Source organism: Lissotriton vulgaris, chromosome 12 (genome assembly GCF_964263255.1).
Source record: "Lissotriton vulgaris chromosome 12, aLisVul1.2, whole genome shotgun sequence".
Lineage (NCBI taxonomy): Eukaryota > Metazoa > Chordata > Amphibia > Caudata > Salamandridae > Lissotriton > Lissotriton vulgaris.
Window position 1 is genome coordinate 133,578,149 of NC_141700.1, and position 72,089 is coordinate 133,650,237.

Consider the following 72,089-nt stretch of genomic DNA (forward strand, 5'->3'; position numbering starts at 1 on the left):
CTAAGGCAGCTGAAGTGCGGCTTTATGCAAGACAGCCCACTTCTTAACACTGGTTGGCTTCGTTGCTCACATTTGCTTGCTCCATACTGGTCAGCTACCAGAGGCTTCCTTCCTCTTCGTGTGTTTGTTCCTCTCCTGGAGCGTGGACACATTAATTGAATATGTCCACTGCTCAGTTTTGTAGGCGCTACTTTCTACTTTGGGGCCGATTCCGATCTGGGTCAGAAAGCTCTCTGATCGAGCCGGATCGGGAGTGTTTTCCGACCGAGCTGGAGTCCTACAGTGTGAACGAGCAAGTACGATGCAGCCGTATGCTGCCGGACTCGGTTCGGTCGGACTCCCATAGAAGTCAATGGGAGCCGGTCGTACAATGCGTACATGGGTTCCCATTGACTGAATGGGTACGTCTCACACAAGGGTGCCCCCTACAGTGGGTACACATCGGTGCCATCCGCACCTTACATGCCTGTGTTGGGGAGACCCTTGGGTCTCCCCCTGTGTCCGAGTCATAAGGCTGCGGGTGACAGGGGGTCCGAAACGGACCCCAAAAGGCAACGTCCCGGATATTTTGAGAGTCCGATGCGTGCTCGGTCATAATTTGCATCCATTGCAAGGCACCGTCAGCTTACGGACGAGTTGTACAGAGCGGTTCGGACCCGGAAACAACTCGGTTGGCGAATTTCACAATGCTGGCATCGTACTTGCCTGCGCATACAGGTGTACAAGTCGGGCGGAAAAAATGAGTACGGCTCGAACTTTTTCCGGCCGGATCGCTTTCGGTGCCATTCCGACCCAGATCGTAATCGGCCCCTTTGTGTTTAGGCAGTTCACAAGAGTACGTGCTTTTCAGCTATCTTGCTTGTGTTCTCTCTTTTGCACTTCTCCCTACTTCCGTTGTCTGTGTTGCTTGCATTGCATAATGGTTGGGAAATGAGTTGCGCAGCAACAGACCCCTTAGCACTGCCTGTAGTATCCTCTTAAGAAAAATTTAAATAAAAAAAGGAGAGTAAATAAATAAAAGGGAACTATAAAAGGAGAAGATTAAAAACTGAAGGACTGGCTAACCAGTTGTGGCACTAAAATACCTTAATTTTTGTATGGATGTGCACATGCGATCAGATTCGGCAGCAATTCACAAGGCAAAGGAGCCAATGTCTGATGTGGATCGAGCCATTATCACTGCCATGGGTCGAGGCAGAGTGCAAATGACACTCAGACAGACCAAAGGCAAAATAAGTCTGAGCTAAAGGACTGATATGTATCTATGTGGATATATATTTGTATATCTGGATGAATGTATTATTTAGTGTTTTTTCTTACTACAAGATCATGGCAAACAGCAAGACTGCTCAGGGCTTTGGATGAGATTCTAGACAGAATGATTACAGCAGAAATCTTCGACCCCTAGGGTTTGTCAGAGGAGGTAACAAACACTAAACTCCTTTGTAACAAAGGTAATCTGTGAGATTTCATGTAGCAAAATATCTTGCTGGTAATCTTTAATAAAGAGGATGCACAATCAACCCTTAAACACCTACTGATTAATTTAGTTTGTGCTTTTCACATCAAGCAAGCCTGGCTGAAAACGGCTGTAATGCCAGAAACTGGTCCTAGGAAGCTTGTTTCCGGTCCAGGGAAGGCATAGCTTGGCAGTTCGGGCAGGACTGTTCCCATGAGGCACAGGGTCAGACTGATTTGCATATGGCCATGTCTGAACTGGGGTGCCAGAGTGGGCTAAAGAACGGTGATGGATTAAACCCAGATCTGTTGACTGGTTGTGAGTGTTTGAAAGGTTCAGATGCTCTGTCCCTCACCACCCCCTTTTGTACCGCTTTGTTCGCCATAAGTTGGCAGGGTATGCTCAGACGTGAGTCCCTTGCTCACTTTGCCACTGGATTCAAGCAAGCCTGGCTGAAGAGGGCTGTAATGCCAGAAACCGGTCCTAGGAAGCTTGTTTCTGGTACAGGAAAGGCATGCCTTGGCAGTTCGGGCTGGACTGTTCCCATGAGGCACAGGGTCAGACTGATTTGCATATTGCCATGTCTGAACTGGGGTGGCAGAGTGGGTTAAAGAACGGTGATAGATTAAACCCAGATCTGTTGACTGGGTGTGAGTGTTTGATTGGTTCAGATGCTCCATCCATCACCACCCCCTTTTGTACCGCTTTCACATTATGTCAGGCCTACTGCCTTTACTGTAGCTTATCATTGCAATCAATCAGGCATATAACTTTAATTCTTGGCTTGTCACCATTCCTAAGTCATACGTGCGGCGTTGGCTATAAGCTTTACCACAAGGCACCCATCAGGTATACAGTAATACAAAGCCATCCATACTAATAGAGTACAATGAGGACATTACACATCTTCTATCCCCATGGTTTGTTTTGGTCAGTCATCAAAACATATGCATGGATGAAATCTGAGAGATTTCATCTAACAAAATACTAGGCCCAGGGAAATTAAAATTATGTAAAAGTCAACTTACAGGCTTTGTCAGACAGGGAGACTAACACCAAACCACTTGCGAACTATGGAATTGCTTGTAAGCAATTAGCTGTCTACTGCCTGTAACATAGTGTGACAACACTTCACCACTAGAGGTCAATTGGCTTTAACAAATGCTGATCACAAAAAATAAGACAGGACTTCTGCCTTTGTCATAGCTTTTCATAATAAAAAGACCAGGCTTATGGCATTTGGCACAACTTTTCCCTGTGCATCAATTCACCAGTAAGGCCTATTGGTGATAATATTGGCTTTTCACCATAACCACTCAAACATACTGTACTGAGTGTAAGCTTTCCCACAAGGTAACCGTCAGCCATCCAGTCAACAAACTACAATGTATACAGAGTTACACTTGGCGTAGCAAAATACTACCCCTCCTAAAAGGGCTTAAGACAGATTCTCACAGTGCAAATCGCCTTAACCCATTGTTTGCCAGAAAGGGTAACCAACATTAAAACCCGGTAATCAGTGAGATTACTTGTAACAAAATACCTCTCTGTAGGACTTACTACACGGTAACACAACCCACCCTTAAATACTTATTGACTTTAAGATGTTATTCACAATAAATCAGTGCTTAATTTGAGCCAGTGGTTTTGTGTGCTCAGCACCAGCACTTAATTGTCAGCACCGGTGCTTGTAACAGTCTGCCACAAGGTGGCGCTGTCTGGCTAATTTAGAGATCACCACAACAGTTAATTAGTAATTCTATATACATTAAAGAATACTATTACCTGCCGCCCAAGCTATTCTTATAGCTTTGGGGGGCCTGAAATAGTTTGAATTGTTACCCTTGTAGGAGGTAGCATAGGAGGGGCAATATGTGGCACAAGGTGCAGTGGCCTCCTCACAAGCACCCTGGCTCGATTTTTCTTTTTTACAAATTAAGCACTGCGAATAAATGCATCAGACCTATTGTAACATTTCATAATAAACAAATCAGGTCTTCAGCCATCATCATTAGCTAGCTATCAATGCAGTCCTGCTATATTGTGTATAAGTGTTGCCAGAAGCCAACAAGTGCAAAACGACCACTCTTTTCACTGAAAGCAAACAACTTTGGCCTAATCCAGTTCTCTACTCTGAGGAACCAATATATGGGTGCAACCCAGCCCCCTCTCGATAGCACACTGAAAGCTCTTTTTTGTTGATCACATCAGGTCTGGCGACCGTTCTGCTGTCACTGCAGGCTTTAAAATGCATGTGGATGAATGTGGCCTTGGTCATTGTAAACTGCTCTCAAACACAAACTGCACTCTGAAGGCTAAAGGTAATGATGGATAGGGTTGGCGATCTTTGCTGCTGCCAGAAGAAAACAACCAAGGTGAATCACCTTCTTGTCTAAGACACTGTAACAGTGACATGTGTCTGCCCCTGTAGGTTCAAGTCCCGTCTCACTGTAAGCTTCATACTTTACACGTGTTACTAAGTCTTTTCTAGGCAGCCATACTGCTGCTGGCTCAGATGCTGGAGAAACAAAATAATCACAGCTACTTGGAAGGGGAGCACTTTTTTTCTGTGGAAGCACACAACTTCTGCCCAGGGCTTTAAGTGGGATGAAAAAACGAGGGTGTCTCGCAAAGGGGCATGGCTGATGTAATTAAGGTGTGGCCTAAAAATACCTAAGTTAAAAGTCTGTGCTTAGCGTAGTGTGCCGCCTGACCGGTATTTTTCTGCATCTATCAGTGCATTCAGATATTTAATACAACAAGTAACATTACACATACAACAAGCCATGACTAGTGGCTTTGCCAGTGGTTGATGGTTGCATAAAATAAAATTAGCAACAACTGTAGCTTCATTGTATATAGTATTGCAAATGCTTACGTTCTGAAATGATGAGGCTGTGAAAGAACTTTAACGAGTCTCTTTGAAGTTACATCACAGGCAGTGAAGGGTGGCACTGTTGCAGGATTATTTTTTCACCCTGATGGTATAAAGGAGAGCCCATTTTAGGTCTCGCCTACGCAGCGCGCATAAGCTGCATAGGAAAAAGACCTATGGAAATCGCTTCGGCTTTTAGGCCAAAAACGTGCACGCATTGCATTGCTTTTAAAGGCAATGCATGAACGTTTGGCGATTCCCTTGCGGGAGCAAGCTTTGGTAACATAAGTTTGCTCGCTCCCGCAAGGGAATCGTGTGTGCGCAGGCCCCCTCCTCTCTCCCCTCCAGCCTCCTCCTTAAGCGCGAAGCTCGTGCGTTTGTTTTTCTCATTCATTATGACGTTAGCGAGGAACATATTGGTCCCAGTTCATTGCTCTGAAGTCGAGTGTTGCATGTGAGGGCACATGCTAAGTTAATTTCACTGATTGCCTGAAAGCCTTTAGTCCTTGGCATCCATCTTAGATCAACACACTTCTTGAATTTTGGAGGTGCCAAGATTTAACCCAAAATCCGGTGATGGAAGCCAGCCCGTTGCTTGCCAGACCTCCGTTTTGGAAGAACCCCTTCCCCAGTAAATCTGTGGCCACCGTTGCAAGGGAAACTTCTAACCCGGGCTTTTTAGGAAAGCTGCTTTGTTTGCGTAAGTCAGATTGGTTTTTACTAACACCATATCAGTTGCACTCACAGCTGGAAGAGGATTTTATGACTGAACCGAGCACCATGTGCATCATTTTCGTTTAATCTGCACAGTGTGCAGGGGCTGTCTCTGGTCTAAGAGCCCAACGAGCAAAGGACGTTAAATCAATGGCCGGCGCCTTCTGTTATTCCTCTGCTTCTTTTCAAAGCACACTCACTTAATTCTTGTTTTTTTACAAAGCAGTTTAACACAAAAGCGGTTGCGGACTTCACAAACTTTAATTGTTGTGTATCCAGTTTCAAAGAACGGACAATTGGTTTACGTCTGAATCAGATTAGGTTTGTGGATGGTTCCATGTTATACGGAAAGCCATTTTCGGGTTCTGACTTTACTTTAACAATACAATTCATTCTGGGAGTTGTAATTCTGGTTGGCTTTGGTTACCGCAATGCACCACTACACTGCTGCACATGAGATAACTGGATCTATGGGGAGATTTCTGAACAGAGTGCGGTTTCATGAATCCAAAAAGCACTGCAAGCAGAAACAGATTGTGTCGAACTAGTCTGTACATCCAGAGGCTACTGCCCCATAGCTTTCTGAGCCTAGAACGGTGCCAGTGAAAACAAGCATTGGCATAGCCAATAGGCCTCGCCTTTGGGACCTTATAAGTATTTAATTATGCAGCACAATATCCTTGGTGCAACATCAACTGTTGCATGGCTAAACACTTATAATGTCCCATAGGCGAGACCTCTTGGCTATGCCAATGCTTGTTTGAACTGCAGGTGATGAGCACCGGCAGGGCCCGCCCTCCTTAAAGCACTGCTTCAGCCTAATTAAAGCATGTACTCCTGTCCGCCAATATGTGGATGGAGCAAAAGCCCCTCTCTGTAGTAGTCCTGAAAGCTCTTTTTTTAGGTCGAGGACTGCCTCGCACTGCGTAGCAGTGTGGGCGGAGCTCCGAGATTTAATGTTTCTTAGTTGGGGGCTTGAACCCGCCTCTCTTCTCCATTGGCTGGTCTCGTAAATGCTGGCCAGCCATTGGATGAGAGCGGCGTCACTCGGTACAAGCCCCGTCTTTTTCGGATTCGGGGGCGTGTTTTTTCTCTTCTTTCTTGTTTCTGTTCTCTCCTGCTCCCATTGGCTGGAATTTTACCTTCCAGCCAATGGGAAGAGGAGAGAACGAAAACCACGCCCCCGAATCCCAAAATGACGGTGCTTTGTCCGAGGCATTTCTGCCTCGCCTCAGAGAAAGATGGTGGTGATCAGCCGGAGCTCGCATGTTTAGGTAAGTCTTCTAGCTTGCTTTTCGACCCCCCCACACCGCTGTTCCTCGTCCCGCTAGCTTGCTTTTCGGCCCCTCGCCCCCCTGTTCCTCGTCCTGCTCACTTTTTCGGCCCGTCCACCCCCCTGTTCCTTGTCCCGCTAGCTTGCTAAGCAAACAATGGCGGATGCGTGAGCCACATAGCTTCGTGCCAGCCCAACCAATATCCTGAAATTTAGCAACAGTGAAGCCACGGCATCTCTGAAATTCTGTACGCCGCACTAGGGAACTCTTCCCCTACAAACTGGTGTAGCCGTTGCTGCAACAACGCTGAGCTGCGAGAACTGTTCCGGATGCGAGACAGGAGCCGAGCCTGCTAAAATGACGGCTCCGAACCCGATGTGCTTGCTCGTTTAGAAGCCTGGGGAGTGCACCGACCCAGGGGGCTGAGGAGAGTGAAGAGAGCTGGCTGCCATGTGGACCTGAGAGAGAGCTGCCGGTCCTGGTGCTGAGACACGCAACCACCCGGAGCAGATGGGCGTCAGAACTGCTGAGCGGTAAACGAAGCGGGCCGCTCAAGCCATTGCCTGCGAAGCTGTGGCAGTGGGCATCTTGGCGGGCTGTGGGAGCAGAGACCACCTGTGCCCTCCTGCCTCAATCTGGTGCCGGGGCCACCTGTGCCACCGGCCATGGAGGTGAACACCGGAGAGCTGCGGAGACCCGAGATGGCGAAAGAAGAAGATTGGACCTGTCTCCCTCTGCTGGAAGATTAGTTGCCCATGTGGAGGAGTATGAGGTTGTGTATCCCCGCTGCCCCCCCCCCCCCCCGGCCCGAGCGCCTGATCGACTGTCCGCCACGGTGGCTGGAGCTGGCCTGTTCTACTCCTGGGCACTGCGGGGGCTGGGCAGACTAGCGCTGCATCTGAATCGGCTGCTTCAGTGCCGTGGTTCCCCAGTGGCCTACGGGAGCTGGGCAGACATTTCGGAGCACGTCTGAGGTAAGATGTGGGCCACTGGCGGGTCGGGCCTGAACATTAGAGATCTTAAGGGACTGGGACATGCACGCTCCTTAAGTGGAGACCTGAACTGACACCTGAAATCGGTCCTGAGACACAGATGGCAGCGGGACCTGACACAGGGCCTAGGAACAGGTGACGCCTTGCACCGGAGCTGGAGGGAGTGGTGGGGGCTTACAACATTGGGCTCCTTTCCTTTCCTTTGGTCCAGAGGCTGGACCTTGGCTGGGTACGTGGCGGATTGGCTTGTGGCGGACCAAAAAACAGTAAACACCTATTGACAAGGCAATACTTGGTCCCTCCTTGCTGGGATAACCCCCCTGAGAGACAATCTATTGTTAAGAGAACCTCTTTCGGAAGTAATAAGAGCGTTTCCAGAAACGATACTCTTGGCTGACCTTCAGTCAGAGGTCAGCAGGGAAGAAGGCCCTTGAAAGCGAGCGAGCGAACATTGTGACGTCACCATGACTGTGATGCTCCCACAAAAATCCACAGTCACCAAGCATAGCGTGTATAGGAACATAGCCCTAGGGTCGATGCAATGCTAAGGTAAGTGTGGAATACACTTGAAAGTCAAAATTGTTGACACATCTGATTCTGTGGGAAGATTGTCTTTTTATGTACACGTTTCCATTTTATACTGCTTCTTTCCAGGGCAGAATGTGGAATCTGTGAACGATCAAATTCATCCATAGGTCACTTAAGTGGGGCTCTGTGTGTGTGCGTGGGGCTGTGTGTGTGTGTGTGGGGGGCTCGCTGTGTCTGTGTGTGTGGGGCACGCTGTGTCTGTGTGGGGGGGGGCTCTCTGTGTGTGTGTGGGGAGGCTCTGTGTGTGTGTGTGTGGGGGAGGGGCTCTGTGTGTGTTTGTGTGGGGGGCTCTCTGTGTGTGTGGAGCAGGTGAGCGCTGGTGCCACACTTGCTCGTGAGGACTTTATTTTCATGACTTTGGAGTGCAAGTAAACATATAATTGTTAGATATTTGCAAAAGAACTGTGTACCTTAACTATTACGTTTCTCATGATGTAGAATCAAATAGTGGGCTAAGTTACCCTTTTAGGCCCCTGGTACAGACAACGTTAGCTCTCTATTACCTGTTTGTTTCTAATATGTACCATATTCTTCAAGTGAGCTTTAAACACGTCCCTTCACGATTGAATGGTTTTGTTTTTGCATCAGTACATTAAAAAGGCCTCCGTGAGTTGCTGCATTTGCTTCATGACGTGACATGTGATCAGATATATGCTTATGCATCATTTACCCTCTTGGAAAAGATCTTCTTTATTAGACCCCCCTACCCCCAGTGAAAAAATGCTTGCTGTGTTTGCTGATGCCTATAAACTCTATGACAAAAGCCCCCGTTGGAGCTTTTTAGAGCTGAGACAATTTGCAAATGTTTATTTTTCTTTAATATTGCAAACACAATCTGTTAGGTAGCACAATACCTCATTATTATCTTGGACAACCAACAGCCTATGGTGTTAAGTACAGTGCTTAAATTAGTGAACCTGCAAACAGACCATACTTATTGCCTGTCTTCTGAAAGCATACCAATGGCTTAGTTTAAAAAAAAAATAACTAAGAGGTTCCAATATGCAAAAATGTGTTCAGATGGAGTGTAACAGATTGTAGATTCTGAAATGCATCAGACACTGCATTTCAGCCACTATGGTGTATGGACATGCAGAGCACAGTGTCAAGCTCCGACCCAGTAAGACAACACAAAAAAGTGCGCAAACGCAGTGCTTTAAGTGGGCCGGGTCCTGCCGGTGCTCAGAACGGCAGTTCCAAAAGCAGTGACTGGACAGGTCCCTATTGGGTTCTTCATTTTTGCCCTCACCTGCAGGATGAAAAAAAATAAATCTTAGCTCTGCAGCAGTGCCTATGCGCTACCTTTGAAGTAACTTCGACCCCAGAACACTGCCTATCCCTGCTGACGAGGGTTGAAAACCCGAAACACGTGTCCAGGGATGGCAAAGACAGCGAAGATAGCAAGATCGAAAGATGATGCATTGCGAACACTCTACTACAATGACCAGAGTCCTTAGGGGCAACTTCCGCCGGTGTGTGAGTAGTGTGCGACCCCACCCCCTTTTTGTAACTTTAAGCTCCCTTGATCAGCGAGCTGACGAGCCTGGGATCCCGCACCTACGCGCCGGAGTGGTACTATACCTGGCAGATATTGGCAGCCATCGGCGACCCCAGAACACTGCCTATCCCTGCTGACGAGGGTTGAAAACCCGAAACACGTGTCCAGGGATGGCGAAGACAGCGAAGATAGCAAGATCGAAAGATGATGCATCGCGAACACTCTACTACAATGACCAGAGTCCTTAGGGGCAACTTCCGCCGGTGTGTGAGTAGTGTGCGACCCCACCCCCTTTTTGTAACTTTAAGCTCCTTTGAGCAGCGGGCTGACGAGCCTGGGATCCCCCACCTACGCGCCGGAGTGGTACTATACCTGGCAGATATTGGCAGCCATCGGCGACCCCAGAACACTGCCTATCCCTGCTGACGAGGGTTGAAAACCCGAAACACGTGTCCAGGGATGGCGAAGACAGCGAAGATAGCAAGATCGAAAGATGATGCATCGCGAACACTCTACTACAATGACCAGAGTCCTTAGGGGCAACTTCCGCCGGTGTGTGAGTAGTGTGCGACCCCACCCCCTTTTTGTAACTTTAAGCTCCCTTGAGCAGCGGGCTGACGAGCCTGGGATCCCGCACCTACGCGCCGGAGTGGTACTATACCTGGCAGATATTGGCAGCCATCGGCGACCCCAGAACACTGCCTATCCCTGCTGACGAGGGTTGAAAACCCGAAACACGTGTCCAGGGATGGCGAAGACAGCGAAGATAGCAAGATCGAAAGATGATGCATCGCGAACACTCTACTACAATGACCAGAGTCCTTAGGGGCAACTTCTGCCGGTGTGTGAGTAGTGTGCGACCCCACCCCCTTTTTGTAACTTTAAGCTCCCTTGAGCAGTGGGCTGACGAGCCTGGGATCCCGCACCTACGCGCCGGAGTGGTACTATACCTGGCAGATATTGGCAGCCATCGGCGACCCCAGAACACTGCCTATCCCTGCTGACGAGGGTTGAAAACCCGAAACACGTGTCCAGGGATGGCGAAGACAGCGAAGATAGCAAGATCGAAAGATGATGAATCGCGAACACTCTACTACAATGACCAGAGTCCTTAGGGGCAACTTCCGCCGGTGTGTGAGTAGTGTGCGACCCCACCCCCTTTTTGTAACTTTAAGCTCCCTTGAGCAGCGGGCTGACGAGCCTGGGATCCCGCACCTACGCGCCGGAGTGGTACTATACCTGGCAGATATTGGCAGCCATCGGCGACCCCAGAACACTGCCTATCCCTGCTGACGAGGGTTGAAAACCCGAAACATGTGTCCAGGGATGGCGAAGACAGCGAAGATAGCAAGATCGAAAGATGATGCATCGCGAACACTCTACTACAATGACCAGAGTCCTTAGGGGCAACTTCCTCCGGTGTGTGAGTAGTGTGCGACCCCACCCCCCCCCCCCTTTTTGTAACTTTAAGCTCCCTTGAGCAGCGGGCTGACGAGCCTGGGATCCCGCACCTACGCGCCGGAGTGGTACTATACCTGGCAGATATTGGCAGCCATCGGCGACCCCAGAACACTGCCTATCCCTGCTGACGAGGGTTGAAAACGCAAAACACGTGTCCAGGGATGGCGAAGACAGCGAAGATAGCAAGATCGAAAGATGACGCATCGCGAACACTCTACTACAATGACCAGAGTCCTTAGGGGCAACTTCCGCCGGTGTGTGAGTAGTGTGCGACCGCACCCCCTTTTTGTAACTTCAAAGAGACTTGTTATAGTTCTTTCAGTCTCATCATTTCCGAACAGAAGTATTTTCAATATTCTACTCAAGAAAGCCATAGTTGTTGCTTATGCAACTAACAACCATTGGCAAAGCCAACAGGGCTGGCTAGTTGTAGGTGTAATGTTACTTGTTGTATCATATATCTGGTTTCTTTTTCCCTCCGCGCTACCTGGGAGTGCAAATATTTTTGCTCTTTCTTTGTGTGCTGTTTTCCCCTCATTTCCCTAAGCTAATCCGTGGCTTTCCTCACTCCTCCCCATCAAGAGTGTGTATTCACCCGTGTATGCATGTGTGTGCGCACATATATACATGTGTGTTTTCTAATTATTTGATCCCCCAACAATTGAATGTTGCTGCGAAAACTCTGAGGTGCAGACATGATGGTGCATGCATGTGTATATGTCATCATGCTGAGGTAGCCGTAGCGTCAGGATGCAGAAATGCTCTACACAATCATTTGTTACCATATTGGGACTTTCTTTTTGGTTTATTTTTTAACTCTGCTGCGTTGGGAATAAAGCTTTTTTGTTTGTGGCTACTACACAGCATTGGCAAACAGCAACTGGCTTGCTAATGCTGTCTATATATCAACTTCTGCCTCACATTTGCTGTTTATAAGCACTGTAAATAAAAGATTATAGTCTTTTCAAACTCATTGCTGCGAAGTTTATTAACATCAGAAAAAATAAATAAGTTGATCGATTCAGCCACATTCTAAACCTAGATCTCCAGCTGATACACAGATCTCATCAGCCAGTCCGTAACTCACTGAGCTGTCCAAGAAGCATGGATCTTATGTATAACACTAACTCCCCAGATTCTTAGAGCCTTTAAAACTGATGTTAATATGCCCAACTGAATGATGCTCACTTTATCAGCCCTAGAAAGATAAAAGCATGTGCCAGCTACACCAGGATTCAAAACCAACCTAAAAGTTAAACACAAATGTCAACAGTAAGTGTGTCGGTTTGTGAACATATATATTTTGAATATTTTACAGTATCCGGTTTCCACAAAAATTTGTCAGGGCCAAAGTGCAGGATTAAACAGATCTGTACATTTCCATTCAGGTGATCGTTTGCTAATGCCTGGTACTCATTTCACCTGTATAGCGCTTGCACAGTGCTTGAAAAAACGATTCTGTTTAATATAAACCTACAAGGGACTTATATCCTGCCTCACTCTCTCACTATATAATACTCACTATTGCACTTTTTACTACTCGCTCTCTAATACTCTCTTTACTAATAACTCTCTACTACTCACTATCAACTACTCACTCTACTACTTACTCTGTGTGTGGGTGCTAATGCAATAGGTCTCGCATATGCAAACGATTAAGCTATTGGCATTGTAAATAACAATGCCATTTATGATTTTAAAAAAAAATCATGAGCAATGCCAATAGCTCTACCTTTAATAATGCCGAGACTATTGCATTGTAAATGCTTGTTGTTTGATCACACCAGGTCAAGTGACAACTGCCCCCTCCAGTCAGACCTAAGAAAGATGTTCATGTGTGTAACACCAGAAATATCCAGTGCTTGCAATGGAAACACAAACGTGCATGTACTCCTTGTTCCTGAGAAGTGCCGGTACTCTCCCATTAAAAGCATTGGAGCAGTGTAGAGAAGTGCCTGCACTGTCCCTCCAAATGAAACAAGTGCAGGTACTTAGTACCCGACAGTGCCTGCCCAATTAGAGCGCTGGAAACATGACAGGGGTGATTAAAATCCTTTTTTTTGTTTTTATTTTGTTTGCAAACATCTTAAACACATGTGGATTCTTCTCAAACTCTTGCAGAAATAGTCTGTTTTTTCCCATCACACACTTTCTCGCAGAGATGAGGGTGAGAGGTTCGTTCGAGGGAGGGGGCGCGTCCTGGCAGATTCAGCGCCCACGGCGCCCTTTACAAGAGTGCTTCGCCCTCAGTAAATGAAGAGAGAGTACCATGTAGGCGCTATATTAAACACAAACTCAGAATCACGGAGGAACCCGAATCCTTGCCAACAGCAGGGATACATACCGTTCACCCCTGCTGCTGAAATGTAGCCAGCACGTCAACGGAGCACAGAGCCTCTGGCATAGGGAGGGGGCGGATTAAAAGATCATGCCAAGTGTATGAAACAAACAAAAATGCATTTCAGCGGGTTGGACGGTCACTGAGGGGGTTGGCTTTGTGGAAAGTATAAAAGCGCTGCCTCCCTCCCATAACACGCTCACTCACACGCATCCCTCTCAATACAGACAGCTTCCTGCAGCGATGGCTTCTCAGTGCGGTAAGTTTCCATCGTTTATCTGCTGCTGCGATGAGTTCCCTGATGGGTACCACCTCTGGGTTACGGCGACGCGTTCCAGGGCTAAGGTTTCTTTCCATGGCGCTTGTCGGGGGTCTGTGGTGCCTTCTAAAAGCTGCAAGGTTGACAGAGCTCTTGGGCGGAGCGTCTGCATTATGTTATGATAGGTTTGGAATAGTCTGTCAGCGGAAATTAATCTAGAGTTACCGTAAAAGACTTACATATCGGGGTAAACATTTGCCGGTGAAAGTGTGACTAGCGCCCAGAAGGTCAAGTGCACAAAGAAGAGATTCGCGTGAAAGTTGTGGGTTTAAATTCAAGTGGGTTTTAGTTGCCAAGTGCGCGTTTGAGGTCCATGAACGCTTTCCCGTGGTTTTTGGTAATTTTAACATCGGTAATTGGGAACAGTTATCCTGCTCAAAAATAGCATAAAAGAGCCAGAAAACGCACGCCCTTTGAAAGAAACCACAAGTTTCCTCTTTGATCAATGTGTGCTGGGTGCGCTCCTGGGGTGGGGGACGAAGGCTGCTCCTCGTCGCTGCAGTGGAAATGTTTAGGGCGTGGCAGCTGTTGGCAGAGCGCCGCTGGCCGCGCGACCGACGAGGTCTAGATTAGAATGGTTTTTAGGTCTCGCCTGTTGTCGATGCGCATGCGCATCGAGCAAAGCGAGACTATTGCGAGTTATCCACACTTTATCTGCACTGCAAGGAATCGTGGCGATTCCTTGCAGTGCCCGTGAGTTTTAAGGTCAATGCGCATGCGCATTAAGCTTATGCGCATGCGCATTGACCTTAAAAGTCACGGGCGCGTGCACGTCCGTCTTTGTTTACCCCTCCGCCCCCTCCCGCCGTGTCGCATTTCTCCTCCCCCTCCCCTCTCTTCCTTCCGTCGTGTCGCACCTCTCCCCTCTCCGCCCCCTCCCCTGCCCGCCCCCTCCCGCCGTGTCGCATTTCTCCTCCCCCTCCCCTCTCTTCCTTCCGTCCTGCCGTGTCGCACCTCGCCTGCACGTTTTCGGCAAGGAACTTTGCCAGCGCTTGTTTCTCCGTGCAATTAATTAATGTTCTTACTTATAACTGCTGAGTTTTTCCTCTTTCACAAGAAGGCATGGCGAGCATTGTACCGAATCCCGCCCTTGGGTGAATTTAAACCCACTGTGCCAGGAATTGTCTCATAACTAAATCAACGCCCTTATTGAGATAATTAACACGGTGTGCTTGAATTTCCTTTTCAGTTTAAGCATTTGGAGCCGCTCCGTAAACACACCAGAATATTTTTTCCCATTTTATTCCTATTTACGCTACCACAGTTACCGCATTTTGCCTGTTAATGCCCTTAACAACGAGGATGTAAGAAGTAACTTGTGCAACACACAAGAATAACACAGAGGTGCCTTAGTACACTGCTCCTGCACGTTTTCGGCAAGGAACTTTGCCAGCGCTTGTTTCTCCGTGCAATTAGTTAATGTTCTTACTTATAACTGCTGAGTTTTTCCTCTTTCACAAGAAGGCATGGCGAGCATTGTACCGAATCCCGCCCTTGGGTGAATTTAAACCCACTGTGCCAGGAATTGTCTCATAACTAAATCAACGCCCTTATTGAGATAATTAACACGGTGTGCTTGAATTTCCTTTTCAGTTTAAGCATTTGGAGCCGCTCCGTAAACACACCAGAATATTTTTTCCCATTTTATTCCTATTTACGCTACCACAGTTACCGCATTTTGCCTGTTAATGCCCTTAACAACGAGGATGTAAGAAGTAACTTGTGCAACACACAAGAATAACACAGAGGTGCCTTAGTACACTGCTGAGAGAAAAAGGTGTGTGTGGCTTTTTTGTTTCCATTCAAATCATCTGTGTTGGAACTGCTTTTGCAATACAAATGAACTCCGTTTCCTGTACGGTGCCAAAACCCATAAATTTGCTGGATCATTTAGCGCTCAAGTGGGTGACAAATTATACAGATGCGCATTATATTTGCGCTGTGTGCTCAAAGTGTTATTTCACCTAAATTTAACAATCGAGGAAAAAGCAATGTTTTTACACCTTTTATTCCCTCATTACAAGGTTTGGGTCACTGTTCTCACCAGAGAGTAACCGTGGTAACAGGAGTGCCAAACACAGGTCAGCTTAATGTGCTTCCAGTCCCAAATGCACGCTGATGTAAGATAGACTGTAGAACCATTTCCACCATTTTTTTTCTACTAACGCTTATATTCAAATGCACCATTGGCTGATGTTCTCCAGGAGTTGCCACATAAGAATTATAAGAATCAGTGACCAATGAAACGTAATTTTACCCTCAACCCCTCACCCACCCTCAACCCCTCACCCACCCTCAACCCCTCACCCTCACTCACCCTCAACCCCTCACTCACCCTCACTCACCCTCAACCCCTCACCCCTCACCACCCTCACTCACCCTCACTCACCCTCACTCACCCTCACTCACCCTCACTCACCCTCACTCACCCTCACTCACCCTCACCCTCAACCCCTCACTCACCCTCACTCACCCTCACCCTCACTCACCCTCAACCCCTCACCCTCACCCACCCTCAACCCCTCACCCACCCTCAACCTCACTCACCCTCAACCCCTCACTCACCCTCACTCACCCTCAACCCCTCACTCACCCTCAACCCCTCACTCACCCTCAACCCCTCACTCACCCTCACTCACACTCACTCACACTCACTCACCCTCAACCCCTCACCCTCACCCACCCTCAACCCCTCACCCACCCTCAACCCCTCACCCTCACTCACCCTCAACCCCTCACTCACCCTCACTCACCCTCAACCCCTCACTCACCCTCACTCACCCTCAACCCCTCACTCACCCTCACTCACCCTCAACCCCTCACTCACCCTCACTCATCCTCACTCACCCTCACCCTCACTCACCCTCACCCTCAACCCCTCACTCACCCTCACTCACCCTCACCCTCACTCACCCTCAACCCCTCACCCTCACCCACCCTCAACCCCCACCCACCCTCAACCCCTCACCCTCACTCACCCTCAACCCCTCACTCACCCTCAACCCCTCACTCACCCTCACTCACCCTCAACCCCTCACTCACCCTCACTCACCCTCAACTCCTCACCCACCCTCAACCCCTCACCCTCACTCACCCTCAACCCCTCACTCACCCTCACTCACCCTCAACCCCTCACTCACCCTCAACCCCTCACTCACCCTCACTCACCCTCACCCTCAACCCCTCACTCACCCTCACTCACCCTCACCCTCACTCACCCTCAACCCCTCACCCACCCTCAACCCCTCACCCACCCTCAACCCCTCACCCTCACTCACCCTCAACCCCTCACCCTCACTCACCCTCAACCCCTCACTCACCCTCACTCACCCCCAACCCCTCACCCACCCTCAACCCCTCACCCTCACTCACCCTCAACCCCTCACTCACCCTCACTCACCCTCAACCCCTCACTCACCCTCACTCACCCTCACTCACCCTCACTCACCCTCACCCTCAACCCCTCACTCACCCTCACTCACCCTCACCCTCACTCACCCTCAACCCCTCACCCTCACCCACCCTCAACCCCTCACCCACCCTCAACCCCTCACTCACCCTCAACCCCTCACTCACCCTCAACCCCTCACTCACCCTCAACTCCTCACCCACCCTCAACCCCTCACCCTCACTCACCCTCAACCCCTCACTCACCCTCACTCACCCTCAACCCCTCACTCACCCTCACTCACCCTCAACCCCTCACTCACCCTCACCCTCACTCACCCTCACCCTCAACCCCTCACTCCCCCTCACTCACCCTCACCCTCACTCACCCTCAACCCCTCACCCACCCTCAACCCCTCACCCACCCTCAACCCCTCACCCTCACTCACCCTCAACCCCTCACCCTCACTCACCCTCAACCCCTCACTCACCCTCACTCACCCTCAACCCCTCACTCACCCTCAACCCCTCACTCACCCTCACTCACCCTCACCCTCAACCCCTCACTCACCCTCAACCCCTCACACTCACCCACCCTCACTCACCCTCACTCACCCTCACTCACCCTCACCCTCACTCACCCTCACTCACCCTCACTCACCCTCACCCTCACTCACCCTCAACCCCTCACCCTCACTCACCCTCAACCCCTCACCCACCCTCAACCCCTCACCCTCAACCCCTCACTCACCCTCACTCACCCTCACCCTCAACACCTCGGCCTCACCCTCACTCACCCTCAACCACTCACCCTCACTCACCCTCAACCTCACTCACCCTCACCCTCACTCACCCTCACTCTCACTCATCCTCACTCACCCTCACCCACCCTCAACCCCTCACCCTCACTCACCCTCACTCACCCTCAACCCCTCACCTCACTCACCCTCAACCCCTCACCCACCCTCAACCCCTCACCCTCACTCACCCTCAACCTCATGCTAAAGATTTACAAAAAAACCCATAAACAATTCTAAAAGCACTAACTCTAATGCTGCGAGACCTATTGCATTTCTAATGCTTGTTATTAGGATTGGTTACTTTACTGGGGAGTACCAGAGGGCTGTGCAACACTCATGTAAGATAACTGGTTCTATTGTACAGCGCTCTGACACCTTCGGGTAAAGTCCACGCTTTATAAAAATGCACTAAATAAATAAACCTGGCGAAGGTTGGAGAAGGCGAGGCACATCGCACGGTGCTCCTCTGGCGCGCCGTGTGAGCGGTATGGTTTTAGCATCTGGGAGGGAGGGGCCTGGAGATGAAAGTACTTATAGCAGTGCGAGCCCCTCACCATGCAAGCTAAGGTATCCCGGACTCCTCACAATGTCTGCGCAGGGGACCCAAGCTCCGCACAATGTCTGCCCATGAGTCGTAAGCTCCTCACAGCCTCTGCGCAGGGGTCCCAAGCTCCTCACAATGTCTGCGCGGGGGTCCCATGCTCCTCACAATGTCTGCCCAGGGGTCTCAATCTCCTCACAATGTCTGCCCAGGGGTCACAAGCTCCTCACAGTGTCTGTGCAGGGGCCCCGAGCTCCTCACAATGTCTGCACAGGGGTCCCAAGCTCCTCACAGTATCTGTCCAGGGGTCCCAAGCTCCTCACAGTGTCTGCCCAGGGGTCACAAGCTCCTCACAATGTCTGCGCAGGGGTCCCAAGCTCCTCCCAATGTCTGCCCAGGGGTCCCAAGCTCCTCACAATGTCTGCCCAGGGGTCTCAAGCTCCTCACAACGTCTGCCCAGGTGTCCCTAGCTCCTCCCAGTGTCTGCGCAGGGGTCCCAAGCTCCTCACAATGTCTGCCCAGGGGTCTCAAGCTCCTCACAATGTCTGCCCAGGGGTCACAAGCTCCTCACAATGTCTGCCCAGGGGTCCCAAGCTCCTCACAATGTCTGCCCAGGGGTCACAAGCTACTCACAAGGTCTGCCCATGAGTCGTAAGCTCCTCACAATGTCTGCCCATGAGTCCAAAGCTCCTCACAGTGTCTGCCCAGGGGTCTCAAACTCCTCACAATGTCTGCCCAGGGGACCCAAGCTCCTCACAATGTCTGCCCAGGGGTCCCTAGCTCCTCCAAATGTCTGCGCAGGGGTCCCAAGCTCCTCACAATGTCTGCCCAGGGGACCCAAGCTCCTCACAATGTCTGCCCAGGGAACCCAAGCTCCTCACAATGTCTGCCCAGGGGACCCAAGCTCCTCACAATGTCTGCCCAGGGGACCCAAGCTCCTCACAATGTCTGCCCAGGGGACCCAAGCAACTCCAAATGTCGGCGCAGGGGTCCCAAGCTCCTCATAATGTCAGCTCAGGAGTCCCAAGCTCCTCACAATGTCTGCCCAGGGGACCCAAGCTCCTCACAATGCCTGTCCATGAGCCCCAAGCGCCTCAATCCGTCTATATTTATACTCGAACTCCTCACGCTGCCTCTTTGTGTCCCTCACAGTATCTCTCCATAAGCACCACCACAGCACAGTACCTCTTCAAGAGCTCCCCCAAACCTCTTGAGTTCTGTTGTGCCCCTCACAGTATCTCTCCACGACCCCCACACTTCTCATGCTGTGCCCCTAGCGCCTCACATTGTCCGTCCATGCACCCGGATCCTAATACACTCCTTATGCCTTTAGCTGCTTAGCACCCCCAGGAGTCCTAATGTCTTCACACAGTGAAAGCACCAAGATCCGAACACCATCAATGGGCCCAAGCCCGCGTACACAGACGAGGGCAATCAAGCTACAACCATACTCACTGGGGTCATGTCTGCCTGCTGCTCATGCGATAGATCCCTTGCAGGCATGGTTTCCACTTTCTGCCACAAAACAGCTTCAGAGGTTGAGTGCTTTCCTACTGGCAGCTGTCCTGCTTCTGTGCTCAAGTCCCAGAAACCCCTCTTCACTGTTGAGCGACCAACCCCAAAATATGCAACCCCCTCCCATTGACAAGGTGCTCGTAGTATTTGCAGAGATCAGGCCCCTGAACGCAGGAACTTGCACGGTGCACCCCATTATTGATAGGCCAGCAGCCATCAATCATTCATGCCTCACGGGTATGTGTAATCAAATACACTTCTACCCTCTAACATCACATACAGAAATTACCATTATTATGTAAGTTTCAGAACCTATCAAGACACGCCAATGACTTATCAGGGCCCCCTTACTCTATGGAGACTGGATCATATAGATAACACAAACAAGCAGTGGTAAGGCCAATAGGTCTAGGTTGGTGGCCAGTTTTTTGCTCTTGTCAATGCTTGTTTTGTCTTGGATTTTGCAAAACGTTTAGTGGGCAAGTGGGATGATGCTTCAAGAGACACAATGGCCTCTCCAGAATTGCACAGTGCCTAGAACTCTGTTGTTGAGTGCCACACTTGGCAAGTTGGAGACCCAGAGCCGAGCACATGAATCCTGCCGAAGTAACCAAATGCATCATATGCAACACAGTAAACGTAGTTCTATATGTCAAAGACGGTTACATAAATAATTTCTAGTCTTTGGTCATGTTCGGCTTTGCACATTTGTCCTTTGGGAAGCAAACAGTGGCAAGGCATACAAGTGGACATTAAGAAAGTAGATCTTTTTTGCTGCTAGAGCAGGGTGTGGAGACTATGGCCCTTTGCCAACCCAGCCAGCAAATATGCCAGGAAGTTGTGTCTTCTTGCCAAGAATCCAGACACAAAGTGGTTTCTCTTGGCAGAGGAACCTCCCACAGTGCCTTCCAACTTTCTGTGAGTTTCAAGAAGTTTCTTTTACTCTTCGAGATGCCAACGCGTACACTTTCTCAGTTTTCGATGCCTCTCTCAATGAAGCAGGTCTTCATGTGGTCATGGGGGGAATTAAAGGAAGAAACTTCAGGGTGCGATGGTACTTTCTTTGTATTTGCTCTGTTCTGTCATGAGACTGTTCTATGGGTGAGCATTGAAGCAAAGATTCTAGGGATCAAGATGTTTCACCAAGCAGTGCCGCACTGGCGTCCCTTGAACCTGTAATGGACATTAAAAATTGTGATTGAGGGGCAGAAACTCTTCATTAACAACAAAAGTGCTGAATATCCACATGGTATGTAGTAAGCTGTACTAGGTTTAAGCGAAAGGAACCCTGAAAGAGCAATCTGGAGATCTGAATAGACAAGGAACATTTTGAAAGATTTGTTACTCTAAATGGCCACTCAGAATTGAGAGTGACCAGTCAGAAGAACGCTGAGTGAACCATCAGAGCGTTGAATTTGCAAATAGGACTTTCAATCTGATCTCGGAATCAATAATGGGTGATCAGAATGAAAACTCAACAAGCATTGGCATAGCCAATAGGTCTCGCCTTTGGGACCTTATAAGTATTCAGTTATGCAGCACAATATCCTTGGTGCAACAACATCAACTGTTGCATGGCTAAACACTTATAAGGTCCCACAAGGCCAGGCCTATTGGCTATGCCAATGCTTGTTTTAGGAGCTGAAATGAGATTCATCTTTCAGTAGTCTCTGAGATATTGGAAGGTACTGACAAGACAGAAGAGTGTCAGAAACCTGCTTTTTTCCCAAGGTTTCGTTTCATGCAGACCAGATGATTTTTTGAAGTATAGAATATTTATTTATGGATTATAAAACACCAATAATCATCATGTCTTTTTAAAGGAACTCCCCCAATAGGAAAGTAAGGTATATTGTTTTAGAATACTAAATATAGATAATGCTTTGTATCCAAGCCATTATGAATGGTTTGCAAAATAAAAACAGGTGTCACTGTCCATATAGCAAGCTTTTAAGAAACGGATTGAGGCAGTATATTACTTGTAAATGAAATGTATTTATATTAATTAAGTATTTTTATTCATACAAATATTTTTCATAGTTATTTCCGGATAATGAGTTTTCAATACAAAAGAGCTGTGGATGGATCTTCAGTAAAGAGTTCAGGGTGCTTGGCCTTGAGACATCAAGAGCATGAGGCTCACTTTAGTGTTTACAAACCTACAGAGTGACGCTAGTGGAAAGCGCACTGATTGGGAAGCGTAACACTATTTCTCACTGATAGCATAAACCTGCTGCAACAACCAATCCAAAGCTTTAAGTATCAGAGCGCTTTACATGAGCACCAGTTTCGTTGCCAAGCAGCAGCGGAAGCTAGCGGAGTCGGAGCTGAGTGAGCAGAGTGTGCGAGTGCGAGCAGGTCTGGCGGCAAGAGGAGAGCTGCATGCATTCAGTGGCAGATCTCAGACTCCGTGAATGGCGAGAGGAGGAGGGAGGCTGTGTCCTAGGTGACGGGAGCGAGGGGCAGCGCGAGCCCGGCGAGGACTAGAGCTGAGTGCGGTGAAGCAAGGAGAGGCGCGCAGGCTGTGCTGCTGCTGCTCTTTTCAAGCACAAGTGCTTATGCTGGCATCCACCTTGCGGGAGCGAGCAGCGGCACGCAGGCCATCTGTTTTCAATTAGCGCATGTGCCGCTGCTCGCTCCCGCAAGGTGGATGCCAGCACAATCATGAGAAAAGAGCTGACCAATTTCTATAGGTCATCACCTAGAGCATCGCATGTGTGCTGCCTAGGCAAGATCTAAAAATGTGAATCATTATCTGGAACTCTGAAGCTCCAATCAATACTTTGAAAGATCAATTAGAATGAGTAACTATAGGCCTCAGTCACAAATATGAACTCTACATTGAACAATCAGAGTTCAATATGATGATTCAGAGCATTGATTGACCAATCCGAGGGCTGCATCAAAACTAAGACTGACAAAACGGAACTCTGCATTGCTGCGTGCCTAACCAAAATTCTAAAACCCAAAATTTGGAATACATATGGCTACCTGAAAGTTTCTGAAATAGTCGGTTTTGCAATGCAATGATTCATGGATTTCTTCCCCACACCTTCCTGGTGCAAAAATAAGTGCAGTCCCCAATGCTATACCTACTAGGGGTTAAGAGCAGCAATAGAAAACAGAAGAACTGAAACAACTCGGTCCTCCTTTGCATTGAATGGTCCTGTGCCACACAGAGAGAAGGATTAAGAAATGAGGCAATGGTTATAAAGTTAAACAATTCCGGTAAACTTTAATATTGTTGAAAAATAAAGCAGTTCATCGCCATGGTTTTCATAGTTTTTTTATTTTACCCTGAAAACACAACTTCAAATGAAATCTCTGCCTGAAGCGTGCTCACACACACACCCAGTTACTGCAGCAACCCCCGTTCCACCCTTCCTGTCATGTCTACGACACTTACACAGTGCACATGCTATGTGTGCTACAGTTTAGGAATATACGTTCTAACTTCAGGGCAATTTGGAGTAATTTTGTTTTTCTAGATAACTGTGACAATAACATGATAAAAAAATCAAGCAGTATACGTTTATTAAAAATGCTGCAGTTTTAAAAATGTTCTCACTACATCTTTCCAAAATTTTCCCCTCAATTTTGAGTTCTCTTTCTCTGTCACAGCTTGTATTTTGCTCGATTTCGGCCATGAAAATGACTCTAAATACACTTATTTTCGTTCCAAAGTGATAATTCACATCAAACAGTCACTTACAGTCAAAAGATTAAACAATCAAGAAAATCACTATTACTGACCATCTGGAGAAAGTTCCTGAGGCCAGAGTCATCTTTTTTTCATCAGAAAATAGATTTTTGGATTGTACAGAAATTATTCAAAATCTCAATTGTATCGCGTCTCATGTTGAATAACCACTTTTTATGGGCTCACAGTGACCAAAATGTACATTTTACAGACTTTTCCACCTACTCAGAAGCTTGTATTTTAGCCAATTTCGAGAATGAAAATGACTCTAAACACACTTATTTTAGTTCAAAAAGTGATAATTCACTTGCAATAGTCATTTATAGTCAAAAGATTAAACATTACAAAATCACCATTCCTGAACATCTGGAGAAAGTTGATAGGTCAGGGGTCATCGTTTTTCATCAGAAAATTTAGTTTTTGGACTGTACAAAAATATTTAAAATGTCTATTGTATCCACACCTCATGTTGAATAACCCCTTTATAAGGACTCACATTGAACACAATTGCAATTTTTATAGACTTTTCTTCCTAATCAGAAGCTTGTATTTTGGCCAATTTTGAGCATGAAAATGACTCTAAACACACTTGTTTTCTGTCAGGCTAGACAAGGCTAGGCTGAAAAGAACAGATGGTGACTGTTTTCTCTGCGTCTCCTGTTGCAGTTGATATCTAAATGAAATGGATGCAAATTTTACCGATCTTGTAGCTTCTTCCTTCGAGGGCTAAACTCTATGATGGTATGTTTGTGGCTGTAGCCCAGCCGCGGAAGAAAGCCTGCCGCTTGCTGCGGACCCGTGATGGCGCCCAAAGGCGATATCAATATATGGGAGATTGGTGTCCAGGAGCAGCTGACCACAGACAATATGACACCCAGCGCAACATTTTCACCAGCCCACAGGGGTTTTAATCACTTAGTTATTTACTGCTTCAATGATGAACTCACTCGAGACAATTGGTTCATGCACTACAAGATCCAGAAGGCCATTTCATGTGACCACGTCCTTGGAGGCAGGCGCTTTAAATTACAGTGCATGCTGCATCATCATTGCCAGCAGATGCCATTGAGAAAGGGATAGGATTCCCGAAACCGATTTGGCTGAAAAGAACAGATGATGACTGTTTTCTCTGCGTCTCCTGTTGCAGTTGATTCCTAAATGAAATGGAAGCAAATTTTACCGATCTTGTGGCTTCTTCCTTCGAGGGCTAAACTCTATGATGATATATATATATATAAACCTGATGTCACTATCAATCTTGACACAGATACGGAAATTATCATGACAAACACAGAAACCACCAAAAAGTCATGCAGATTTATCACCACGTTCAGCAGACAATCCCAGACCATCAAAAAAATAATTAATCAACAATGGCCTATAATCCAAACAGATGTTGTCCTCAACGAGGTTTACACATCTAGACCCAATTTCACATTTAGGAAGGCCTACTCAATGAGAAGTGACCTTGTTAAATACAGCCCAGAATAATTTTTCAAAAAAAGTTGGTTTCCCACCAAGAAAGGATTTTTTAAATGCAGTTCCTGTAGGGCCTGCAAGTTTGGTGTCAATACCCCTTCATACACTAGCGCATTCTCTGATATCCCTATTCAAATTAAGGGGCATTACACCTGTAAAACAGAGTACGCAGTGTATATCCTTAAATGCATTTGTGGATTGACCTACGTAGGCAGCACGAAATTACAGGCACATGCTAGAATACTGCAACACCTGAGGGCTACGGTCAATTCCGACCCCACATACCCCGTGGCTAGGCATGTCAAAAATGATCATGACAATAATCTAGAAGTTTTGAAGTATTTTGTCATAGACAGCATACCACCCAACAAAAGAGGGGGTGATAGAGATAAGAAATTGCGCCAACTAGAAACTAAATATATTCTAGAGCTGGACACTAAGACCCCAAGAGGGCTCAACACTTGTGAAGATCTTTATCACTATCTATAATAAATAGCTTGGTTACTTTCTCGTTTGGTCTACATAACATATTTAATTGGGCCTCCTATAGACATATATTAATTTATTGTTTTAGGTGATTCTCCTTTTAAATAATATTTATACATATTTATACATTTTTAACATTTTTTATGTATATTTATTGTGTATTTGGGCATTAAGGTAAAATATCAAATTCATTAGGTCATACAACTACGCATAATATAATCCAATTGTAGATAAAAGGATACTGGAATATTTGTATTGCTGATAGTATTTATTGATTCGCATTTCATGAACTACTTAAGTTATATACATGTATCTAATCCTACTTCATCTATATCGATGTCCGTGAGATGATGTATTGTGTATATAGTTAAATTAACTTACTGAACTGTTTCTCTTTGTTATTTACGACTATGTATATTAGATTCTCGATGATTGCTGTATTTGCACAGATATTATGTATTCTCTTCGTCACGTCGAGAATTATTGCTGCCTAATTCCCTCAAAATTCTTTTCACTTTGCACTTTAAACTAGCACTTTTTTCTTGCACACAAATTAACAATGTTCATGAGATCTCAGAAAAAACAGATATTCTAAACAAAAATATCGATGACATATATTGCATTTAAGCAGTTATTAACCATGTTGCACAGTTTCGCTATTTCAATAATTTTAATATATATGTATTTGTACTATATATTGAGCTTGATATATGCAACATTTGTTGAATTGTTTTAAACGTTGCACCGTAATGGGCATACAATATATGCTAGGTGAGGAAAAATAGTCTGTTTTCCATTATCATCGTTTGAAAATGTAGTCCTTTGTTGATACCCACAGCAAACAATGTGATCTCATGTGATTGGTGGAAGGTGATTTTAAATGTAACGTTAACACGAACACTAATTGCCAGCGAGCAAGGCGGCAGGGACCGCCGAAACGCGTTTGGTAGACACGGCTTTGCACTTTATATAATGTTCCAATAAATACCTGCTTTTGGCAGATATTTCAAGGAGTCCGTTTCACTCATTTTGTGTTGCTGACCGGTATCGGAGTGTGGAAACTATATATATATATATATATATATATATATATATATATACACAAGCAAATGTAACATTTCAAATTGAAACACTCTGCAAATGTGAAGGAGTTTAAAATTGGAGGTTAAAAATGAAGTTGGTACCCTTATCTTGATTAGTGGGGGCAAAGCAAGTGCAGTACACAGACTCTAATAGGGGCAGCAGTGATTTAGTAGGGGCTCACAGGAGCCAAAAGGTTAAGAACAACTGCCTCTGAACATCATTAACATCAATTGTCTCTTCTGAACTTTAGAGACCAGAAGAAAGTGATGAGGTTTCTCTGTTTCCTCTTCTGTTTTACAGACAAAATGAATCTGGAAGCTTTGATGTGCACAATGATTGAAAAGTTCAATAAATACGCAGGAGAAGATAAGGACAGCAGCACGCTGAGCCAGCCTGAACTCATCAAGATGGCCAAGGCGGAGTTTCCCACACTCTGCGTAAGTAAATGGCGTAAGCAATGGGGGGGGAGGGGGGTGTTAAAATAGATAGTGTCGAAAGCTTGCGACTTATTAGGTTTGCAAAGCCTCCTAACCTAAGGACACGCTGCGCTGTCCCCATGAGCCTACCAACGTGTGCATGCAGTAACGCAGACCAAGTCATCTCTGGTGCTCTAAGGCCACTGTGCAATGAGAGGCCCAAAGCATTTCCTTTGCAGAGGGGCCATGCAATTGTAAACGTGTCATAAGTGCATGATGGTTGAGCACAAATCATCAAGTGATCGGTACTGACACCAATCATGATTATGACCCGGATGTTACTCTTCTACGGAGGTAGCCTGGTGGTCCTGCCTCCTGTCAGGGCGGTTTTGTCGCTGGTGGCGCCCGGTGCGGCAATCACTTTTGGCACCCCAACACCCAAGGACTGCCTCCTAGGATCCTCTCATTACCATCTACAAATCTGCCTCTCATCTATCCAATCATAAGATATTGCTAAACACAGTGCCCCTCCTAAGGTCACTGCGCCTACTCCACAGGTCAGCGCCCAGTGCGGCTGCACAGGTCGCACTGCCCTAAGGCCGGCCCTGCCTCCTGTAGCCCTGGGGCCCTCCTTGCAAGACCTGTCAGTCATGGGCTGTGCCTAACATGTGTGAACTGAAGGGTCCCATCTTCTCTTTTTCCCAGTGTCCCTGCGCCTTGCTATCCTCCAAAAACCCTTGGTTGAAGGATGCACCTGACATCCCGCTTAAGGCCCTGGATTTGTTACAATCTCCCTGATGGCTCGTATATCCACCAAGCAGCTACGCCAGCAGAAACGTAAACAAATTGTATTACTTCTTTTACCCATATGGTCATAACGTTCACACAGGGGAGTCTGGCATCTCCCCGAAAAATGTGAATGCTACTGCTGCAAAGGTTCCTTATATTGATTACTTTTGATCCCAGACACCATTCAAATATTACTGGCTATTCACTTCTGCATCTTTTTATGTAGAAGATGGGGCCTTTGTGCGTTTCTTCTGCCTTGATTTCCTGCTTCCCTTCTGTTTTTGTAAGATACTGGGGGTGATATTTCCAAGAAAATGCCGGAGCGCTGTGTTATGCCAAATTTGCCAATGCCGCTCTCAGACACTTTTGAAACCCAGGGATGCGCCATATTTACAAAAATACACCTCACCCAACGGTTCCCCTAGCGCTGGCACTAAAAAAGCTGCCTAGCGCAAGCACAGGCACCCTTGAGCCATGTTGCAAGGGTGCCTGCACTGCAGGTGCGATTGTTTATGAGCAGGAAGTGACACCTTCCTGCACATAAACAATCTTTAAAGGCGATTTGCTCTTTCTATGCGTGCAGCACAGATGGAAAGAGCAAAAAACGGGGAGAAATTAATAGTTTATCCTCTTATCGCCGTCCTAAGAGCAGGTATTTCCTAACATTAGTTTTTGGTGCTGCCACACCCTTGTAAACCTGGGGCAGCTTCAAAAAGCAATGGGTGTTGCAGTGGAATACCAAAGCAACACCCTCAGCCCACCCCTTTACCGCAGCAGACTGCAGCGGTAAGGGACATATTTACAAGGTGGCATTAAGCCAGGTTGTGGCTTAGAGCTACCCTGTAAATATGGAGATTGGCGCAACGCCACTGGAGCGTCAAAAAAAGTGACGCTCAGGTCGCGATAGGGACTTGGAAATAAGCCCCTGGGAGTCTGATTTATAAAGGGTCTCCACACTCATGGCGGATGCCCTGCAGTTGTGGGGGTGTCTCCACACTCTGGGCCAGAGCCTGACATTTGACCTCCTTCTTTGAACGCACAGCAAATGTGACAAGGTAAGAACAAAATGTGAAGGCCTGTTCACGAAATGCGAGGACTTGTGGAGCAATACAAGGAGCGATGGTGAACAAGGTTTGCTCTATGGGAGTGACTATGGGGCATATTTACAATGAAAGTGGCGAAGGGTGTCGTTAAGCCTAGAAGGCTAATGACATGCTCCGCCACTTCCAAAACACAGGGCTGCACCATATTCACAAGAATATGGTGCAGCCCTGCGTTTCCCCCTGCGCCGGCGCTAAATGTAACAGGCCAACGCAGACACCCTTGCACCACAGTGCAAGGGTGTCTGTGTGCAGGGGAAGTGTAGGATGGTGTCACTTCCTGCACATAAACAATCTTTAAAAGCCGTTTCCATACTTCTATGTATGCTGCTTAAAGCAGCACACATAGAAGTTGCACAATAGCATTTTTTCAAAATGATAGTTTATGTGCAGGAAGGTCTTCCTGCACATAAACAATCATAGACAACTTTCTGTTTCTATGTGTGCTGCACAAGGCAGCACACATGGAAACAGCAAAAACGAGGAGAAATAAAGCATTTCTCCTCCTAGCGCCTGTTTAAGACCAGGTTTTTTCCTGGTCTTAATTTTGGCGCTGCCTCCTATTTACGCTGCCCTTGTAAATAGGAGGCACCATCAAAATGAATGGGTGTTGCAGTGCAACTCCCACCACAACACCCATTGCCCTCTCCCATCACGCTAAATACAGTGTGAAAGGGTGCCTTATTTACAAGGTGCGGTTAAGCCAGGTAAAGTGACTTTGTGGTGGCGATAGGGTCTTGTAAATATGTCCCTAAGACATGCTGGGCAGCCTAAAACAAATAAAGGCAGCAAATAGATAGCCAGAAAAGTGAGTTACAAACTGCAGAGCCAATGGTAAGCAATGGGTGAAATGCATTCCCAGGGAAGCTTTCATAATGGCCAGAGGAAGTCTTTTCACGACCATACAGCTGCTCTGTCTGGTAGGCTTCAACCTATAAAACCATCAGCTAATTGTATTTCTTCTAGTACTGTGAAGCAAGCGAACTCTCTCAATACAGTGCACATTGTTTACTGTTTACTCAAAGGCACAAATATATTTTATATGCTTTCTTCTCGTTCACAGAAAATGGACAAAAGTGGCGATATACTGAAAGGCATTTGCGGGAAAATGGACCTCGATGGCGATAATGTTGTGACTTTCCAAGAGTATGGCATATTCATGATCTCAATCGCATGCGTACTGAGAGAATCTGGATGCAAAAAATAATGTAATGAAAGCAGCAAGAGCTGGACGTGCATTTGTAATAAATTTTTTACCAATGGGTTCTGTCTCTGCGCCATTTCATTCTGTCGCTCGGCCGCACCTATCGTTCCGATAGCTCTTTGAGATGGCTCATATGGTGCATAATTTGAGCAGGAGATGCCAGTAAAATGGGAAACAGTGACAGAGAGAGAAACAGAGAGGGCTGCTGATGGTCTGTTCAAGAATGACCCAAGAATAATCTCCAAGGTGGAACTAAGGGAATATTTATTTGAGATCCAACCCGCTGAAAAAGCCAGCTTGGTGCCAGAATCTACTGAATCAATCGCATTCCACTTGATACATTGCAAGGCTTTATTTAATTACCTTGAGTAGAACGTTGACTCTCCAGATTACCCTTCATTATTGTTTTTCCTCTTTTCAGGGTCATCAAATGAGAGTGGGATAGATCACATTTAGGGTAGTCGGTGATCTACAAATAGGGTGCCCTCTGCCCACCTGCCCACCATGTAAACATTGCCTCTGCTTTTAGACATGCTTGAGCAACAGGGACTACATCAGCTAAAATGACGTTAGTAGCCATCTCATGCAGGATTACCACTAGAGCCCATTCCAGTGGAACCGGAGGAATTAACAGGAGCAGCATCTTAAACGTTAACAGACTCACATGTTCACCACTCAAATTAACTCATATTTTCCTATACCAACCCACCACTAATCCTTTTGGGTTCCCGAAGTAGCATGCTACTCGCCAAAAAGCGCTTTGAAGCCTTGTCTGGGGTAGAAAGTGCCCTATAAATAAAATTACAATACAATAAATGCGTCTACATGTGTAACGCACTAACACCCCCAGCAGCAAGTGTCCTTGGTAACCAAAAAAATACTATTAGCTAGAAGGTTCCCCAAAACAGAACATTAATAGGCACTCAACTATTTCTTTTTAATATATTTTGGCATGCAATTATTCTGTCTTCAAACATTTGTTCATCAATTTCTGAAAATACTAACATTTGGCTACCAACTACACATTTTTTCATCTTGGTAAACTTAATATATTCCCAAAAAACAAAACTTGGATTTTTTTTTTTTTTCCGACAACACATACTTTTCTTTTTGTAAATACCGGTTTGGTGAAAAAAGAATAGCATGTCGTGTTTCATATGCCTGTGCAAACCATCACATGACATTGATGGCCCTATAAAGCCAAAGACCCCACTATATGTTAAATATGGGCTTCATTATGCCAGGGTCTACTACAGTGTGGTTCTGCTGGACACTATACATATATTTCCGGTGTTTTATTTTAGCCTGTCGTTGCCAGTGGGGGCTAGAGGCACACACTTTTGGGGACCAATATATATATTTTCTTAATAAGACATTTCCCGAGAGCAAGAGCGGGAGAAAGGAGGAACCTGCAAGAGTGAGATAAATGGGAAGGGCAGTGGACTAAAGAGGCCTGAAGTGGACTGAAGACAACTCGGACTTGGTTTTCGGCACTCTGACATATAAGCGCTAAATTTTTCAAGGAAATTGTTGTAGGTTTGGTAAGGAGAATTGAAAGTTGACAGTTAACACATGTTGACATCTGTACATCATAAGTTTTAATCCTAGCAAACCTCACTTAACTTTACATTCTTCTAAAGTTAGTAAATTGAATAAAATGTAATGGGATTTTAGTAACATGCATTACTTATTGCATTGGTTCATAACCTTTTGACTTCTGCAAACCCCCACTGAATGACAACTGGAAGCCAAGGACCACCAATTCATTTTATACAGTTTGTATCCCTTGGACCTGACATCCTTGGTGTGGTTTTCCCCCAACGTTTTGCCTTTGAGCCTCCTGCTTTTGCTGACCTTAGGACTCTGCACACTTTGCGACTACAAACCAGTGTGAAAGTGCTTGTGCTCGCTCCTTGATTCATGGCAACACAGGTTTACACCCAACTGGCACATTTAATGTACTGTTTACTTGTAAGTCCCTAATAAACAAGTTACTTACCTTTGGTAAGGCCTTATCTGGTAGAGACTATATCTAGCCACAGATTTCTTAACTTTGAATTTCCCCAATCGTCAAACTGGATCCAGATGATTTTTTATGAGCAATATCACTTGTGCGCCAGTGGGTGGCGTCAGTTAGCTCCGCACGGTGTCATCCAAACTGAAAGTGATGACTGTGTCACCTATATAGGCCCCACCTTGGTGCGCTGGTGTCAGTTACTTTTCAAATCTTTTTTCATGGCAGAAGTGCATTGCTATAAAGAGCACTGACACTGGTGTGTTGAAACTAGGGCCCTACAATAGGTCAGCCAGACCCTAGAGATCTGTCCACAGAGCAGGGAGGATGGGTGGGTCGGTAAGGAATCTAAGGCTAGATATAGTCTCTACCAGATAAGGTGCTACCAAAAGCAATTAATTTGTTCATCTGATGGAGACTTCTAGCTGCTAATTCCTTACCTTTAAATAGATATCCAAGCAATAACATTCCTGGTGGTGAGTCTACAGACACATTTAAACTAGGAAGTCCTGCAGGACCAAATGTGTGAAATGCCCATTCCTATGGACGAGACTGTCCAGGCAGTCATGCTTGGTAAACACGTGCAGGGAATCCCATGTTGCTGCCTGGCAAATTTCAGGACTGGGACTCCACGTGCTAATGCAGTGGTCACAGCTTTAGCTCTGGTGGAATGAGCCCTGGCGGAATGAGTCCATAAGCCTTCAGATCTTGATGCAGAGAACGACCCATCGAGAGTTGGTTCCTTTCTCCATTGCCCGGCCTTTCTTCGCACTAACATACCACACGAAGAGTTAGTCGTCCACCGGGACTCTCGTATGCGGTCAAGTTAGAATAAAAAAGCTCTTTTTGGGTCCAGGAGGTGGAGTTGCTCCTCTTACTCAGAGGGATGTGGAGGAGCATAGAATGTGGGCAAGGTGACAGATTGGCTCACATGAAATACATGAAATGATGTTATTACTTTTGGTAGAAAAGAGGCCATAGTGCGAAGCACCAGTTTGTCCAGATACACTGAGAAGTATAGAGGCCATTGTAATTGCCACAAGAAAGGCTGCTTTGATAGTGAGCAGCATGAGGGGACAGTTCTGCAAAGGCTCAAAAGGAGCGCACATCAAGAATGTGAGAATCAAGTTAAGGACCCACTGAGGCATAATGAAAGGGGGAAAGAGATGCATAATACCTTTCAAAAACCTATTTATAATAGGGGACTTGAAAAGGGAGGGTTGGTCTGGCAGCCACAAGAAGGCAGAAAGATAGCCTTTGAGAGTGCCCAGAGCAGAGCCCTGCTGATCATGGGAAAGAATGAATAAGAGTACCTCAGAAAAAGGACAAAACAGTGAACAATTTGTTTGGGGGAACACCATTCCTCAAATGTTATCCAATGGTAGCCGTACACCGTCTTAGTGGAGGGATGACTGACTTCAAGAATAATGTTACAGACTTCGGGAGGGAGTTCGAAAGCTGTCAACTGCCACTGCTCAATCTCCATGCAAGGTGGTGTAGAGTTGACAGGTTTGGGTGGAGGACCCTTTCCATGCTGCTGCGACAGACTATCCTCCCGAAGGGGTACCCTGATCAGAGGATCGACACGCATGTTCAGTAGTTCGGGATACCAGACTCTCCGTGCCCAGTCCAGAGCCACAGGGTTGACTTGGGCCTACTTGGTCTTGATCTTATTGAGAACTCTGGGCAGGAGTGGTATGAGCGGAAAGGCGTACAGGAGCCCTGAGCTCCACTTGAGTCAAAAAGTGTCACAGAAAAAGAGCCGCTTTGGAAACTCCAGCATGCAAAACTCCTGTCATTGCACATTCTCGACAGAGGCAAATAGATCTAACCAATGCTCTCCCCAATGCTAAAAGAGGGGAAACAGTGTTTACAATGCTGCCATTACATTGCGTTCATTTTACAACGTGGTCGTTACAACTACCGCCTTGTTAGAACTCGATACCTTTACATCGCAAGTCATTAGATCGACTTGCTGTAGGGGGTGCTCTAACCTAAGGAATAGTATAATTTACTATTCCAACACCTTCCCTACTGTTGCGCACGCTGGAGTTGGAATGGTAAATTATACTGTTCCTAAGTCCAGTGTGCCCCCCACAGCAAGTCGATCTAATGACTTGCGATGTAAAGGTATCGCGTTCTAACAACGCAGTCGTTGTAACGACCGTGTTGTAATAGAATGCGATCTAATAGCATGCGTACCACATGCTATATTCCTAAAAGCAACCTTGCGTCACCTCTGGGTGGAGACGGCATTCGTGATCCGCTAGACATTGACGGATGAGTTTGTCCGCCCTGGCGTTCAGGAAACCAGCCAGGTGATGAACCACCAGAGTTATGCCCTGCTGTTCCAGCTATGTCCAGAGATGCAGGGCCTCTTGACAAAGGGTCCATGACCCCACCCACCCTGTTTGTTGCAGTAGCACGTGTCAGAGGTGTTGTCCAATAACACCTGCCCTAGACTTCACTTGATGGAGGGTAGATTAGCTTGCAATGCCAGTCAGATCGCATGGAGCTTCAGCATGTTGGTGTGGAGTCCATATTCCACCAGAGACCAGAGTCCTCTGATCTCCACCTATCCCAGATGGCCGCCCCATCCCAGCAGAGAGGCATCGGTCATGACTGTGAAATCTGTTTGGGGAAGGGTCTACATCTGACCCAATTGTGGTTCAGTAGCCACCACTACAGATCCTTTGCAGTTTCTGCCAAGATTTGGACCATGTCGTAGAGATTCCTCTGATACGGAACCCACTGGAACCTCAGGTCCCACAGCAGAGCCCGCATATGTCATATGGCATGTGTCACCAGCAGGATGCAAGAGGCCATGAGGCCCAGCAGGCTCAGAGTCAGGCTCACCAAAACCCAGTATAAAGGTTAAAACATTGGTATCATAGCCTGAATATCTTGGACTTGCAGCAAGGGACGATAAGCCTGAAACTTCACGGTTTCCAGAACAGCTTCGATGAAAGGGAGCATCTGAGAGGGTGCCAGGCGTGACTTCAGCATGCTGATAGTGAACCCCAGAGAATGCAGGAGGTTCGCTGTAGTCTAGAGCTGGGAAACGACAGCCAGGGTTGAGCCTGCCTTCAGCAGCCAGCCTCTGAGATAGGGAAGACCGGCACCCCTGACCTGCGCAGATGAGCTGCGACCACCGCCATCACCTTGGTGAAGACCCAAGGTGCGCTTGTAAGGCCAAAGGGAGCACGGTGAACTGAAAATGCTCATGGTTTCCCAAGTTTTATCACACAAGTGGAAGTAGGGGTGGGTTTTTTGGAAGATTGTAATAATATAGCTCCCTTGTTAATGTGGGGAAAGCTCTGGAGCACCCCAAAGGTTGGTTCTCCAGGGAAGTTTTGAAAGATTGTTTATATCTTGATAACAACAAGGCTAATCCATGGATAGCTTATGGCACTGAATCATATTTGACCTAGTTCGCCAACCCACAGCACAGATTTTATTTTACAAGGCTGAGAATAAATATAATTAATCATTTAGTCGCTTTTCCTTTGGCTGGATCTTGGGTTGGTTTCTTTTCAAAACGTCCTTGTGACAACATTTTAAACCGATCAACTTTGCACTTTATGACATTTGTAGTGTAGTTCCTATTTTTCCAATAGGCTCTGCGCATTGGAAAAACATAACCAGCAGTGTAGACGTAGGACTGAGGTCATCTAGGTCTCTACTGACTATGTTAAACTTAATTTAGGTTTGCGCCAGCTAGCTCAGAGGTCACTGGAAACTTTCTTGAATGAAGAGGGATGGATAACCTTCCCTGGCTCAGACAAGAAGGGATTCAGTTTCCGACAACCGCACAAACATGACAACTTTGCTCCCTCAGAATAAGAGTATATCTCTACAGTCGTGTGAAAACAATAGACAGATATTTCACTCAGTCAGCTGTGCATACTTAGTTTCACCAGAGTGCAGAGAAATAGAGAGATGGGCGTTTTCAATAAAAAGGTGTTATTTATTGAGCAGTCTTCTTTCTCATGCAAGAGAAATGAATTGAAACAATTGCAATACTTAAAGTAAAGTAAAGTGCGTACAGTAAAAGTAGTATTATGAAATAATACTGTAAAAGCATTGATACGGTTTCTTAGCCATATGATACTTTAAAATGGATAAAATATATACATACATAAATACATTGATTAAAAGGCTCAACTGGTGCTTCTAACTACGCCTACCCCAGTGTACCTGACCTAAGCCTAATACGTGGGAAGGGACAAGTAAGTAGCGATGTTAAGTTAAGTTGATTAAGATAATTTTGCCAAGAATCTGCATCAAGAATTCTCCTAAGGGTTTAGTCAGCTCCGTACCTTGGTAATAGAATGTGGGAGGTCTGGTATCTCTTTCCTCAGGACTCGATATTCTAGCAACCCGCAAGGGTAGGCTGGAAACACCGGAGCTGGATTTTCTCGGCTGGAGAAAAAGACAGCGTCTCTCTCAGTGCGTCAAACAGGAGGGGCGGCCTCCGCGGGCACTCGCATCAGCTGGGCTCTCGGGCAAGTAGATGGCCACTCTGCTCCAAACCACCGTGTGTTTGCTTAAGGCAACTGTTGGTATTTTATGCCTGAAAAGTGCCGGGTTTGACGTAAGGTTGGACATAAGACGTCACCAAGAACTAACAGTTCTTGCAGGACTTCAGGAGTTCATGTTCAAATCAAAACAAAAGCAGGGGGGGTTTTCACGGGCTGCTGGAGGCTTGGTTTGTTTAAAGAACGCGTTGTGCTTTCTAGGAGTCGATGGGAGTAGCCGTGCTGTGTTTTGGATTGCATGGGCTATTACTGAATATGAATCTGATTCTTATGCCTTTGTCAGGACATTATTGATTATAACCTCACAAGGGCATAAATCGGGATTATCAAATTAGGGTCCTAGATAAGAACAAGACACCCACTCCACGAACTGATGTCCATCGTTACTAAAACTAAGCAATATTAAACATTCAAAGGTGCATGTGTTTTTTCCGACCCACCCCAACATACTTATTTCGCATTTGAAATGGTATACGGTAAATACACGGAAATGAGTATTTGTACTGTACGCTATCATTCAGAGAAATGCATATATATATATATATATATATATATATATATATATATATATATATATATATATATATATATATATATATATATATATCAGCTGAACGAATTGCAAAAAGTACACATGAAATGGCTCTAAATACAGAAAAGAAGGTCAAGACCATTTCATCACATATTTATACAAATTTCTGTATATGTGCTAGAGGCTGAGGTAAAATATTGTCTCTAGTATCCTAAAATAGAAGCTCTGTTCTCTAAGAATAGTTCTACTTTAAGCAGAGTACCATGTGCCAAAAAAAGTAAATATTTTGAAAATATGGGCAAAAATAATTTCGCTTTCAGGGGAAAAGTTCCAAATATTTTCTGTAGCTTTGTTTATCAAAAACTGAAGGCCGAGTTCAGGGAACGCGGTGTGCTCATTGTTTTTATTAAGAGTTATTCTCGTTGACTGGAGAGAACATTATCTCAGACATACCCGCAAAAAATTGGTCTACCACATCAGGTGAAAGTTCGACCAAGTATGAAAATGCTGCAACTGTGCAGTTCTCTGCGTGAGTGCTATCATCGATGGTTGGATCAGCAATGCTCACAGAAGGCTGTACCTGTTCGGTGCTGCTTTCCTCTCTTACCTCACCGACACATACTCGTAGTGGTGAAGTCTCAACGAATGCCGTCATCAGAATCGGTAGCCGCTGGGGACAACACGATGCATGAGTCGTTAACGGACCTAGCAAAGTATCGATATCCATTGGTACTGCTGATTGTAGTGTAAGACAGATGTCCAACACGCATTCTTCTCCGCATAGCAGACATCGAAGCACAGGTATGATGCAATCTTGCCAGATCGGTCTGAATGAAAGAAACCAGGTTGTACTTAGATCTTTAAGCCGGGCCAATCCGAGGACCTTAGTGATATGGTCTCGGTATCGTATTGCTAGGATCGTTTCTTCCATCGTTGCTAGAGTCTTGCCTGTGGATTGGCTTGCCTTATCGGTGCAGAAGAAGCAGAAATAAAATTCCTGCCACGAGTCCCAAGATTAAGGGTAGGCCGCCAAAGACAGAATGCACAAAATTCGGGAAGATGCCCAGAACTGTTTCAAATGGTGTTAACAGTCCCGAACAAAAATTGTCTTAAATACATGTGCGATACCACTGGTATCAGACATGTTTAAGATTTGGCTTAATACTTCGAAGAAATGTACGGGGCAATTTGTTGATAAAAGTGTATGTATCTCTGCTGTTGTCCTTGCAACTTGCAGTTCATATGTTTCTTTTAATGACGTTGGAGGCACAGTTGTTTGTAAAAGAATAGACTTCATTCTGCTTAAAGTATCAATTCGAATAGAAGAGATATTCAACCGAGGCCATAACGCAGCCCCCATATCTGGATTGCTGTGTGGATACAATACTTGCATACAGCAAACGGCCCTGGAAGTTACAGTTGTCAGATAGGCTTTTCCTGGCAGCATGCCACAACAGCTGTGGTCACTTATTAAAATGTAACTACCATTAGAAAGTGGTATAAAAAATGGTTCTATCTGTTTTGCAGGCTTGCCATGCAGGTGACATGAAAGATTATTTGAAGACACTTCGCAGGCTCCATGCAAATTAATTCCTTTACACAGAAGTGTACCGCTTAGTGATTTTTAAAAAAATGTACCACTAAGAAATACCTCTCTGTTTCCTTCACTATAACATCTGTGTGTATAAGGTAAATCCCAGGTTGATTTGATGTATTCTTTACCCAACCTTTCATACTGGCCTGCTGGTATACACTCTTGACAGTAGTTAAACTGGAAACCTGTTATCGGAATTGTAATCGTTCCATGTATTATCCATTCAATGACAGGTCTTTCTGACATTGTCAATGGTAATCTCTCAAGTTTTTCAATGCTCAGGATTGTATAATCTGCTCCTTTTTGTGCCAAACTGATTTGTATATCATTAAGGTTAAAGAGACCGAATAATGACGTTGTGTTGATTAAACGCCATGGTACGTAGCCTGAACGCAGATTTTGCAACATCCATCCAAGCTGTACAATAGAACGTAATTGAGACTGACCATGTTGTAGCATTAGTAAGTCCTGCTCTATTATATCAAAGGCAGATGATACAATACTGTCCAGTGAATATATTCTGGAAGACAGAGTTGTTAACCCATTGTCCACAACAGAAAGTGATTTTTCCAAATTAATACGATCAATTTCTCGTATTTTTTCTGCTGTCTCAATTTGCATTACTTTCTATGCTTCATTGTATGCAACGTATATACCGGCCGTTATGAAACGTTTTTGACGCTGTTTGCGTGGTCCCATTAAGAAATCACGCAAGTCAGCACCGTCTTTAAGTAAAGTCAAGTGTTGCTTAATTTCAGCCAGTGTGGATTTCTGTAGCCACTCAAGGCATAGTTTCCCTACACTGTATGTTGTAACTATCCCTGGATGTTGTCTCTGGGAATATCTAGTGTCTGGTCTGGTCATTTTGAACCCCTGTGTTTTGTTCAGGAATCTATCTTGACATTTATTTGTGTCTGTTGGCCAGATCAACCACTTTTTCCAATCAGTATGTGTTCTGTTTTGGTATAAAATATTAGAAACGTCTATCTCCACATCAGTAGTGCTGTCACTATCAGGCATGGGTTTTGGAATAGACGGTGTGTTCATGTCTTTTATCTTAGCAAGGCCAAGACAAGTAGTTTGTTGAATTGTGTCATTCAAGAAAATATTTTGTTCTGGGATCATGCAGGCCCTAAACAGTGCTTCTAGGCCTTGTACTTGCCAATCTTTGGAACCCCAGATTGTTTTTGTTTCAATGGTGTTTTTCCAAATTTCGAAACCTAATGTAGACATTTTGTCATAAATTGTTTCTGAATAAATCAATTTAGTATTCGTCAACATTGTTTTTATTCCTGTTCTATTTGACATCTATACTACTATAATAAAACAGAAACTTTCAGGCTTTGAGGCGGGTAAACTCGGGAACCACTGCCCCAATCTACACACCCGATATACCGTTGAAATCGGAAGGGTGTGTAGATGGTTATAGGCTACATAAATTTAAAAAAAAAACGTTATTTAAAATGTTAGATTAAAAAAAATAGTAGTCCCTCAAAAGTAGCGCCGGCCGCAACGTGCGTGGTCACGTTAGGAGCACGGGGAGGAGCGGCGTCCGAGGAGTGGCGGACATGGCGCGGGGGAGGAACGGTGACATCAGGAGCAGAGGACTGGCGGCGGAGGAGGAGCGGCGGACATGGCGCAGGGGAGGAGCGCTGGTGCGAGCGGACAGGCGGGAGCAGCGCCGGCGGAGGTAAGGGCACTCATGTAGGGGCGGGCGGGGGACGGGACGGGATGGGACGGGCCGGGCGGGGGACGGGACGGGCCGAGCGGGCGGCGGTCGGGGAAGCCTGAGGACAAGAAAGAGGAGGCAAACGGTGCACTACAAATGTCAGACAAACGGTGCATTACAGGAGGAAAAGGAGGAAAAAGTGACGAGTAGCCAGAGGGGTTTAAGATGCTGTAAACGTTTGAGCCACCTCGGCTTCCGTAGGATAATCCCATGCTCTTCTCAATGGGACTCTGTGCTCCGCCGTTAACAAAGTGCGCAACGAAGGCCTACACACGGTCAGGAGAAAAACAGTACCCCCTCGAATGAGGCCACCTTCTGTCAAAAAGGGGAGAGTTTGCTCACATAACTGTCAGCGGTGAATATGTTATTGTTTAGATGCGTTTGCTTCACTATAGGAGATTATATTTATATAGGAATATTTCCTTCACGAATACCTGCGTCCCTTGGATGGAGTGGAGGGAAGGGGTTGGATGACCTGTGCACGAGGAACAAGTGACGGGTGCAGGTTACAAAAGTGGGGCGGGGGGGGGCCCTGAAGCAAAGTAAATTACAGGAGGAAAAAGTGACGTCTGCAGGTTACAAAAACGGGGCGGGAGGGGGCCCTGAATCCTTATTGCTCCCGGGCAACGTCGGGAAGGGCTGCTAGTTTTAAAATAAAACGTTCTTGGGTCACTGTTATTAAATCCTGAGAAGTATTGGAATTTATCCGAAAACTTTTTTGAATTGCCTTTTGGTGGAGTAGGACAGTGTTCCCACTGGTTAAAAGATAAAACATTTCTAGGCTGAGCACTTTTATGCAAATAGTGATCACCATAATGGTTGTAGCAGTAAAGATCTTCATAATTGGATGAACCCTGCAAGTAATCTTGTTCTGTAAATTTTGATGACATTACTAAATCTGACATCATATTATTAATGTTTTTAAAGTCCCAGTCATCAGAGAAGGTACTAGGTGTTACAAAATCACTTAATGAAATCTTGAGCTGGTGGGGATACTTTAAAAGCTCGACCGGGCCCAAAATGTCATATTCAGTTCTGTCCCATGCTACCCCACCGGGTATTGGAATGGCTGTGATGTTTACTGATGACAGTTCTCTTTTCTCAATGTGAGAAGATGTGTGTGGCTTTAGGACCAAGTTGATGTTCTGACTTGCTGTGTCCATTGTACTATATTTTCCTTCAATGAATCTTTCCAAACATATAACCATGATGAGCCAAAGCAGGAGGAAAAGTACACCTAACATAATCCAAAATTCAATCCATGGTGAAATTAGGTAAGTCTTTTTCAGTTGTTGGAAAAGGTCAATTACTTTGTTTTTAAAACATTGTGTTGGAGGCGTTTCTTCATGTTCGCTTGGGTCTTCAGAGAAATTGTCGAAGTTGATGAAGTAAATGTAAATGTAAATTGATACTTGTATAGCGCACTACTCACCCGCAAGGGTCTCAAGGCGCTTGTACGAATACCGCTGTGGAACCCATCCTGGCTTTCCCTGTGAGGCGTCCACTCCTGGGCACCCCCAAGGTGGAGACCAGGCATCCTTAGCGTTGTGGGGGCCGTTGTGGAGATTAAGCAAGCTATTGCCAGAGTTGCAGAGTGGGACTCCATGATTGGAATAGGCACCGAGGCGAGAATTATCAGGTTCGTGGAATTTTTGAGCCCAAGACCCGCCGAGGCGGGGAATTGAACCCTGGTCCCGGGCTAGACCTCTGCATCAGGATCTGCCGCTCTAATCATTTAACCACACTTCTCCAGCCTGATGCAGTTCTGTCAATTGTTGGAATTGCTTCCGGATTTTCATTTGCTTTTGCATTTTTCTTTGTTTCATTAGAATAGTCTGAGGCTACTTAATTGTAGATTGGTGTTTCTTGACAAACTGTTATTATTTGGGTTTCAAGAGGCACCAGTTCCATGGCATTATTGCACAGTCCTTTTTTATTCATTGCTGATTTCTCCAATTTGATTAGTCTCTCAGCATGAGACTCTTGGATTGTAGCAAACTTTGGTATTCTGCTATTTCTTGGGAGTCCACTGGGCCTACTACTTATTATTGGCCACATGATTGTGGTTTTACCAGGTCGATGGATACAACTCGGCTCTCCTTTTTACCAGCAAGGGGCGGTATTACTACTGATCTTGTTCCGTTGATAGCTAAGACAGGTACTGCTTTTCTGTATGAAGGCCCAAATTCCTTCTTTACCGCGATCTTTTCTCTGACCAGATCCCCAATCTTTGGAATCCAGACAGGTCTTGCTGGGACAGGTGGTTTTTCTTCAGTGGATGTCGACTGTTGTTTCAACTTTATGTTACTCAGGTTTTTTCTTTTTTCATTTAGATCCTGTAAAACAGCCAAACGATCTTTGATATCACAGCTTTTTTCTTCTACCACTGAAGTGTAACTATCTAGGTCCTGAATAAGCATTCTAGTTCCGAGCAATAGTTCGTATGGAGTGAGAACTTTTAGAGAGTTTCTTGGCAGATTATTAAGACTACGTTGGACACTTGTTAAATGTTTGACCCACCCATCACCCGAACCTAATACCCTCGCCGTTATAGAACGCTTTATGTCCCGTTTTTTTCTCACCACAACCGCATTTCCCTCAGGATGGAAGGGAGAAGAATACCGCAATGCGATGCCCATAATGTTCATGGCCTCTTTGTAAGCTCGAGAGCTAAACGCAGGACCCTGATCAGAATGTAGCATGCCAATTGCGTATGTGCCGATAAAGACTTGCAAATCTTTTATAACAGTTCTGGCATCAGCCGGGTGCTGGGGTCTACATTTTTAAGTGAATCCAGTCTTAATTATTATGGGGACGCATTTCTCCGACTGGATTTCTGCGCTATAGATAGCCTGATGCTATGTAATAGTGGTATCTGGGCTACAGGCTGGACCGGTTCACAACTGCGATCTCTGTTGCAGTCCTTGCAATTTTTTGCAAAATAGTAGATATCTACGCTCATTCCCGGCCACCAGTACTCTGACTGTAGGTCCATGAGAGATTTCAGGATTTCTTGGTGCCTCAGACCCAAACCCATATGTGCTTCTTGTAGTAAGAAGATTCTCTGGTTCGTGTTTGGAATTACCCTATCCCCCACTCCAGGGATTCAAGCAAATGGAACGGAGTTTGCATCAATAATGTATGTATTATTGAGTGGATAGTTGAGAGGTAATGCTGAATAATCGCCTTTTAATGAGGCTTTTACCGCTAGCATGGTTTCCCCATCTATGTGTTTTTCTGAACGCTTTTCAGTAGCTACGGAAGCCGAGTGAACCGCTTCCGCTGTGGCTGTATTAGCCAATGAATTCCCTGCAACGTGAACGCCATCACATCGATGACTCAATGCGTGTATCACGTGAGTCTTTTGTAGTTCTTTCTGCAAAAGAACTACTTGTTCCCAAAGTCTTTTATGCTTTATTGTAGCACCTGTGTCATCTTTGTAACCGTTTTTGATCCATGTCTGCATGTCACTGTTATAGGATTTGACGCAGAAATACGAATCGCACACTATTAGTGTGGGGAATTCACGATCGGCATTTTCAAGCGCCATCTTTAAGGTTCTTATTTCAGCTCGCTGAGCTGAACATTTCGTGAGTGATTCTGTTTTGGTAATCATTGGTTTGAATTTACCAGAGCGCCAGCGACCTTTAAAAATCGCGCACGCTGCATCATAGGATATATTTTCTACATCAAAGTGTTTTGCGAATCTGTCCATATAGATTACGCAGGTATATTTTTCCAGAGGCAGAATTTCAGCTGGCAGAGGATATTCGCGTTCATATACTAGATCATCTAGTTTTTTCAATTTTTGGTCAAAATAGTATTTCACGTCTTCTGTAGCAAAAGAAGTTTCCCATTCTATCCATTTTGGATCTAATACCCCTTTAACCAGGTTACGAGGACTTGTTAACGCCTCAAGGGCGAATTCTGCTGAAAAAAACAGCTATTCTTCTGCCTGGGGATAGGTCTCGTTCTTTTGCCACAGCAGTTCTAACCGCAGTTAGAATTTTTTCTGTGGAGCTGAATTTCATTTCAGCTTCAGTGTACAAATGTGATTTGTAAGCTATAGGTACCGTTTCTCCCTCATTAGAGGTCAGGTATGTGAATCCGCATCTTCCTGGGATGACTCGGATTACAAGATTGCGTGTGTTCTCACGTGTTTGCAATTTTGTTTTGGTTAACATGTCTGTTTGAAGTGATCTCAAAATTTCTGTGTGTTTTTGAGTCCAATTGGTTTGTTTGAAATCTGGTTTTATTAATTCATAGAGAGGTTTAACCCTCTTCGCATAATTTAGAATGTATGTTCTTCCGAAATTCAGGAAACCTAGTAGTGATTGTAAATTCTTCAGCTTTTTTGGTGCTTGGAGTATAGCACATTTCTCTAAGAAATTGTCTGCCAGGCTTTTGCCTTCACTTGATAATTCATAACCTAAAAATAGGACAGGTAGATGGGCAATTCGTGACTTCTTAAAGTTGAATTTGTAACCCTCTGAGGCGAGTCCAAGTATTATGGTGTTCACCCTTTTTAAGTGAGTCTCCAAGTCATCGTCTGTAAGATAGATGTCATCGACATATGATAATGCTTCATCATCATATATTTGTAGTAACTCTGTTACCCTTGCTGAGAATAATCCAGGGCTATTCTTGAATCCCTGTGGGAGTCGGCAAAATTGTTTTTGCGACCCAAATATTGAGAAAGCGGTCAAATACCTGCTTTCTGGTGCAATGTTTTGACAGAAGAATCCATTATAGATGTCTAATGTCGTTTTATATTTTTTTGCGCACAATGTTGTTCATTAGTGCTGCACTATGTGAGTTTTGTACTGCAAATGTTTTACAACAGGAGTTAAGGAGTCTGTAGTCCAAAACTAGATGATATGAATCGTCTGGCTTGGAGACAGGAAACAAAGGATTGTTCATTTGAGAGGTGCATGTTTCGATCACCCCTTGATATTCAAGTTGATCTAAGATCTCCCGGACTTGTTTTTTAGCTTCTTGTTTAACTGGGTACTGCCTTTGTGCAGTGGGCTGATTTTTTAACTGGATCTTGTGGTGAGGTGAGTCCTCATCCCATTTTTGTACAAGGCAGGAGCTTGGGCTACTGCCCATTTTCTTGCATAAGTATATTTTTTAGGAATCGGGATATGATTCGAGAAGGCAGGCATAATCATTTCTTCGCCATGAGGGCACTCCCTGACAAAATCTGGTGGCCAGTCTTTTTCAGCTAACAGAATGTCATAGCCTTTTGAAAGTTTTTCCTAAAAGAGACTTTTTATTATCCTGGTTTTATCTCCCTCTATACGTAATGTTATTTCATATAGCTTATGGGGCACACTAACTCCTGTGTCTGCTGTTTCCACTTGAATGTATTAATTCGTGTCCACTGTCTCCAGAAGATTCATCAGGGTCTTGTGAGCTATGGTCACTTCTGCTCCGCTGTCTAGCATTGTCTGTGCCCACTCTTCGTTTTTCAGCTGTGTCCTCAGTATCCTCAGCATGTTTAATCTTAATACTTACTACCTTCTTTATGGGAAATTGTCATTTTTTACTTTGATGAACAGGTTCCTTGTCTTTGGACTTGGCGTGCTCTTCTCTGTGTTCTGACCGTCCTCTTCTTTCCGATTTCTGTGAGGAAGATCGAGAAGGATTCAGTGAGAATGATCTAGAGGGACGTGTATCAACATCTTGATATCTGTCTGGTTTTCTTATTTTATCCCTATCTCTAAGGTTGTATCTTTTTTCAGAGAGTTCCCTTTGGGGAGACTTGTCTTCTCGGCTTGGAGATCTCTCTCTACGCTGAGGAGACCTTCCTCTGGAATGGAAACGTTTTTCCCTGGGAATGGTTTGTTTATTACCTTCCCAACTCTTTTTTGGAGTTTTAAAATTATTTTTAATAAATGTTTTTTTCAGGATTTTCAGTTAGTTGGGGTTTTATCGGTTTCCCACCCAAACTATCTCTTCCTAGCTCTTCATAGGATTTTTCTATGATTCTGGCAAGTTCCAATGGTTGGGCTGCTATATCTGTTTCCTTCAGTTTCTGGAGGTTCTTTATATCATCTCTTGCCACTTGAACTAATTCTCTATATGCCTTTGTTAGTTCTTTTAGTTTAACTAGGAGTTGTTCGCTTGACATTATTTCGTAGTCTGGGTGTGTTGCATAGTTGCATAGGACCGGCCCCGTTTCTTCTGGTCTACCTAGTGGACTGAGCTTGGTGATATGATTATTATGTTTTAGGGCGCCTTTAAACCAGAGCATGTGCTCTTGGTATTTTAGTGGAATTTCAATCTCCTCGAAAGGAGTGTATTCATCCGGAGGTTCCTCTATTTTGTAATAGTGGAAGTCTTTTGTCGTAGCGTGTGCTGCTGGAAAATGTATCCATGAATAGAATACCTCTGTCTGCCGATATTCGTGTGCCTCTATCACGAATATGACTGTACCACCTCGTGCTGTCAGTCCATTTTCTATACGTTTTAGAGTTATAGTTCTTCTTACATTGACGGGAATGAGTATTACATCCGGTTCAGTTTCATGGAGACTCGCGTCTTCCTCTAAGAGTCGAGCTGCTAGTCTTGCTCGCTCCCTTTCTTCGTCACTTTCTGCCATTTAACTGACTGAAAGTTTTCTGTTGCAGATCGAGTTTCAAGGAAACAAAGATTAGGTGCACAATATTTTGGAACACTGTATCCTTCAACGTTGATCAAACCAATAACTAATACATAGGATTCTCATCCTACTAAGTTCCGGCGGATATTAACCTTTCACCCACTCCAGACGTCTATTGGAGTTTTTACGGGAAAAGGGTTCTGTGTGAAAAAGCACGACTGAGTTTATTGTCTTGCGTTAGATTATCGCCTTACCAAATGTTGGGCGCCATGTAGTGTAGTTCCTATTTTCCCAATAGGCTCTGCGCATTGGAATAACATAACCAGCAGTGTAGACGTAGGACTGAGGTCATCTAGGTCTCTACTGACTATGTTAAACTTAATTTAGGTTTGCGCCCGCTAGCTCAGAGGTCACTGGAAACTTTCTTGAATGAAGAGGGATGGATAACCTTCCCTGGCTCAGACAAGAAGAGATTCAGTTTCCGACAACCACATAAACATGACAACTTTGCTCCCTCAGAATAAGAGTATATCTCTAGAGTTGTGTGAAAACAATAGACAGATATTTCAATCAGTCAGCTGTGCATACTTAGTTTCACCAGAGTGCAGAGAAATAGAGAGACGGGCGTTTTCAATAAAAAGGTGTTATTTATTGAGCAGTCTTTTTTCTCATGCAAGAGAAATGAATTGCCACAATTGCAATACTTAAAGTAAAGTAAAGTGCGTACAGTAAAAGTAGTATTATGAAATAATACTGTAAAAGCATTGATACAGTTTCTTAGCCATATGATACTTTAAAATGGATAAAATATATACATACATAAATACATTGACTAAAAGGCTCAACTGGTGCTTCTAACTACACCTACCCCGGTGTACCTGACCTAGGCCTAATACGTGGGAAGGGACAAGTAAGTAGCGATGTTAAGTTAAGTTGGTTAAGATAATTTTGTCAAGAATCTGCATCAAGAATTCTCCTAAGGCTTTAGTCAGCTCCGTACCTTGGTAACAGAATGTGGGAGGTCTGGTATCTCTTTCCTCAGGACTCGATATTCCAGCAACCCGCAAGGGTAGGCTGGAAACACCGGAGCTGGATTTTCTCGGCTGGAGAAAAAGACAGCGTCTCTCTCAGTGCGTCAAACAGGAGGGGCGGCTTCCGCGGGCACTCGCATCAGCTGGGCACTCGGGCAAGTAGATGGCCACTCTGCTCCAAACCACCGTGTGTTTGCTTAAGGCAACTGTTGGTATTTTATACTTGAAAGGTGCCGGGTTTGACGTAAGGTTGGACATAAGACGTCACCAAGAACTAACAGTTCTTGCAGGAGCTCTTGTTCAAATCAAAACAAAAGCAGGGGGGGTTTTCCCGGGCTGCTGGAGGCTTGGTTTGTTTAAATAACGCGTTGTGCTTTCTAGGAGTCAATGGGAGTAGCCGTGCTGTGTTTTGGATTGCATGGGCTATTACTGAATATGAATCTGATTCTTATGCCTTTGTCAGGACATTATTGATTATAACCTCACAAGGGCATAAATCAGGAATATCGAATTAGGGTCCTAGATAAGAACACAACACATTTTACACCTTGTATTCGCTAAGGCTTCAATTGCTAGGTTCTATCCTTTTGAACAAACATTTTACCTCACACAAACAGGGTCTAGCATATATTCAGTCTTTAGCCTCCCCAGAAATGTGTACTCCTTCGCTCAATTATAAAACTGCTGCTGTGGATCTTAGGAAATGGTATGAAATGTAAAGGATTCTTTATTCTGATTTTAGCTTTTAAAAAATTTTTTTACTGAGGGTATCTGTTGTTTAGTTTGTCTTATTTTGTTATTAACTGTAAATTGTGTATTTATTCTGTTTGCCTTTATAGCCAGTATATTTGACGAATAAAGATCTTTGATTGACTGACTCGCTCATGGCCTACCATAAACCTCAGGTGGCGCCAATGGGCAGGCAGGATGCTGGGGATGTTTAAATAGGCGTCCTGTCCAGCGCTACCACACAGTCCCATGGGTACAGGGAAGACAAGACCTGAGCCAATGTGAGCATCTTGAAATATCCTTTTTGAGGTAAAAGTTGCGGAGTCTGAGATCAGGCATAGGATGAAGGCCCTTCTCCTTTTTGGAAACTAGAAAGTAGCGAGAATAGCAGCCACAGCCTACTTCTGGCACCAGAACCCTCTCTATGGTTCCCTTCGCCAAGAGAGCCATGACTTTCTCATGGAACATGTACAAGTAAATCCTCCATCAGCCAGTCGGAAGATGGTGGCACGGAGAAGGGATAGTCTCGAAGGGGAGGGAATACACCCTTCGGACTATCTGCAAAACCTACCTGTCTGATGTTAGGGCCCGCCAGTGGTGAAGGTGATGTTGGATTCTGACACCAACTGGACGCTCATGATCTAAAAGGACAAGATTAGGCAAGTTTGGATGCTGCAGCTGCCAGGAGGTTGGTGGATGGACCAGACCGCTGCCTACCAACCCACGAGGCTGGTAGGAACTGAGTCTGGTAGGAACTGAGCGCGCATCCACACCTTGTGTCTCAAAACAGTTCTTAGACTTGGCAGCCCCTTTGGTTTACTCTGTGGGCTAGCTACACTATTCGGCAAGGTATGACTATGCAGCACCCTTGTAGCACAAGGTCATTGGGTGGGAGTTAGCTCATGCCTGACCCTCCAAAGTTGAGTTAGCCACTCCAAGTCTGAACCTCCCCATTGGTTAGCATCCTGCAGAAATGCCCTCCACTCCCCTTTTTGTAATTTCGTTGTACTTTTACCACGCACTGCATCCTCTGTCCCGCATCTTTCTCCACCTTACCATGTCCCGGTGATGGATGCTCAGAGAGGAAGTCATCTGGGTTCTGGGAGCCTGGTCAGTACACAACTTCAAACTGATACTGCTTGAGTAATATCGCCCACCGTTCTATCCTGGTAAGGGGATTAAGCGCAGTGCCCTTGATTAGCAGGACCAGTGGCTGATGCTCGGTGACAACACGGAAAAGTCGCCCACTGAGGAATAGGTGGAAATGGCTATACACCCACTTGATAGCAAAGGCTTCTCTTTCTATTTGAGTGAATATCGTTTCTGTTGGAATGAGTGCTCTGCTTGTGAAGGCGAGTAGCGCCCACCATACCGGTTCCACCTTTTGTGTCAGTATGGCCTGCAGTCCTACTGGGCTGGTATCAACAAGAAGCTCTGTTTTCTGCTTGGGGTCAAAGAATGCCATTGTCAACTTGCTGAGGAGTGCAGTCTTGATGCATTGAAACTAGCCATCTTCAGTCGGTCCCAGGCCTTCGTTAGAGCCCTGAGAGGTTCTCCAATGGTCAGCAGGTTGGGGATGAAATGCCCAGAGTATGTGGTCATGCCCAGGACACTGCGGACTTCGTTGCATTGCGTCCCTGGGTGCTTGCTGGATCGCCTTTGATTTCTGAGGTCAACATGTATGCCGTCCTCAGTAAAGACACAGCCAAAGAACTTGATGCTTGTCTCAAAGAAGGAACACTTCTCCTGGTGAAGGGTGGAGCAGTGATTGCACAGCCATTGCAAGGTGGCCCTGAGTTGGCAGAGCTGTTCTTCTGCTAAAGTCAATGTGCCATCTCTCACGTTCATCACTCCCTGGAGGCCAGAGAGAACCTCCCGAATTGTAATATGGAACACCTCAGATGCGGAAGATATCCCAAAGTTCAGGGGCTCGTACTGTCGCAGGCCCAGGTGTGTGGACAAGGTCACAATATATCTGCTGCTAGCATCAAGCTGTAGTTGGTGGTATCTGGCATTAAGGTCAAGGTTTGAGAACCATGGGCCCATTGAGATCAGCAATACTGTTGTGCATCGTAGGTGTGATGTGCTTCTCCAATCTGATGGCTTTGTTGGGGAGGCGCTTATCTATGTACAGGCAGATCATGCCTGTTTTTCAGCGATGACCATCAGTGACCACCGGGTAAGTCTGGACACTTTCTTGATGACGCTCACTTTATTTATTTATTTATTTATTTATTTAAAGAGTTTTATATAGCGCTGGCTAGACCCGGAGGTATCAGAGCGCTTTACATGAGAATCAACAATGTAACATAAAAAGTTCAATAATTCCACAATAAATCCCCCAAAAATAGGCAACACAATTAGGAGAGGAGAGAAAGGAGAGATAAAAGTAGTGAAGGGGGCAGGGGAGGTGAGAAAGGGAGGATAAGGGAAGAGACAATACGGAGAGACGAAAAGAAGTCAGTCTATGGACCGACTGGGTAGGTGAAGACCAAGGAGGGAATCCATTTATCGTGTCCAACTCCTGCTCAACCAGCAGCTGTAGGTGCATTGGATTCTCCAGTGTCGTAATGTGTAGGAAAGTAGGATCTGCTTCTTATGGTTACTCCCACTTTTTGCTTCATGTGATACTGTTTTTAACTAGTCTGACTGGGATCCTGCTAATCAGGACCCCAGTCTATCGTCTTTCTCCCTAAACTGTTATGTCATGTACTTAGCTACACTCCAGATTGGATACTGGGGTACCATTGTGAGTCCCTAGTATATGGTACCCATGTACCCAGGACATAGGTACCTCAGAGGCCTTCCCTGGGCTGAATCATGATTTATGCCACCCATGAGAGGCCATACAAAATGGAACTACAGGCCTGCCATTGCATCCTGTGTAAGTTGGTGCATGCACCACTTACTCAAGATATAGGTTTACTATATCTGAGGGTCACTACACTTAAAACCTATGTCACCCCTGTAGCACACCTTAACAATCCTGAAGGCAAGGTGCATGGTTCTAACTGAGAGGGTGCCACTGCATGAGCAGTTGAATATAATGGGAAACCCAATCTACCCTTGAGGGCTTGGGCAAATCAAATGACTGGGTAAAAGGCACCTTCAAGGTATTTATTTGGAATACTCTGTTCTATTGCTTTTGATATATATTTTTAACTGCAAGAAGTATTGATAAACTCACCAGAGAGATATTATTCAAATGTCTTTTATCTAAGAAATATTTTTGTTCCTTGTGAGGACATAAGAACCAATGAACCAATCAAAAAACAATAAACATTCAAAACACAGGTATATATAGAAAAAAGTTTTATCTTTTGAAATTTATCAAGGGAACTTCACAGTTATACAAACAATGTAACAAGAGGAAAATAATAAAATTGTATAATCCTTCAATGTCACTATTGTAAACACTTCTTTTCATTGTACAATATTTTCCAGAAGAGAATGTGAGTGTCGACGTTTCGGCCTCTATGCATTTGACCATGAGGCCATCTTCAAGACTGTCATAAATGTAACAGTTGACCCCTGAATGGTGTTTCCAAAGATTCAAGAATTATAGATTACAATTGATATGTATATGTCAAATCGATCATCGTTCTGTAACTCTACTTTGTTTAAGGTGAATAATCATAAAAAGATACAAGTAAGTGAACTCTGGTGCTTTATGGACAGTGTAATTAAATTTCCAGTCCCCAGCAACTTCTCAATTGAAGGAGTTTATTCTGTAAAGTTTTGTAGCGCAGCAAAAATTCGGCAGTCTGCAGTCGGATTAGACAATTGTATTCAACCAAAGGGGTCTCCTGCCCTCACCCTCCTCTGGGGCACAGTGTCACACATTTTGGGCTTTAGATACATAACCTACCATAGTGGAATGTGATATTTATCACCCCACTCAATGGAAACCCTCTCACCAAAATCTGGTAAGAGTGGAACCCGCAATCCTCACACTTAGGTCCTGATGAATGCCACGGACCCACATGGGCCATTTGGCAGAAACATGTCGACCGCACTGACATCGGTGGGGGGACAATAATATCCCAAGCACACCAGTCACCTTATTTTAATTACCATATAGATGCCTGCACCATTCAAATGTATTTCGGCATCTATAATGACTTTTTATACTCACTATTTTTCAAATGGACCACCACTTAGTTTAGAAGTGCATCCCTGTCGTCAGGTGTATGCCCGCCTTCTATCAAACCAAGTTTTTAGAGGGCGAGGACTGGTCAATGATGAAGCATGACACCAGGTGGTGTGTGAGACCAGTCCTTCACATTTTTGTGAGATGCCAGCACTCACAAAATGATAAACATTAGCACTAACAACACTACACTGGGAGCGGCTCTAGTGTGATGAACGGCAGCAACAGTGTCCCTAGAATTAAGGAACATTCCTTTGATAATAGGAACCTGAGCAAGATTGTCCCTCCCTACCATGTTGGGGATGACATCTATAAGGGGATAACTGCTTTGGAGAGGGCCTATAAAGGTTAGGGGGTTCCTCGAGAGCGGTGGGCAGCTATCTTTTGGCTCTCCTTTGCTGACAAAGGTAGAGATTTGCTCCGCACTGTTAGAGAAGAGGATGCTGACAACTATTCAATCTTGAAGAGTGCTCTCCTTGATGGGTTTTGGCTTAACCACTGAACAGTACAGGATTAAGTTCAGAGACACTCAGAAGACACAGCATCAGAATTGGGTAGAATTTGTTGATGGTGCCATTAAGGCTCTGGACGGCTGGTTGCTTGGCAGAAAAGTGAATGATTTCAAGGGATTGTACAATTTGATTTTGAGGGAGCAGATCCTTAATAATTGCCAAAATCAGTTACTGCATCAATACCTGTTTGACTCTGATCTGATTTCTCCCCAAGAATTGGGAAAGAAGACAGATAAGTGGGTTGGAACCAGGGTGAAGCAGAAAAACAGAATAATGGTGGTGACCAAAAGCTCCAGATAAGGGCAGGGACAAGGGTAAAGATCAGGTGTCTTCATCAGGGCCCCAAAACCTGTATCTGGGGGGGGGGACAATCCAACAAAGACAAAGGCAAAAAGAAACCTTGGTGTTATCTCGGTAAACAGAAGACACATTGGACAAGATATGCTAACTGTTCAAAAACAAAGGAAAATCCTCCGACTACCACTGCCCCTTAGGCAACTGCGCCCCCTAGCACTAGTACAGGTGGTACAGGGAACAAGGGCTTAGTAGGGTTAACCTTGCGCTCTGAGATGGGTTCTGGCCTAGTAAAAACTCCAGCTCAGGCTCTGCTTGTCTGTGATGGTGGCAAGGATATTACCACCTTATTTGTCAGTCCTAGTAACCTGGGTAAATGCGACATTATCCTTTGATCAATGGTAAGGACGCCATGGCATTCAGGGACCCAGGTGCAAGTGTCACTATGGTGACAGAGAATCTTGTAGGCCTTGACCAAATCATACTTGACGAAATATACCAAATGACCAATGCTAACAATGTCAGGACTGACCATTCCCTGGCAGTTGTTAATTTCAGCTTAGGAGCGGTAACTGGCCCTAAGAAAGTTGTGGTTAGCTCAGACCTTCCAGTGGAGTATTTGTTGGGCAATGATTTGGAAACTTCAACCTGGGCTGAGGTGGAACTAAGGACTCATGCAGCAATGCTGGGCATCACTGCAGACGTGTTTGCTGTGACCAGGTCACAGGCCAAGCTGGCTATCACTAAACAGGACTTGGATCCTGGAACAATGGATCAAGGACATTCCAAGAGTAGGAGCAGGAGGGGTAAGGCTGTGTCATCCTCCCAGACTCAGTGTGAGGATGCATCTCTCGAGGGAGATGATCTCAGTCCCTGTGAAGGAACTGTCTCAGATGAGCTGGAACCTGATCAGGTTGAGTTCTTGGGGACAGGGGCCCTTCCAGGCCAGACTTAAGTTTGGAGCAGCAAACCTGCCCCTTTCATGAACCTCTCAGACAGCAAGCAGCTGCTGAGGCTGCTGGGAGTGTCAGTGGATCCCACAGGATCTACTGGGATGAGGGACTCCTGTACTCATAGGGTAGAGACCCCAAGCCTGGTGCCACCACGATGTTGGTCATAACTCTGAAGTTTATGGGCTTCCTACTCACCTTGACACATGACATTCACTTAGCAGGACACCTAGGCCAAAGCAAGACTTGGGACAGGCTTGTCCATCACTTTCACTGGCCTCTCATTTCAGAGGACACAAAGTAGTTTTGTTGCTCCTGTACCACCTGTCAAGCCAGTGGTAAGTCAGGTGGTACCACAAAGGCCCCCCTCATACCACTACAAAGAAGGGGGACCCCGGCAGGATAGAGGCAGGTAGGCAGGGGAAATAATGAACACCAGAAAAGGAGGAAATATCCGGCAAATAAATTCAAGCAAGGCCCTATAAGAGGGTCCTTATACTAATGCATTAACACCGGAGCAAACAAGGGCAGAATAAAATGATCACATAAAAGGGTACAAGTACATATGATATTTTTATTATCGAGACAAATACTTTTTTCTTCGTAGACAAACATTATAAATACCAAGTCATGCCATGGTTATTTTTTTTTAAAAGAGAGATATAACTCATTAAATCAAGTCCCACACAAACAGTTCATACATCACAATCATACCATCACAAATTCCACAATTCAACATAACTCAAACATCAGGCATACATATAGTCCAAATAGTACATAGGCGCTACAAGATGGTTGGATGACAAGATGGGAGCAGATCATCAGTGGGGGAAATACAGGTAAAAAACAATCCAGCTGCCCCCATAAGAACGCCAGGGCGCGTTTCGGATTGTTGCCCCAGCCGGGGCTACACCTTCATCAGGACGGAGATGTACAAAGAAGTGTGGGACACTATATATGCAGACATGAGAAAAAGATACATATATCAAGATAATCATTACTACTAACACATGAATATTTATACTTAAGTAAAATACATAGTGCTCCTTGATAAGCTCAGGAACAACATGATTCTATCTGTATATTAATTGGATATCCATGTATAGGATAAAAAACCTGGAATAGACTGTTTTATCAAAGTAAATACAAAACAACAAGGTACACATACTAGTCATTAGCAAATACTCCTATATGAAGAGGAATAAAGAACATATATAAAAGAAGACCCAATCACCCAGGACAGGGCAAGGCATGACACATATAGGTGCTCTAAACATGCCAGTGTGAAGGAAAGAAAGTGCAAAGATGATAAACAGAAAAAAGGAATATGTGGGAAACAAGTTACAAAAAACATACACGCCCATCAACCCAGTGGAAAAAGAAGGACTAGGGGCTTCAAGGAGCACTATGTATTTGACTTAAGTAAAAATATTGATGTGTTAGTAGTAATGATTATCTTGATATATGTATATATGTGCACTGCGTACTTTTGCAAGTGCTTATGCTTGTTGGCGTTTCCAAAACAAGTGCACTGGGCTCTGAGTAGCCCCAACCTCTGGCACTATTTCCTACAAAGAACTCCGGCCTCCTCACACCGAGTGCTCTTGGGGCTGCTGCTTTGTGAAACTGCCTGAGGTCCCCTTGCAACTCCTGCCCCTCCAGCCTGTGGGTCCTCTCTAGGGTCAACACTGCTTTTCTTGGAGTCTCCTGGTTGCTCCAAGCTTTCCCTGACTCTCCTTTGTTTCGTGAGTCTCCTGGACCTTGCTGGTCCGAACCGTAACCTTTCTTGACCTTCCTCATGAGTTGCCGCTGCCAAGGCTTGTTGGTGCTCCAGCCGGACACCGACCCCTCAGCACTCGACATCCTTTGTGGGACATGCTTGCATTTGGCTCCTTGTCATCCTCGAGGTCTTCTGGTCCCGGTGGCTGCAGAGTCAAGTACCCCCTCAAAGCACATGAAGCACCCGACATCGGTGGGCATTCGTCTACCGAGCCCCTGGTCACTCCTGAGTGACCAGACACTGTCCCCTTTGCTTTCAGGTACTATTTATCAAGGATCCACCTTGGGATTCCAATAGACACTTTTCTTCTTTCCAGCAGTGGCTCTTCTTTGAAGTCCTCTATAGAGATCGATGGCGGTTTCCGACGCAACTTCAGATCTATCCACCCGGCTTCCCTGGGATAGGTAACTCTGGTACTACGGTATCCACGAGTGGGGTGGCTCACCAACCTCCTAATTTCCACTGGATTTCTTTGAAGTCCACTTAGAAGGGTCCTTAAACTTTAAGGGCCATATGTAGCAAAAAAGAGTTCGGGCTATTTTCAAATTGCGATTTTTAGTGAATCGTAATTAGAGAATCGCAAAATGCAATGTATGTAGGATTTGCTCAAGATTTTGCGAATCCTACATATTCCTTATTTGCGAATCGAAAATTGAGATTCACAAATAACGAATACCCTCCCATTCATTCCTATGGGCGAGGAGGCCCATCGGAATGAATGGAAAGTCATTCTCAATTTGCGATTACCAATTAGAGAATCGCAAATTGAGAATGCAATTTCAAGGTTGCCAAAAGGACACCCTATTGAACCCCTGAAATATGCATGTGCGCGACATATGGCACTTTAAAAAAATCTAAAAAGTGTTTTTTGTAAAGAAAATTGCAAATTACCACCAACTTGACATTGGTGGTAATTTACAATTCCTTAAGGCCAAACAGCAAATTTCTGGTGCTTCCAGAATTGCACTTAATGAATCTTAATTTGCAATTCCTTAATTGCATTTGCAAAATAGAGAATCTCAAATTTTGCAATTCTCTATTTCTCAATGGCCTTCCAATTCGCAAACGGGCCGATTTTGAGAATCTGCCTGTTTGCAAACGGGAAAAAGGCATGATACATATGGCCCTAAAACTGTAACTGCGACTCTCCCATGGAATTGTACGGCGCCTGCTCTTATGTTCCCACATGGCACCCGTTATCCTTGGGGTCCCTAATTACTCTCCTTGGATGGTTCCCTGGTGTCTCAGCGATTCTACATACTCTAGTCTAGACACTGTTTTCACTCGAGTCAGGGATCTTATACCACTATTTTAGTATATGGTTTGATTCCCCCTGGAGCCCACTGTCTATTAGTGCTATTTACTATGGTTTCTGTGCTACAGTATTGTAGGCTTTGTGAGTAAATTTGTGTAGAATATACTGTGTCATATTTAGAGTGTGTTATATTAAGAAATACTTTTTATAAGTACTGTGTGGTTCTTTCATTTAACCAATACTATAAGGTTGTATTCGAGTAAAACAAGCTGCTTAACATACCTTCAGGACTAAGTCTGAATGCTGCTCTCCACAGCTACCAGTTGGATAGCTTTCAAAGGTTATCTTTGACCTCTTAATTCACCATAAGTGTTTTTTGTACTGGGACAGGGTGCCCACTTTAATTAGTGGACAGCATATACCAGGCCAACTTCTCACATAAGGCCACTGGCTTGACCCTGTGGTTGATGTGCAGCTTGATTGGAGGTGCTCGGAGGCATCCAAGTCCCTGATATAGGCTGGTGAACTTGTGTAAGAGTTTGTCTAACTGGAAGGCTTGCACATTCAGGGCGAAGCACACAAGACCAAGGTCCTCACCTTTAGCTTTAGGGGATAGACTCTGCCTCCCCTTCGACGATGTGGAACTTCGCTGTGACCTCCTTGCCATTAAACTGAACAGGTGCAGTAATTTTTCCATTGAGCAGTAGGTGCATGTGTCCACCATAGGTGTAGATCCTGGTCGTGGACCGAGAGATCGTTAGCTGGGGGCGGAGGCATTGGTATCACTGATAGAGCATTACACTAATGGATGCCCCTGTGTTGATGATGACCCTGATGGCCGTGCCTGCTACATTGACTTCACACATGGGTTGAGGCCTTCTGTGTGTCTTGAGGTGCTCTGCAAAGAAGATGAGGAAGATTTATTTGGTGTCCAAGGGCGACTTATAGGGATTATTCAACCACAGGCGCTGTGGAGGTTGTGTTCTGGTCACCAGGGTCAGTTAGCGAAAGTAGTTGGACAGCTTTTGTCACTGACTTCTGTCCTCTATTGCCCCGGGTATTAGAGCCTACCTTGCATACTTTGGCAAAGTGATTCCACTTGCCACATTTGAAGGATGTCTTGCTTTGGGCTGGGCAGTGTTCCAGGGGGTGTTCATCCCTACCGCAGTTCTGGCACTGGGTGTTTGTCAAAGGCATCTGAGTCTTGGGACGGGTGCTCCTTGTTCCAGTGGACATTGTGTCAACGACTCCAGTCTTCATAACAGGCAGAGTAATGCTGCTGTGTTTGCGGGTCAGAGCCAGGTCCATTTCCTTGACAAGTGCTGCACACAGGTTGTAGGATTGCGCCAGGACAAGGATGTCGCCAAGACTAATTTTGGGTTGGTGCAGGATCAACCCCTGGAGAGTGCTGGAACTGCATGAGCTGCACCCGGATCTCCTTTGGTTGGTTGTTGCAGATGTGGGCATAGAAGTTATCGATTGACTCCTCCTCGCGTTGGCAGCTTGGCACAGCTTGAAACACTTGAAATCTGTGTTCAACTGGGGGCCAAACATGGGTGTTCCAGGCCCTCACTACGGCGTTGTAGTCATCGACTGCACCCACACCTGGGAGGTGTTTGAACAGGTTGCAGATCTCTTTCCCCACGTAGTGAAGCAGGAGGGAACGCTTTACTGTGCCATCTGTTTTTCAGGTCACACTGAAATAGTTATTCAGGAAGTCAACCCACATCTTTCATCTGATGGTGGAAGTGAGGGAGCACGTGCAGTATTATGTGGAGACATGTAGAGCTGGCAGCATGGAATGTGATGGCTCAGGAATCATTGAAAGTAAAATAGGACTACATGTCCTCTCATGGAATCATTGATAGTAATATAAGGGCCACTGGATGAATCACCTTTTTAAAAAAAATATTTTTATTGTATTTTTCTTGACATGATACATACAGATAAAAACATGTAACACTTGTGGCGAATAGATCACATCGCTTATTCTTTTATGGAACATAAAATACGTCATGAGCATTTTGATTGTAGCTGTTGGGTGGCTGGTTACATGTCCCGCTAGGCTATACATTTTCGTGACAGCTTTGCAACGGACCTGCACTATTAGCCCTGTGCTTGGTTCTAAACATATAACGTGAACATATAACTTATAGTTGTTGGCGGCTGGTTGAGGATCGGCGTAGAGCACTGTGCATGGTTATCGCTATTTATGTTGTCTATGGTGGCTTGAACAGATCTAGGAAGTTATCTAATGGTGACCACATCTCTCTGTTGGGTTTCCTCCAAGGTGTGTATTTTAGTGCTGTGTTGTCGGCTCCTCTTAAGACCGTTACCCAGTTTAGCCACCCTTTGAAGGTGGCCTTGGAGGGGTCTTTCCATTTGGTTAGTACTATCTTTGTGGCGCTTGTTAGGAGGAAGTCGAGAAGGTTTCTGTCTTGTTGTGAGCTAATATAGGTGTTAAGGTGTGCTATTGTTAGAGTGCAGAACTCTTTTTTGAGGGTGCAGCCTAGTGTCTGGTTAGTGAAGTTGAACACTTTATCCCAAAATGTTTTGACCTTGTTGCATTGGAAGATTAGATGTGCTAGGTCCCCTGTATCGTTATTGCAGTTCCAACATTGGCTATTCTCTCTTAAGCCTAGTTTCGCTAGTCATGCTAGAGTCCAGTGTGCTTGGTGCAGTAACCAGAATTTTGTTTGAGCGAGTACTGGTGATATCAAGTTTTGCGTAGGGGAAGTCCACATGGTAGCCGTTTCCTGTTCTGTGAGATTTCTGCCTATCTGGGTTTCCCAGTACCTTGTGTTTTTATCATTAAGTTTTGAGGTAGTTGGACGGAGGAGTTTATATAGGTGTGATACATGGTGACCTGTCTTGTTTAGGTTCTCCATAAATTGGAAAATTGAGGGAGTCACTATACTTAGGTTTGCTTTTGTAATTGCTGTTTTAATGGCCAGGAAGTTGTATAGTTCCACCTCTGGGAGGGCGAACCTACCCTTGATGGTATTGAAAGTGAGGGGTGTGCCTTTCTCTTCTAGGTGAGCCGGGTGTGAGAGGCCTAGTGTCCTCCACTTTTTTATCTCTAGGGGTTTGCCTCTGTATTTTATCTTGGGGTTTTCCCAGAGTGCTACCCATTTCGAGTTTTTGATGCTTATCTCTAGTTTTTTGTCTACCTTAAGGAGGGCCAGTTTTGTTATCTTGAATATTGGGTTTCCTTTTAGTGACTGTTTATTGGCTGTGAGGAGGGTTAGGGGGTCTGAGTTGTTCAGGATGCCTCTCTCTAGGGATAGCCAGGCAGGTGTGTATTTCTGGTTTTGTAGTACCCAGTGCAGCCCCTGCCTGGCCATGCAGGCTGTCTGAAATGTTCTCAGGTCTGCCAAATTGAGGCCTCCCAGTTCTTTTCTCAATCTTAATTTTTGGAGGGCTATTCTTGTTTTTTTGTCCCTCCAAATGAATTTGTTCAGTGCATGGTCTATTTTCTTATGGAAGTCGTCAGTTAGTGCTAGGGGGAGCATGCTGGCCAGGTAGTTAACTATTGGTGTGACCATCATTTTGCCTGTTTCTATTCTTCCCCTTCGTTTTGTTTGAGGGTATTGTGATGGTGTACATTCGCTTCTTTAACTGTACCTTTAATGCACTGGAACACCCATCTCCTTGTATTCTGATCTCGTGTGAGATTCTGGAATACATGGAAGTTCCTGAGTCAGTTGTAAGTTAGACCTGTGGCTGAAGTTATAATTAAAGCCTGCTCTTTTATCAACCATTCTCCTGACTACTTTATTCTACATCTGGACACCACATTATTTGGCAACGAGGGTGAACCCTACCTCAACACAGGCGGAAAAGAAGAACGACGCTCCTGCTCCTCCAGCGGCTGTTTTTGTTAATAAGGAAGCGGAGTCTTCCCAGCGGCGAAAAAAAAAAAAGAAAAGAAAAGAAAGTGCGGTGAGGAGTTTGGTGGGGAGCGTAAAACGAAAGTGTGTTGGTCAGGATTTAATTTAAAAAGGGAAAATTGGACAAGTGAACGTTTGATTCTCACGCTGTGTCTCGCGAAAAGAAGGAGACTCGTGAACATATGACGCTGAGCTGCGCGTCGGAAGCGCTGCGTTCCATGGGTCTTACGTAAAGCTACATATGCGTTTCAAAGGACACAACTGCAGCGTATCAGAATTAGAGTGTGGAATTATACGCTGCGCAACAAAGACTTATTATTTCATCACAAAGCCTCATTGTAAAAGTGTGGGAAAAGAAGAGAAGCTTAGAGAAAGCCCCATTAATAAAGTGTGAAAAGAAGAGAAGCTTAGAGAACTCTTAATAACAACGTTGTGACATCAGATTTAAAAAAAAAAGAAAGAGAAGAAAGAAGAGAAGACAAGAGAGATTGTGATGCATTAGGAATTTATAAAAAAAGTAATTCTGATTAAAAGAAATAAGTAGAGAAACATTTAATTCCAGAATATTTAAATATATATATATATATATATATATATAAAGACAACATATATATATATAAAAATGCAGAATGTAACTCAGCCTGCTTTTTTTTTAACGACTCCAGGAGAACCGAATATTAAATGGAAAAAATTGAAAAAAATATTTGCAAACTATGCAAGGGTGTGTGGAACTAATTTGAGTGCGGAAAAGAAATTAGCTCTTCTCCTAATTGTTTGGGGGGAGAAGGCCAAGACGTTTTAGAACATCTGCCTGATTTGTCGGCTGGAGAACAACGGAATTTGAATGAATATGAGATTGCAATTGCTCAACTTGATAAACATTATCTGCCAAGGGTCAGTACCATTATGGAACGGTATCATTTTGGATTAAGAGAGCAGAAAAAGGATGAGACAGTTGAAGAATATGTTTCCTCATTGAGGAAACTGGCCTCTTCATGCAATTCTGGACAGACTATAGATGAACGGATCAGGGATCAATTTGTACTGAGGTGCGCACATGATGACATCTGAAAGGAACTATGGTTGAAGGACGAACCGCCCATTGAGGAAGTGTTAGTGATAGCAAAACAAGTAGAACATATGACTAAGTGTGTTGGTGAGTTGAAGAAGGAGAGAGAAAAAGGATCTTTAAATGGAAAAAAAGAAGAAACAAAAGTAGAAGACGTGGTTTGTCAAGTGAAGAAAAATGATACTTCAAATAGTCTTGAGAAGGAAAATACAGGATCTAATCTTGCAAGTCAGAATTTGTTTGCAGGGCAAAGTAACACATTTTCCTGTTTTAGATGTGGACAAATAGGTCATTTGGCAAATTCATCAATATGTCCTGCATTGAGGATTGTGTGTAACTCCTGTGGAAAGAAAGGTCACTATGCAAAATTTTGTAGAACCAAAGTCTTCAGGCCTAAAATAACAAAGAAGAGATGGAGTCAGCCACAAGTTAGAACAATTACTTTTGAAATAAAATGTGAAGTGGCTGATCATCCATCGCATTTAGTAAAAGTGGAAAATGTAATGATAAACTTTAAGTTTGATTCGTGTTCTCGCATAACATTGATTGATGAAGAATTGTTTAAAACACATTTTGTGGGAAAAGTAAAACTGATGAGATCTGATTTGAGACCACTTGGTTATGGTGATAAACCAATTAAAATGCTTGGATGTTTTATGGCTGAGATAGAACTTGGGAGTAAGATTATAGTTGGTAAGATCTATGTTGCAAAGAAGGGTGATACATTACTGGGCTGGGTGCATCAGGGTCAACTTGGAGTGAGCTTGAATCCGAATGCTAATCCCCAGGTTCAGATTCAAAAAATAGAAGTAAATGAAATGAAAGAGGGTGAAGTGGATCTGGGAGGAGAATTAGCAAGAAAATTCACTAAGGTTTTCAAGGAAGGATTAGGATGTTTGAAGGGGTATAAACATCACATTAGATTGAGGGAGAATGCTGTTCCTGTAATAGCGAAAGTAAGAAGAATACCCCTGATGGAACAAGAGAAAGTGAAAGAGGAAATAGATAAGTTGTTGAAGAGTGGAGTGATTGAGCAGGTGGAAGCTACTGAATGGTTAGCTTCAGTGGTTGTCGTTAAAAAACCAACTGGTGAGATTAGGCTTTGTATTGACCTGAGATCGTTAAATAAAGAGGTGGTATAGATTTCCTCATCCAAATATTGATGAGATGGTGAGTACGTTGGAGGGGGCCAAGTTTTTCACTACTCTGGATCTGGCTTCCGCTTATCATCAGGTGGAGTTGGATGAGTCTTCTCAGGATCTGACAGCATTTATCACTCCCATGGGCACTTATAGGTATAAAAGGATGCCTTTTGGCCTCGTGTCTGCGGCATCTGTATTTCAAAGGATAATGTCTAGAATTTTGAGAGGAATGACTGGAGTGAGATGCTATCAGGATGACTTACTGATTTATGGGAACAGTGTTCAGGAACATTATAGTCGTGTGTGTGCGGTTCTGAAACGTTTGGAGGATGCGGGCATGACACTCAAGAAAAGTAAATGTAAGTTTGGTGTACAAGAAGTAAATTACTTGGGACATAGAATAACTGGGGAAGGAATTTATCCCAAAAAGGAGTTTGTGGACACTATTAACAAGGTGAAGGAACCTGAGAACAAGGAAGAATGAATATCCTTTCTTGGCATGGTAGAGTTTTATGGTAAATTAATTTGTAATTTTGCAGATAAAACTCAGTGTTTGAGAAGTTTGACCTCTAAGAATGTTGAGTTTGTATGGACGGATGACTGTAAAAGGGAATTTGAATGCATTAAGTGTGAGTTGAATAAAGCACCCTCTCTTCAGGCATTTGTACCGGGTTTGCCTACAATTTTATTTACAGATGCGAGTGAAAAAGGACTTGGTGCTGTCCTTGTTCAGAAAAGAAATGGTAAAGACTTCCTGATTTGTTGTTCATCAAGGTGTTTAAGAGGATCAGAATTGAATTATTCTGTTATAGAAAAAGAGTCTCTCGCTATTTACTGGGCTTTGAGGAAGTTGAAGAATTTGATTTGGGGCACGAAGGTATTTATTTTTTCGGATCATAAGCCTTTGAAAGAGGTTTTTGATAAAAAAGGGCTTGGATGCAATTTCGTCTAGGATTAGGAGATGGGTAGTTTCTTTACAAGAGTTTGACTTTGTTGTTGATTACATTCCGGGTGTGTCAAATAAATTGGCGGATTGTTTGTCGAGGATGGTAGGTAAGGAAAATGTTGATGACGAAGATGATTTTGGCGAGTGTGATGACTGCATAAGTGTATGTGAGATTACGAAGGGGGCAATTGAAGAGAAGGAGTGGAGAGATGAGTTGGAAAAGGACAAGGAGATTAAAAAGGTAATGCTGTCACTGAGTAGTAATTCACGCTTGGAGAAGCCTTGGTTATTAGTTTCTGATGAGCTTTCAATAAATGGTGGGTTTTTGACTCGTGGTACAAAAATGGTTCCACCTTTGGGTATTAGAAAGAAGTTATTGAATCATGCTCATTCAGGACATCTTGGTATTGTTAAAACAAAGGAGATTCTACGAATGCGGTTTTGGTGGCCTGGAATGGACCTAGAGATTGAGAGATTTGTGTGATTGTCCAGAGTGCTGTGCTAGTGATAAGATCTTAAAGACGAAGCAGATGCCTATGGTGAAGAGACTGTTACCGAGACATCCTTGGGATGAATTGGCAATAGATATAGTTGGTCCTTTGTCAGGTGTAAGTGATACACCTTATCTTTTGGTGTTAATGGATTTGTATTCGAGGTGGATTGAAGTCTCTGCTGTTAGGGAGATTACCTCAGAGGAGGTGATTACGTTTCTGGATGCACTTTTTAGGAAGGAGAGTTTTCCTAATAGTCTACTTTCGGATAATGGGCCACAATTTTGTTCAAGGGTGTTTGAAGAGTTCTTGAGGAAGTGTGGTGTGATACATAAGAGATGTTTGTTGTATCATCCTGAGTCGAATTGGGCAGTTGAGAGAGTCAATAAAACACTGAAAGAGGCTATACAGTTAGCTAGATCATCAGGGTTGAACTGGAAGTCTGTTCTTCAAGAAAGAATTAATGCTTATCGCTTTGCACCACATTCAACAACTGGGAGATCTCCATTTGAATTGTTTAAAGGGAGGGCTCCCAACACTTGGTTGTGTCCTGGGTGGATGAAAGTCAACAAAGGTTTGGTGGATAATGGTATTGGTGAGTGGCGTTGTAAGGAAGAAAGGAAACTGGATGAAAGAAAGCGGTATTATGATAAAAGAAAATGCGTGGATGTGCAGAAGATTTTAGTGGGTGATCTTGTCAGAATAAAAGCTCCTGTTGGTTGTAGATCCTGGTCGAAGTATACTGATGTAAGAACTGTTGTGAACGTTTTTAGGAATGCTATTAAAACGGAGGATGGGAGGATATGGAATAGGAGTAGAGTAGTTGTGGTTAGGTCAAGAATTCCTGCACAAGAATTACATCATCCATCTTCTTTCCATTTTGTTAATGGTTCTAATTTATCTTCATCTTCCCTCAGAAGTCAAAGGGTACGTAGAGCACCTGTTTATTAGAGGGATTATTCATTGTGAGTCTTTTTCTCTCTTACGTTTCTCTTTGTTAAATTTATCATTTAATGCTTTTATTTAGAAGGGAGATGTGTGATGGTGTACATGCGTTTCTTTAACTGTACCTTTAATGCACTGGAACATCCTTCTCCTTGTATTCTGATCTCGTGTGAGATTCTGGAATACATGGAAGTTCCTGTGTCAGTTGTAAGTTAGACCTGTGGCTGAGGTTATAATTAAAGCCTGCTCTTTTATCAACCATTCTCCTGACTACTTTATTCTACATCTGGACTCCACAGGTATTTCCTAGGTTCTTTCCAAAGTTGATTCCTAGGTATTTGATCGATTTCGTTTGCCACGCTAGCCTCGAGTCTCCTAGTACTTCTTTATTTGTGTGTATGTTCATTGGCATGCACTCTGACTTGTCTTTATTTAGTTTGTACCCGGAGTGGGAAGCGTAGGTGTCAATGGTGCTCATGAGTGCTGGTATGGACTCTGTTGGATCTTCTGTGATGATCACCATGTCGTCCGCGTAGGCCGCAAGCTTGGCCGTGGTGTTATTGATGGATATGCCTGTTATGTTTTTGTTAGTGAGGATGTTCTTGATCAGTGGTTCTAGGGCTAGTAAGAACAGCAGTGGGGCTAGAGGGCAACCTTGTCGGGTACCTCTGAGGCTAAGCACCGGACAATATATACAGCATAGCAAACAAATGAAGGCATGGCCAACAAGCAGACCTACAAAGGAAAAAACAAAGGCCTCCTCAAACGAGGTCCACCGTGACGAAAGAAGAAGTTAGCAAAATGTTCGAACAACAATTCTACCTCGCAATGAAGGAAAAGCACAACTACCTCACATAAAGACTATACAACGATGGACACTACAACAAATGTACCTCAGAGACTCACACGTTACTATTAAATATCCTTTATATCCTTTATATGATAGCTCTAGAAAGAAGAGGGTTCATTTTCCCGGGGTCATGGCGGTGGGAGGATCTTGCTGTCCCACGCCCACAGCACGAAGGGGCAATGGAAAGGGGGAGAGGGGGAGGGAGGGAGGGAGGGGAGGGGGGGCGGAGAGCAGGGGGAAGAAGGGTCATCTGTCCAGTTAGTCATGTGCGTCATGTATGTCTCGTTCGTCTTGACCATGTCTTTGTCATCGCCGTAGCCAACACTCGATACAAATCGTCCTCAGCACCTGAGCAACCAAACCCTAAGGACAGTGATAGAGTACAGCACTCCACGGCCAAAGATATGTCACCCACAGCCAAAGCAAACCTAGCCCACTGCATTTCCAACAATGACACAGTCGAGTAGCAAATCACTGCTAACAGACCTTAAGATCATCTCACTCAACGTCAAGGGTCTCAATCACCCAATCAAGAGGAAAAAAACACTAGACTACTTAGCCAAAACAAAGGGGGACATTATCTTACTACAAGAAACAAAACTATCCACAGCGGAAGCAGGCAAACTCAGAGCCAGGTGGCCAGGTGGACAGGCCAAGTCGCATGCTCACCAGCGGTGGGGAAAAAAAGAGGGGTCATTACTCTGACCAGTAGCAAATCTAACATAACCCTCGAGAACGTGCAGCAAGATAGGGAGGGTAGACTACTAATCACGCAGTTAAAAAGAGGGGAGGAGACAATACTAGTGGCAAACATCTATGCACCCAACACAGGCGACACTCCATTCTGGGAGAGAGTAACCAAAGACCTAGAATCCAGCAGCTCACACATGATGGTCGTGGCGGGAGACTTCAATATGGCGCTAGACCAGACACTAGATAGACAGGCTAAAAACAAAACATGTACCCCGACATCGCACAAGATACTAACGAACCTATGCAACAAACTGGATCTAGTAGACCCGTGGCGACTGCAGCAGCCCGACACCAGAGATTACACCTTCTACTCGCACCCACACAACTCCTACAGCAGAATTGATTACATTTTCTTATCAGGTACACACCTAACTGAATACACAGACATTGCGGCCAGAACAATATCAGACCAGGCCTGCATTAGCATACACCTTGCAGGTAGACAAAATGAACACTTAACATGCAGATGGCGACTCAATCCCACAACCATAGCCAAACAAGAAGACAAAGTCAAAATACAGAAAGCCATTGCCGACTACATCTCAGACAATGAGACACCAGACATAGACCCCAGCACTCTATGGGAGGCACTCAAAGCAACTATCAGAGGAGTACTAATAGAAATAAAAGGGAGAAGAGACAGGGAAGCGAGAGCTCAGCTAGCACAGCTAGAAAAAGACATCAAAAGGCTGGAAACACCAAACATTGGTGACACTACAAATCAAAACACACTCACGGAACTCACAAAAAAGAAATATGAATTCAACAGAATACTTAGCGAATGTGCAGGGCTATGGATAAAAAAATACAAAGAGATCAACCTATGCGAAGCAAATAAAGCAGGGAAATCAATAGCATCATACCTCAAACGCAAACAAAGGCAGCACAACATCACATCAATCACAGACACCACAAGCAAAACACACACCCGTCACAAAGACATAGTACACACCTTCAAGGAATTCGATAAGGAGCTGTACAACAAAGATGAGGGGCTAGACACAAAGGGAACGAAAACCTATCTAGAGAATCTAAAACTACCAAAAATAACGGCAGAAGAAGCGAGGGCGCTAGGCCAAGACATCAAGACCATTGAGGTCAAGACAGCCATTAAGTCACTAAAGGACAACAAGGTCCTAGGGCCAGACGGATACACAGCACCATTTTACAAATCTTTTCAAGAACAAATAGCACTGACCCTAACAAAAGCCTTCAATCACTGCGGAGGAGCTGGGGAAGTAACCGCAACAATGTCACAGGCCAATATCATAGTCATACCAAAGGAGGGTAAGGATCCACAATGGCCAAAGAACTACCGACCAATATCACTCATAAACCTCGACTGCAAACTTTATGCCAAAATATTAGCAACAAGGCTCAGCAGAGTGCTCCCACAGCTAATAGGCAACACACAGGTAGGGTACATGAAAGGACGAATGTCCAGCGACAACACCAGACTCCTCTGCCAAGTCATAGAACATTGCTTGAAATCACACAATCCAGCAGTCACAATTACGTGGGACGCAGAAAAGGCCTTCGACAGAGTGTCCTGGCACTTCCTAGGGGAATGCCTACAGGCATATAACCTAGGAGAGATATTCACCAAGAAAGTCATGGCCCTGTACAAAAACCCAAAAGCGCAGATTGACAATTAACGGCACAACCTCAGCCCCACTGGATGAATCACTGACAGAATATCGAGGAGCAAAATATCGACCTGCCAAATATCGACCTGCCAAATATCGAGGAAAAAATGATAGAATGCCAGAATATCGAATTCCTATCTACAAACACGTAAGTACAAAAATATCAAATCCAAAATATCGTTGTAAATAATATATTTTGTAAAAATATCGAATTTATTAAATGTCTTAAAAGTAATGTAAAATTAATGACATAATTAATATAATTAACTAAAACATACTTAAAAATACTTAAATAACCTTAAAATTAATAAATAATTAATGTAAGCAAAAAAAATAAACATGCATTTTTATTTTTTTAATACATATATTAACTTAATATGAATAAAATAGCGTAGGATAGTGGGAGGGTAACATTAACTTTTCCCACTCCAGTGAGTGCAACAGTAGGGAAAGTGTTGGATAGCGATAGGGTAAGCTTTGGAAAGCGTTGGATAGCCGAAGAGTAAAAATTACTATTCCTACTCCAGTGAGTGCAACAGTAGGGAAAACGCTGGATAGTGGGAGGGTAAAAATTACTATTCCCACTCCAGTGAGTGCAACAGTAGGGAAAGAACTGGATAGCAGATGGGTAAAAATTACTAGTCCCATTACAGTGAGTGCAACAGTAGGGAAAGCGTTGGATAGCGGGAAGGTAAAAATTACTATTCCCCCTCCAGTGAGTGCAACAGTAGGGAAAGCGTTGGTTAGCGGGAGGGTAAAAATTACTATTCCCACTCCAGTGAGTGCAACAGTAGGAAAAGCTTTGGATAACGGGAGGGTAAAAATCACTATTCTTACTCCAGTGAGTGCAACAGTAGGGAAAGCGTTAATTAGCTGGAGGGTAAAAATTACTATTCCTACTCCAGTGAGTGCAACAGTAGGGAAAGAGTTGGATAGCGTAGGGGTAAAAATTAGTATTCCCACTCCAGTGAGTGCAACAGAAGGGAAAGTGTTGGATAGCGTAGATGTAAAAAGTACTATCCCCACTCCAGTGAGTGCAACAGTAGGGAAAGTAAAGATTTAATATTTAAATAAAAATAAATTAATTATCAATACGAATAAAACATTAATTAAAATGAATTAAAATGAATGACCAAATACAAAATAATCAATAATTAAATAATTATACATACCAATAAATATGATTTATTAAATTACTTCCCCCATTCCCCTATAAAACCACAACTCGCTCCGAATAATACATTAATACAATTAATATAATTATCAATTAATCAATTCATAAAAATGAATTACCAATTAATAAACAATAATTAGCAATTAATAAAAATTAATTACCTATTAATAATTAATTAAGAATAATTTAATTATCAATACCAATAAATAAAAATAAATAATTACCTAATAACAATTAAATTACTTCCCACCCTATTCCCCTATAAACCCACAACCCGCTACAGAATTAAATATCGCAAAAATTAAATACCATAAAATTCAAACATACATTACAAAAATAATACATACTTTTAACACATATACTAACACTTAAAACACTATAAAAAAATCGATATTTTTAACAACTATATTATGACTGTCGATATTACTAACTTCGATATTATGGAAATCGATATTTCTTACCTGAGTTTCGATATTCTGCACCACTATATTTTAGCAATTCGATATTCTGTCCATTCTATATAAAAAAATCAATATTTTGTCCAGTCGATATTTTTTTTTAGATATTGTGATTTTTCACCCCACTAGATAAGACCTACCTAGCCACTAGGAAAGGACACCCAGAAACAGTATTGGAGATGATTTGGAATTCAGTAAGAGGTTCATAATTACTAAGTGAAAATAAATAAATAAATAATTTTATAATTAATAATTAACTCTCCCCTGCCTCAATTCGCCTGGAAATTTGGGACACTGGTCGGTGAACTACGCCACAGCGAATAAGTCGAGTAAGCAGACACCGTACATTTCGCCCTCTAGGATTAGACTCTCAACACACAGGAGCACTTGGGGTGCTAGGCTGCTACCTACGTCCCACGGAAGAACCTGATCAGCAAACTGGGACACTCTCCACCCCGGGAACAGTCTCTATGAAATAGGGCTCATACAATAATTGACATTAGGCTTTCTCCTGTGAATAATACATGCCCACAGAGCGGTCACAGCATCATAAATCTCAAAGGGCCAAATAACCTCTACACTAAGATGGCACAGCCACTAATCAAGGCCCTATTTAGTTGTTGCTCAGAATCTGGTCCCAACTCATTCAAACTACATTACCCAACGAATCTCTCTAAGAATGCAGCAAAACAGTTATAACACAGACTCTTGAAAGCCATCCGGGAAACACTATTCGCTGACGCATATTTCTGCCTAAAGAAAGGAGCAATAAAATCAGATCTGATCTTCTTAACACGATGTACAGCATGGTGGAGAAAATGGATACATGCAGTACTACAGGTCTCTAAATCCAACAAAGACTGCACAGTCTCAAACTATCTATTTCCCCTTCACAATCATTCAAGGCAGAAGTGGCAATATCAATCTACAAGAATGGCATTCTGCTGGTACAAGCATCGGACCCTGACCTCAAAATCTTTGATCAATGGTTCCAC

The 72,089-nt window shown here is 44.5% G+C and overlaps 1 protein-coding gene across 1 annotated transcript; it reads left to right on the forward strand.

The window, feature by feature from the left end:
* The first annotated feature begins 13,331 nt into the window (after window positions 1-13,331).
* Window positions 13,332-30,077, forward strand: LOC147673648 (protein S100-A2-like). Its single transcript, XM_086947586.1, has 3 exons — window positions 13,332-13,458; window positions 26,810-26,946; window positions 29,878-30,077. The coding sequence occupies exons 1-3, from the start codon at window positions 13,443-13,445 to the stop codon at window positions 30,019-30,021; spliced, it is 297 nt and encodes a 98-aa protein (XP_086803712.1). The 5' UTR covers window positions 13,332-13,442; the 3' UTR covers window positions 30,022-30,077.
* The last annotated feature ends 42,012 nt before the right edge of the window (window positions 30,078-72,089 follow it).

What these genes read in the sequence shown, in the direction of transcription:
- LOC147673648 (XM_086947586.1), top strand. An exon ending in CGGAGTTTCCCACACTCTGC is followed by an intron (nt 26,947 to 29,877) that starts GTAAGTAAATGG and finishes TCTCGTTCACAG; the next exon opens with AAAATGGACAAAAGTGGCGA.